General features: G+C 43.5%; 1 protein-coding gene across 1 annotated transcript; it reads left to right on the top strand.

Moving 5' to 3' along the window:
- The first annotated feature begins 36,356 nt into the window (after positions 1-36,356).
- LOC115103067 (cadherin-12-like) lies at positions 36,357-67,700 on the top strand. The gene is made up of 12 exons (XM_029623674.2): positions 36,357-36,956; positions 42,909-43,176; positions 51,375-51,669; positions 53,058-53,177; positions 56,218-56,385; positions 56,751-56,938; positions 59,602-59,855; positions 61,100-61,236; positions 64,076-64,197; positions 64,333-64,447; positions 65,965-66,216; positions 66,989-67,700. Exons 2-12 carry the CDS (start codon positions 42,934-42,936, stop codon positions 67,516-67,518), a joined length of 2,424 nt encoding a protein of 807 aa, XP_029479534.2. The 5' UTR covers positions 36,357-36,956; positions 42,909-42,933; the 3' UTR covers positions 67,519-67,700.
- Positions 67,701-72,089: the final 4,389 nt, after the last annotated feature.

The following is a 72,089-nucleotide window of genomic DNA, read 5'->3' as shown; positions in this document are numbered from 1 at the left end:
CCTGGTTATACACAACATCGTCACCTGGCTATGCAGCACACCGTCACCTGGCTATGCACCACACCGTCACCTGGCTATGCACCACACCGTCACCTGGTTATACACAACATCGTCACCTGGCGATGGAGCACACCGTCACCTGGTTATGCACCACTCCGTCACCTGGTTATGCACCACACCGTCACCTGGCTATGCAGCACACCGTCACCTGGTTATACACAACATCGTCACCTGGCTATGCAGCACACCATCACCTGGTTATACACAACATCGTCACCTGGCTATGCAGCACACCGTCACCTGGCTATGCAGCACACCGTCACCTGGTTATGCACCACACCGTCACCTGGCTATGCACCACACCGTCACCTGGCTGTGCACCACACCGTCACCTGGCTATGCACCACACCGTCACCTGGTTAAACACAACATCGTCACCTGGCTATGCACCACACCGTCACCTGGTTATACACAACATCGTCACCTGGCGATGGAGCACACCGTCACCTGGTTATGCACCACTCCGTCACCTGGTTATACACACCATCGTCACCTGGCTATGCAGCACACCGTCACCTGGTTATACACAACATCGTCACCTGGCTATGCAGCACACCGTCACCTGGCTATGCACCACACCGTCACCTGGCTATGCACCACACCGTCACCTGGTTATACACAACATCGTCACCTGGCGATGGATCACACCGTCACCTGGTTATGCACCACTCCGTCACCTGGTTATGCACCACACCGTCACCTGGCTATGCAGCACACCGTCACCTGGTTATACACAACATCGTCACCTGGCTATGCAGCACACCGTCACCTGGTTATACACAACATCGTCACCTGGCTATGCAGCACACCGTCACCTGGCTATGCAGCACACCGTCACCTGGTTATGCACCACACCGTCACCTGGCTATGCACCACACCGTCACCTGGCTGTGCACCACACCGTCACCTGGCTATGCACCACACCGTCACCTGGTTAAACACAACATCGTCACCTGGCTATGCAGCACACCGTCACCTGGCTATGCAGCACACCGTCACCTGGTTATACACAACATCGTCACCTGGCTATGCAGCACACCGTCACCTGGCTATGCAGCACACCGTCACCTGGTTATGCACCACACCGTCACCTGGCTATGCACCACACCGTCACCTGGCTGTGCACCACACCGTCACCTGGCTATGCACCACACCGTCACCTGGTTATACACAACATCGTCACCTGGCTATGCAGCACACCGTCACCTGGCTATGCACCACACCGTCACCTGGCTATGCACCACACCGTCACCTGGTTATACACAACATCGTCACCTGGCGATGGAGCACACCGTCACCTGGTTATGCACCACTCCGTCACCTGGTTATGCACCACACCGTCACCTGGCTATGCAGCACACCGTCACCTGGTTATACACAACATCGTCACCTGGCTATGCAGCACACCGTCACCTGGTTATGCACCACACCGTCACCTGGCTATGCACCACACCGTCACCTGGCTATGCACCACACCGTCACCTGGCTATGCACCACACCGTCACCTGGCTATGCACCACTCCGTCACCTGGTTATACACAACATCGTCACCTGGCTATGCACCACACCGTCACCTGGCTATGCACCACTCCGTCACCTGGTTATACACAACATTGTCACCTGGCTATGCACCACACCGTCACCTGGCTATGCACCACACCGTCATCTGGCTATGCACCACTCCGTCACCTGGTTATACACAACATCGTCACCTGGCTATGCACCACACCGTCACCTGGCTATGCACCACACCGTCACCTGGTTATGCACCACACCGTCACCTGGTTATACACAACATCGTCACCTGGCTATGCACCACACCGTCACCTGGCTATGCACCACACCGTCACCTGGCTATGCACCACACCGTCACCTGGCTATGCACCACTCCGTCACCTGGTTATGCACCACACCGTCACCTGGCTATGCACCACACCGTCACCTGGCTATGCACCACACCGTCACCTGGCTATGCACCACACCGTCACCTGGCTATGCACCACTCCGTCACCTGGTTATACACAACATCGTCACCTGGCTATGCACCACACCGTCACCTGGCTATGCACCACTCCGTCACCTGGTTATACACAACATTGTCACCTGGCTATGCAGCACACCGTCACCTGGTTATACACAACATCGTCACCTGGCTATGCAGCACACCGTCACCTGGCTATGCACCACACCGTCACCTGGCTATGCACCACACCGTCACCTGGTTATACACAACATCGTCACCTGGCGATGGAGCACACCGTCACCTGGTTATGCACCACCGTCACCTGGTTATGCACCACACCGTCACCTGGCTATGCAGCACACCGTCACCTGGTTATACACAACATCGTCACCTGGCTATGCAGCACACCGTCACCTGGTTATACACAACATCGTCACCTGGCTATGCAGCACACCGTCACCTGGCTATGCAGCACACCGTCACCTGGTTATGCACCACACCGTCACCTGGCTATGCACCACACCGTCACCTGGCTGTGCACCACACCGTCACCTGGCTATGCACCACACCGTCACCTGGTTAAACACAACATCGTCACCTGGCTATGCACCACACCGTCACCTGGTTATACACAACATCGTCACCTGGCGATGGAGCACACCGTCACCTGGTTATGCACCACTCCGTCACCTGGTTATACACACCATCGTCACCTGGCTATGCAGCACACCGTCACCTGGTTATACACAACATCGTCACCTGGCTATGCAGCACACCGTCACCTGGCTATGCACCACACCGTCACCTGGCTATGCACCACACCGTCACCTGGTTATACACAACATCGTCACCTGGCGATGGATCACACCGTCACCTGGTTATGCACCACTCCGTCACCTGGTTATGCACCACACCGTCACCTGGCTATGCAGCACACCGTCACCTGGTTATACACAACATCGTCACCTGGCTATGCAGCACACCGTCACCTGGTTATACACAACATCGTCACCTGGCTATGCAGCACACCGTCACCTGGCTATGCAGCACACCGTCACCTGGTTATGCACCACACCGTCACCTGGCTATGCACCACACCGTCACCTGGCTGTGCACCACACCGTCACCTGGCTATGCACCACACCGTCACCTGGTTAAACACAACATCGTCACCTGGCTATGCACCACACCGTCACCTGGTTATACACAACATCGTCACCTGGCGATGGAGCACACCGTCACCTGGTTATGCACCACTCCGTCACCTGGTTATACACAACATCGTCACCTGGCTATGCACCACACCGTCACCTGGTTAAACACAACATCGTCACCTGGCTATGCACCACACCGTCACCTGGTTATACACAACATCGTCACCTGGCGATGGAGCACACCGTCACCTGGTTATGCACCACTCCGTCACCTGGTTATACACAACATCGTCACCTGGCTATGCAGCACACCGTCACCTGGTTATACACAACATCGTCACCTGGCTATGCAGCACACCGTCACCTGGCTATGCACCACACCGTCACCTGGCTATGCACCACACCGTCACCTGGTTATACACAACATCGTCACCTGGCGATGGAGCACACCGTCACCTGGTTATGCACCACTCCGTCACCTGGTTATGCACCACACCGTCACCTGGCTATGCAGCACACCGTCACCTGGTTATACACAACATCGTCACCTGGCTATGCAGCACACCGTCACCTGGTTATACACAACATCGTCACCTGGCTATGCAGCACACCGTCACCTGGCTATGCAGCACACCGTCACCTGGTTATGCACCACACCGTCACCTGGCTATGCACCACACCGTCACCTGGCTGTGCACCACACCGTCACCTGGCTATGCACCACACCGTCACCTGGTTAAACACAACATCGTCACCTGGCTATGCACCACACCGTCACCTGGTTATACACAACATCGTCACCTGGCGATGGAGCACACCGTCACCTGGTTATGCACCACTCCGTCACCTAGTTATACACAACATCGTCACCTGGCTATGCACCACACCGTCACCTGGTTAAACACAACATCGTCACCTGGCTATGCACCACACCGTCACCTGGTTATACACAACATCGTCACCTGGCGATGGAGCACACCGTCACCTGGTTATGCACCACTCCGTCACCTGGTTATACACAACATCGTCACCTGGCTATGCAGCACACCGTCACCTGGTTATACACAACATCGTCACCTGGCTATGCAGCACACCGTCACCTGGCTATGCACCACACCGTCACCTGGCTATGCACCACACCGTCACCTGGTTATACACAACATCGTCACCTGGCGATGGAGCACACCGTCACCTGGTTATGCACCACTCCGTCACCTGGTTATGCACCACACCGTCACCTGGCTATGCAGCACACCGTCACCTGGTTATACACAACATCGTCACCTGGCTATGCAGCACACCGTCACCTGGTTATGCACCACACCGTCACCTGGCTATGCACCACACCGTCACCTGGCTGTGCACCACACCGTCACCTGGCTATGCACCACACCGTCACCTGGTTAAACACAACATCGTCACCTGGCTATGCACCACACCGTCACCTGGTTATACACAACATCGTCACCTGGCGATGGAGCACACCGTCACCTGGTTATGCACCACTCCGTCACCTGGTTATACACAACATCGTCACCTGGCTATGCAGCACACCGTCACCTGGTTATACACAACATCGTCACCTGGCTATGCACCACACCGTCACCTGGTTATACACAACATCGTCACCTGGCTATGCACCACACCGTCACCTGGCTATGCACCACATCGTCACCTGGCTATGCACCACTCCGTCACCTGGTTATACACAACATCGTCAACTGGCTATGCACCACACCGTCACCTGGCTATGCACCACTCCGTCACCTGGTTATACACAACATCGTCAACTGGCTATGCACCACACCGTCACCTGGCTATGCACCACTCCGTCACCTGGTTATACACAACATCGTCACCTGGCTATGCAGCACACCGTCACCTGGTTATACACAACATCGTCACCTGGCTATGCAGCACACCGTCACCTGGCTATGCACCACACCGTCACCTGGTTATACACAACATCGTCACCTGGCGATGGAGCACACCGTCACCTGGTTATGCACCACTCCGTCACCTGGTTATACACAACATCGTCACCTGGCTATGCAGCACACCGTCACCTCGTTATACACAACATCGTCACCTGGCTATGCACCACACCGTCACCTGACTATGCACCACACCGTCACCTGGTTATACACCACATCGTCACCTGGCTATGCACCACATCGTCACCTGGCTATGCACCACATCGTCACCTGGCTATGCACCACACCGTCACCTGGCTATGCACCACACCGTCACCTGGTTATACACAACATCGTCACCTGGCGATGGAGCACACCGTCACCTGGTTATGCACCACTCCGTCACCTGGTTATACACAACATCGTCACCTGGCTATGCAGCACACCGTCACCTCGTTATACACAACATCGTCACCTGGCTATGCACCACACCGTCACCTGACTATGCACCACACCGTCACCTGGTTATACACCACATCGTCACCTGGCTATGCACCACATCGTCACCTGGCTATGCACCACATCGTCACCTGGCTATGCACCACACCGTCACCTGGCTATGCACCACTCCGTCACCTGGTTATACACAACATCGTCACCTGGCTATGCACCACACCGTCACCTGGCTATGCACCACACCGTCACCTGGTTATGCACCACACCGTCACCTGGTTATACACAACATCGTCACCTGGCTATGCACCACACCGTCACCTGGCTATGCACCACACCGTCACCTGGCTATGCACCACACCGTCACCTGGCTATGCACCACTCCGTCACCTGGTTATGCACCACACCGTCACCTGGCTATGCACCACACCGTCACCTGGCTATGCACCACACCGTCACCTGGCTATGCACCACACCGTCACCTGGCTATGCACCACTCCGTCACCTGGTTATACACAACATCGTCACCTGGCTATGCAGCACACCGTCACCTGGTTATACACAACATCGTCACCTGGCTATGCAGCACACCGTCACCTGGCTATGCACCACACCGTCACCTGGCTATGCACCACACCGTCACCTGGCTATGCACCACACCGTCACCTGGCTATGCACCACACCGTCACCTGGTTAAACACAACATTGTCACCTGGCTATGCACCACACCGTCACCTGGTTATACACAACATCGTCACCTGGCGATGGAGCACACCGTCACCTGGTTATGCACCACTCCGTCACCTGGTTATACACAACATCGTCACCTGGCTATGCAGCACACCGTCAACTGGTTATACACAACATTGTCACCTGGCTATGCACCACACCGTCACCTGGTTATACACAACATCGTCACCTGGCTATGCACCACACCGTCACCTGGCTATGCACCACATCGTCACCTGGCTATGCACCACTCCGTCACCTGGTTATACACAACATCGTCAACTGGCTATGCACCACACCGTCACCTGGCTATGCACCACTCCGTCACCTGGTTATACACAACATCGTCACCTGGCTATGCAGCACACCGTCACCTGGTTATACACAACATCGTCACCTGGCTATGCAGCACACCGTCACCTGGCTATGCACCACACTGTCACCTGGCTATGCACCACACCGTCACCTGGTTATACACAACATCATCACCTGGCGATGGAGCACACCGTCAACCGGTTATGCACCACTCCGTCACCTGGTTATACACAACATCGTCACCTGGCTATGCAGCACACCGTCACCTGGTTATACACAACATCGTCACCTGGCTATGCAGCACACCGTCACCTGGCTATGCACCACACCGTCACCTGGCTATGCACCACTCCGTCACCTGGTTATACACAACATCGTCACCTGGCTATGCAGCACACCGTCACCTGGTTATACACAACATCGTCACCTGGCTATGCAGCACACCGTCACCTGGCTATGCACCACACCATCACCTGGCTATGCACCACACCGTCACCTGGTTATACACAACACCGTCACCTGGCTATGCACCACACCGTCACCTGGCTATGCACCACACCGTCACCTGGCTATGCAGCACACCGTCACCTGGTTATGCACCACATCGTCACCTGGCTATCCAGCCGAATAGAACAGAGAGCTACTGTAACACATACACGACCATTACAATTACAGTTCTTTATTCATCCTAAGCAGACCGATGGTTTCAAATGAAAACAGTAACATTTTAGGGAATTATGCATGACCATACAGGCTATTTCTAACTACCATTTCCAGGAAATACTTTTGAAATCCAAGGCAGGTGTGTCGAAAGAAACAGGAGGTGAGAGGTAGGACAGTAGAATGCAGATGAAGAACGAGTCTTTAAAACAATTAACCTCCCGTGGTGATTGGCTGTGGGAAAATGATTACAGAAGTTGTCACAAAACTTTATCGACTCAGATTATGAACTTCATGGCAAAATTAAATTCTTCGATCAGATAGACTCGGGCGGTATATGCTATACTTGAATCAACAGCTGTGTTTTTGTTCTCTACGCTATAGTAGCTTCCAAGGAACAATATGAGGATACAGAATAGTACATATACAGTGATAAGAACATTCAAGTCTTTTTTGCATCCTTGTATTGCAGAAAATGTCATGGTGCTGGAGAGAGAGAGACAGAGATAGAGAGACAGAGAGACTGAGTTTCCCACATCCAAAATAACTTCCAAGATGTCTCACGTCTTTTTTCATTTTTCATCCCATCCCGATTTTTCTTAGCATGTGTTTAAAGATGTGTGTTTGATCTCTGGTAATCAGGATATCAGGCACGGAGGATCAAATCAAATTGTATACACATGGTTAGCAGATGATATCGCGAGTGTAGCGAAATGCTTGTGCTTCTAGTTCTGACAGTGCAGCAATATCTAACAAGTAATCTAACAATTCCACAACAACTACATAATACACACAAATCAAAGTCAAGGAATGGAATAAGAATATGTACATATAAATATATGGATGAACAATGACAGACCAACATAGGCAAGATGCAATAGATGGTATAAAATATAGTATATACTGTACATATGAGATTTCATTTTATTTTTTTTATTTCACCTTTATTTAACCAGGTAGGCAAGTTGAGAACAAGTTCTCATTTACAATTGCGACCTGGCCAAGATAAAGCAAAGCAGTTCGACACATACAATAACACAGAGTTACACATGGAGCAAAACAAACATACAGTCAATAATACAGTAGAAAAATAAGTCTATATACAATGTGAGCAAATGAGGTGAGATAAAAAAAAAAGCCATGGTGGCGAAGTAAATAGAATATAGCAAGTAGAACACTGGAATGGTAGATTTGCAGTGTAAGAATGTGCAATGTAGAGATAGAAATAATGGGGTGGAAAGGAGCAAAATAAATAAATACAGTAGGGGGAGAGGTAGTTGTTTGGGCTAAATTATAGATGGGCTATGTACAGGTAATCTGTGAGCTGCTCTGACAGCTGGTGCTTAAAGCTAGTGAGGGAGATAAGTGTTTCCAGTTTCAGAGATTTTTGTAGTTCATTCCAGTCATTGGCAGCAGAGAAGTCAGGTGCATGAGAGCAGAGTTGTGAACAGGTGCACACTTTATTTAGGCAGTAGCAAACAGCAGACGAACGCAGCTGCGTAAAACCTCCAGCACAAATAGGCAAAAGTGCAAAGCGCAAAACAGTCACAAATGCTAAATGTTTACAAAGAAACATACTATGTGGAATAGCCACGGTACAATGAAAGCCAGCCTAGCGCGTCACATAAAACACGGAACACAAAACAATTTCACACAAAGACATGGAGAGGAACAGAGGAATAAATACATGCAGTGTGATTAGGGAATGAAAACCAGGTGTGCAGGGAACAAGACAAAACAAATGGAACAATGGAAAATGGAACGGCGATGGCTAGAAAGCCGGTGACTTCGACCGCCGAACGCCGCCCGAACAAGGAGAGGAGCCGACTTCGGCGGAAGTCGTGACAAAAGCACCAGCCACTGGAGAGCCCTAGGGTTATGGGGGTGCAGTTTCTGTAGCAGGCGGTGATGCAGACCGACAGGATGCTCTCAATTGTGCATCTGTAAAAGTTTGAGTGTTTTAGGTGACAAGCAACATTTCTTCAGCCTCCTGAGGTTGAAGAGTTGCGGTTGCGCCTTCTTCACCACACTGTCTGTGTGGGTGGACCATTTCAGTTTGTCCGTGATGTGTACTCCAACTTTCCAGCTTCTCCACTGCTGTCCCATAGATGTGAATAGGGGGTGCTCTTCTCTGCTGTTTCCTGAAGTCCACAATCATCTCTTTTGTTTTGTTGATGTTGAGTGAGAGGTTGTCTTCTTGACACCACACTCCGAGAGCCCTCACCTCTTCCCTATAGGCTGTCTCGTCAATGTTGGTAATTAAGCCTACTGCTGTTGAGTCGTCTGCAACTTGATGATTGAGTTGGGAGGCATGCATGGCCACGCAGTCATGGATGAACAAGGAGTACAAGAGGGGGCTGAGAATGCACCCTTGTGGGGCCCCAGTGTTGAGGATCAGCGAAGTGGAGATGCTATTTCCTACCTTCACCCCCTGGGGACGGCCCGTCAGGAAGTCCAGGACCCAATTGCACAGGGCGGGGTTGAGACCATGGGCCTCAAGCTTAATGATGAGCTTGGAGGGTACTATGGTGTTGAATGCTAAGCTGTAGTCAACGAACAGCATTCTTACTTAGGTATTTCTCTTGTCCAGGTGGGATAGGGTAGTGTGCAGTGTGATGGCGATTGCATTGTCTGTGGACATATTGGGGAAGAACACAAATTTAAGTGGGTCTAGGGTGACAGGTAAGTTGGAAGTGATATGATCCTTGACTAGTCTCTCAAAACACTTCATGATGACAGAAGTGAGTGCTACGGGGCAATTTATTCAGTCATTTATTGCAGTTACCTTTGCCTTCTTGGGTACAGGAACAATGGTGGCCACCTTGAAGCGTGTGGGGACAGCAGACTTGGATAGGGAGAGATTGAATATGTCCGTAAACACACCAGCCAGCTGTGTGAGACACTTCAATGAGTCAGTCACTGCCTTTGTGTTAGAGATGTTAGGCTTACTCAGGGCTTTTACTGAGAACAGACCTAAATGTGCATCCCAAATGACACCCTATTCACTGCATAGTGCACTACTTCTGACCAGGGCCCATATAGGGAATAGGGTGCCATTTGGGAAACAAGCCTAAGCTGAGCCACATTTATAATTAGTCGTGAGCATTGTAAATGTGCAGAGCTCTACGGACGATCCTAAGCTTCTCTCTGGGCCATGTGCCAGTGGATGGGAGGGGAGGGGAGGGAGGAAGTAGCTGGTTATCAAAATCTTTACTGTGGGATAATGTCATCCACAAGACAATAAAATATCATGTTATTCGATAGCATGGTTTGACTTAATACAATACAACAAAGCTAATTAGGAGTGACATGCTGTAAAGTACTAGTAATTCTACAAGTACGATCATCATGAGTAAGTCTTTCTGAACTTTCACTGACACCCTACTGTAGCCCAATCCTCCTTAATGTAAACCACAGTATACAGCCATAATTCACATGAGTTACTATTCAGAAGAGCAATCTCTTACTAGTCATTAAAGTATTACTGTTTTACAGTTATCAATGCAGACAGACAGACACAGACACGCACACCCTCTCAGTGCTATTGTCACATGTATTGACAACACAGATACAGTAAATCATGTCTGTAGTTGGCTATTAGTCACACTTTGACTCATGACAGAAGAGATCATCAGCAAAACAATTTGCTTTACAATGAGACAGCCGTCTTTGTCTATCATTAGTCCTTGTTTTTAGGGGGGTTAATGGGAAATGAATGTGTAGGTCACAAAGCTTTCTAAGTGAAACACAGCATCATCATCCATATCAAACACATTAGATTGCATTATTGATGGAGCAGAGACAATCAACATCTATTTACATCTAACATGTAACACAGATGATCGATACACCATGGCCGGCAAGCACGTGCCTTCACTACAATGTCCATGCCATATTATCTACCAATCGTAATATGAATTGAAAGCCATCTACTTTATTTCCTATCTTCAGCTTCACAAATGACCTACGGATATTCTGAAGGTTAAGTGTTGGTATCCACCTGCCAATTGCTTAAATTTTCTCTGATGACTAAGGCATTTATCTGATGCTAAATGTAATACATTATGGGAGTTGTTATATTAAAAAACACAGTGCAGTCAAAAACGTGATTTCCTGTGTTTTATACACAGTATATTTCCACACCAAGAGCTTGGAACAATACTGTGAAATTGTGAAAATTATGATAATGCCCTGTTAGTGTAAGATCTGTTTGAAAAGACCACCTGAAATGTCAGCCTGTTTTGGTGAGATGGAGTTTTGGCCTGCCTGGTGACATCACAAGGTGGTAAAAATAGAGTTCCAAACATCTCTGCCAATAACAGCTAGTTTTCCCCTCCCCACTCAGACTACTCCCAGACAGTACTACACTCTTAGAAAAAAGGGGTTCCCAAAGGGTTCTACTTGGAACAAAAAGGGTTCTTCAAATGGTTCTCGCATGGGGAAAGCCGAAGAACCTTTATTTGTTCTACATAGAGTGTAGCAAAATTCTTGCTTGAAAAAATGATCTTTGCTAAGAATCCATTTTTGTTTCATTTTTTTACCACTTTAATTGGAAACAGTCACAGTAAGGTACTTAATTGTTTCCCAGAAATGATTTGCTATTGAGATTTTAAAAAATTGCTGCATTGGACCTTTAAGAACCAGTGAGATCTCCAGGAAGACAGTCAATCTGCTTCAGTCCGTACTTTATGAGACTGTTCATAAAGAGGATACAGTGTGGATATTTCAGATGTTGCTAGTTATGACTGCCATCCAGAACGAGAGATCAGGGATGGATGAATGGTGGGTAGCATGCAGGAAAGGTCTGGGGCTCCACCAAGTGGCACCACCAGCCCCTCACACACTGGCAAATCTTTGTCATTCAATCTACCTTAAAGTGGAGAGGTGCGTGTAGTTGGCTACGTTTAATGATCGCTGAAGAATCCGATGCATCTGTTATGATCGAAGTCTAATTTGTTTTAACGGGGTTCTTTACAGTGGCTCTAAAGTGGTTTTACACATTCAGATGCATTTGATTTAGGGTTACCTTCAATAAAGCCACATGGCGCCACCCTGAGGTTTAGAAATAAATTAGGTGTAACAGGCATGGTGAGCCATTCACAAACGAACACTAGGGCACAGACTAACATAGAAATAGGAATGTTACAAATACAGTATAAACCTCTCAAATTGGTTTTTCAGTGTGATTTTATTCACTGTACATATAGGGATTAAGTTCTGTCATGAAACTCTACATACTAGGAAAACAACTACACACAATAAGTCTTTCCCGATTTAAATAGTTTGCATGCAGTGCATTGCATGAAGTATTAGATACTTTGCATTAAGTATTAAGTAAGCATTTCCTGATTCAGATATTTCTGTATCATTCAATCAGATATTTCAATATTGAATTCAACAGGTTGACAGTACTGGGAATGAGACCCTACAGGATAAGTAACCTACCTTTAACCATTTAAGCTTTCAATGTCAACTATCTATGTCATGAAAACTAATGTTTGGACAGTACCGTCAAGACTAATGGCAGTTCTGCACTCAACCGACAATCTGTCTGAGAGAATAATATGCTTTCAGTGATCATGTTAAAGGTTATCATCATGCCTCACTGAAGATATAAAACATGTCTCATCCTAGTGGGTCGGTATCATACAGTCAAGTGTCACAAGTCACACATTGGCCCAGCAGCAGTTTCTACCTGGCAATTGGTTATTGCTCCATGCCTAAGGATGTGGTGACAATGTTCAGTGTCACTTTGTGCACGTGGAATATCTACAGTGCATTCGGATAGCATTCAGACCCCTTGATATTTTCCACATTTTGTTACCTTACAGTCTTACTCTAAAACTGATTAAGTAGTTTTTTCATTTCATCTCATTAATCGACACACTATACCCGATAATAACAATGCAAAAACTGTTTTTAAGATTTTTTGGCAAATTGATAAAAATAGATATAACATTTACATAAGTATTCAGACCTTTTACTCAGTTCTTGTTGAAGCACCTTTGGCAACGATTACAGCCTCGACTCTTGGATATGACACTACAAGCTTGGCACACCTGTATTTGGGAAGTTTCCCCATTCTTCTCTGCAGATCCTCTCAAACTCTGCCAGGTTGGATGGGGAGCGTCGCTGCGCAGCTATTTTCAGGTCTCTCCAGAGATGTTAGATCGGGTTCAAGTTCGGGCTCTGGCTGGGCCACTCAAGGACATTCAGAGACTTGTCCCGAAGCCACTCCTGCGTTGTTTTGGCTGTGTGCTTATGGTTGTTGTCCTGTTTGGAAGGTGAACCTTCGCCCAAGTCTGAGATCCTGAGCGTTCTGGAGCAAGTTTTCATCAAAGATCTCTCTGCACTTTGCTCCCTTCATCTTTCCCTCGATCCTGACTAGTCTCCCAGTCCATGCAGCTGAAAAACATCCCCACAGCATGATGCTGCTATCACCATGCTTCACCATAGCGATGGTGCCAGGTTCCTCCAAACGTGACGATTGGCATTCAGGCCAAAGGCCCGAAGAGTTCAATCTTGGTTTCATCAGGCCAGAGAATCTTGTTTCACATGGTCTGAGAGTCTTTAGGAGCCTTTTCAAGCAGGTTGTCATTTTTTTATTTATTTTTTATTTCACCTTTATTTAACCAGGTAGGCTTGTTGAGAACAACTTCTCATTTGCAACTGCGACCTGGCCAAGATAAAGCATAGCAGTGTGAACAGACAACACAGAGTTACACATGGAGTAAACAATTAACAAGTCAATAACACAGTAGAGAAAAAAAAGAAAAAAAGAGAGTCTATATACATTGTGTGCAAAAGGCATGAGGAGGTAGGCGAATAATTACAATTTTGCAGATTAACACTGGAGTGATAAATGATCAGATGGTCATGTACAGGTAGAGATATTGGTGTGCAAAAGAGCAGAAAAGTAAATAAATATAAACAGTATGGGGATGAGGTAGGTAAAATTGGGTGGGCTATTTACCGATAGACTATGTACAGCTGCAGCGATCGGTTAGCTGCTCAGATAGCGATTTTTGCAATTCGTTCCAGTCACAGGCAGCAGAGAACTTGAACGAAAGGCGGCCAAATGAGGTGTTGGCTTTAGGGATGATCAGTGAGATACACCTGCTGGAGCGCGTGCTACGGTGGGTGTTGCCATCGTGACCAGTGAACTGAGATAAGGCGGAGCTTTACCTAGCATGGACTTGTAGTCATGTGCTTTTTACTGAGGAGTGGTTTCTGTCTGGCCACTCTACCATAAAGGCCTGATTGGTGGAGTGCTGCAGAGATGTTTGTCCTTCTGGAAGTTTCTCCCATCTCCACAGAGGAACTCTGGAGCTCTGTCAGAGTGACCATCAGGTTCTTGGTCATCTCCCTGACCAAGGCCCTTCTCCTCCGATTGCTCAGTTTGGCTGGGCGGAAGTCTCTTGAAAGAGCCTTGGGAGTTCCAAATTTCTTCCATTTAAAAATGATGGAGGCCACTGTGTTCTTGGGGAACTTCAACGCTGCAAAAATGTTTTGGTACCCTTCCCTAGATCTGTTCCTCGACAGATCCTGCCTCGGAGCTCTACGGACAATTCCTTTGACCTCATGGCTTGATTTTTGCTCTGACATGCACTGTCAGCTATGGGACCTTACATAGAAAGGTGAGTGCCTTTCCCAAAATAATGTCCAATAAATTGAATTTACCACAGGTGGACTCCAATCAAGTTGTGGAAACATGTCAAGGATGATCAATGGAAACAGGATGCTCCTGAGCTCAATTTTGAGTCTCAGAGCAAAGGGTGTGAATACTTGTGTAAATAAGGTATTTCAGTTTTTTTTAATAAATTTGCAAAAATGTCTAAAAACCTGTTTTTGCTTTGTCATTATTGGGTATTGTGTGTAGATTGATGAGGAAAAGCATTAGTTTAATACATTTTAGAATAAGGCTGTAACATATCAAAGTGTGGAAAAAGTCAAGGTCTGAATACTTTCCGAGTGCACTGTATCTTTAAAGTCAATGCTCAGTCGCAACTCACTGGGCTGTTGAAAACTTCAACCTGTTTCGTTGGCTTGTATTGAACCCTGTAACACATTTATAACAAATAAATGATTAACCTAATAGATAAATCCAGTGATAGATCATATGTTATATCTGCTCTGGCTTAGAAAGACAAGGGGGGTAATTTATTCTGAACTCCCATGGACAGGTTTTTGGTGTATGGTGATATGTTATTGTAAATGGTGGCAGGTTTTTGTACATGGTGACATGTGAGGGACAACGGTAGTTTTCCTTATTTTATACTACCTCGACCAATTATTCGCTCATTCTGCCGAGCATATGAAAACCAGTACTCAGTAGTTAATTACCGTAATTTGCCTTTGCACTGTGTGGTGTGAATCCCCACCCATTAACTGTAGATGAGGGCCATTTGCAAATTATCCAGTGCGATTAATGTACTGCTCTATCCAAAGTAGCTGTATAACAACAGATGGCAGTGGAGGTCATGGAAGAACCATTAGTATGGATTCAGCAGGATGACAAAACGAGAGATAAATAGACTGTGTGCCTCTTCAAAGCTCTAAACACTGGCAGAACCACACAGCTGTCATCAAGGTCACAATCTGACTCTGACTGAGGTATTTCCACTATGTCTAGCAATATACAGCATAATACATGTTAAGTCAGAATATTTTAAGACAGTACTTTTTTCTATGTCACAAAAAAAAACATATGCCCACGTTATAAAATGGCATTATATTCATGCCTATTTGGTGAATCATACGTGAATTTCATAAGGGCAACATTAGCTGTCAGAAATCATGCACCGTGCACCTGGCCACCTTGGCTAGCCCTCCCTAACCCGGGCGTCACGAGGCCAATTGTGTCCCTCCCGGTCGTGGCCGGTTCCGACAGAGCCTGGGCGCGAACCCAGGGACTCTGGTGGCACAGCTGGCGCTGCAGTACAGCGCCCTTAACCACTGCGCCACCCGGGAGGCCTGCATAGTGTTTTCTGAGTCTAGAACCCAGAGATAACATACAGACTTCCTCTTTTAAAAATCAAGTTTCTGTCCACACCTGCTCTTTCTGCCCCAGCTCTGTTAAATGTTGCAGAGAGAGAGAGAGAGAGAGAGAGAGAGAGAGAGAGAGAGAGAGAGAGAGAGAGAGAGAGAGAGAGAGAGAGAGACTAACAGGAAATCTGTGTCCCCAATAGTTAGACTTCCTCTGCATCTAACACCTCAGGTGAGATGACATTCATATGAAACATACTTTTTATTATAATGAACTCATAATTCAACTAGTTACTGTAATTTCAAGGAAGACAATGATGCTTACATTTTGAGATTGTAAACACTACGTGACCGTTTGAAATTCAGATCCATCCTAATCATGAAGGGAACATGCAGAGTCGTAGGCAGAAATTACCATGTGCCTGGGCCTGAGTAAAAGTGACTGGGACAACATATTCCTCAAAGAAATACGGTAAAAATACCCAGACATCAGTGGTGTAGTCGTTGTTCATGGAGAAGTGTATATATTCTAATTTTGCCAATAAATTCCCAAAAGGCCTGCCTGGCAAATAAAAGGCACCCTTTGTGAAATGATTTTGTACAATTCAAAATCCACCATGATATCCAGAATTAATAGGCCTTGCGCTTATGGCTGATATGTTAGGCTAAGGGACTAGATAACCAGAGCAGCTCACAGATTACTGCACCTGTACATAGCCTATCTATAATTTATCCCAAACAACTACCTCTTCCGCTACTGTATTCAAAACTATGAAATAACACATGTGGAATTATGTAGTAACCAAAAAGTGTTATTTGAGATTCTTCAAAGTAGCCTTGATGACACCTTTGCACAATCTTGGAATTCTCTCAACCAACTTTATGAGGAACGCTTTTCCAACAGTCTAGAAGGAGTTCCCACATATGTTGAGCCCTTGTTGGCTGCTTTTCCTTCACCCTGCGGTCCAGCTCATCCCAAACCCTCTAAAAAAATGTAATGATAGGGTATCCTGTGATTAGAATAACATGCTGACTAGACCAGGCACGAGCGTGTGTGCGCCCATGTGTGCCATCGCGCACATGTTGATTTTGTCCATCAACACCAGACACGATCAGGACACGCAGGTTGAAATATCAAAAAGAACTCTGAACCAACTATATTAATTTGGAGACAGGTCGAAACACATTAAACATTCATGGCAATTTAAATGGCTAGCTTACTGTTGCTAGCTAATTTGTCCTGGGATATAAACATTGGGTTGTTATTTTACCTGAAATGGACAAGGTCCTCCGACAATTTAATCACAGATTAAAGGGTAAACCTAGTTCGTTTCTAGTAATCTCTCCTCCTTCAGTCTTCTTCTTTTTCTTCTTTGGACTTTATATGGCAGTTGTGTGGTGGAAGAATCAGAAGGTAGGTAACATAGATAATTAAGATGTCTTATCTGCATAATATGCTTACATTATATGCTTGTTATTAAAATGTATCCCTTTGGACTCTGGTGTTGGCAGTTGCACTTCTTCCCTCAGCTGGGGCTCTGTCACCTGGGGCCCAGAGAGGGGAGAAGTCAGGCGTGTCTTCCATATGTCTATGGTGCTATGCAGAATATCAGAAAGAGAAGAGAACATTATCTTCATATGTGAATGTGTCTTTACCTATTCTAAACCATGTGAAGGGATGGCATGATTAATGGGGAACCACTTACTTGTCTCCACAATGTCTGTGCGCTAGTCACTCCCTCGTTTGGAGAGATTATGTCTGACCAAATATGTGTGGCGTAGTGTCTGGAACAATTATATGTCATCTCTGATGTTGCACCTATCCTGGAGTAGTGTATGACCTAGAGGCTCACTCCTCAGTGAGCTTGTCCAGGCATGTGGTCAAGAAGGGGTTTTACTTGAGATGGGAATATCTGGAGTTGACAATTGATTTATGCCATTGAATGAATTGGTGTCTCTGTGCTATGAAGTACCAGGAACGAGATCGGAGCTTTGTCTTAGGGGCCAGACTAAACAATAAGAAAAGTCTTCATAGCAAATTCTATCTGGCTGCGGGATACTCCTTTCTCATATATCAAGTGACCCATTCCATACATCTGTTGTTTGGCAAGAAGACTAAAAGGACGTATCTTTCTATAAAATATATTTGTATTCGTTGTATGTCAGAGCTACTTGCCACAACAGTTGGAAGTGTTGGAAGTGCCCGCCAGCCTTATCATTATAGGAACAATTGCTCTATGCTTTCCTTATTAATACTTGCTGAATAAAGTAATATCCTGATTGGTGATTGACCTTGTCTCTCCTCATTGTTGATTAGAATTTCCACCACAGTTGGCAACCAATTTTAAGTGCATTACCACCACCAACTGGACTGGAGTGTGGACCTCAGTTCATCTTTCAATCACACACGTGGCTACGCAGGCGCTCATTGACACACAGTTTAGATTAAATTATTGAATAACACGTGTACATTTATTTTGCATCTCTCGCGCACATAACGCGAAATGTGTGGTCAGCATGCTAGGCTGAACTCCTCATACATAGCCTAATATCACAGTGGGTATGAATACAGTAGCTCACATCAAATATACAGTAGGCCTACCAAGGCAGACATGAAAACATTAGGCAGAATCATAAATAAACAGTATTCAGGTTTACCTTTCTTGTGTATTTCACGTATTACAGCACAAAGAGTCGACGCCTAGGATTGGTGTTGGTGTTGAAGATGGAGATTATTTCATTATAGTCCGAAGAGTCACTGACTTCCCTTTCAAAGGACAACAGGGTTAGATTGTTGAGACGTGCAGTCAGCATTCAAGATCTGATGAACGTTTTCATTTGGCCTGTACTGTAGTGGAGAAGTCTCTAAATACTATATGAAGTCATAAGAAGGGTGATGATGGCCCTTAGTAGTCTATTGATGTTAGGGAAAATGTTAGGGCTGCAGCTGTCCAAAACTTCAATAAGGGACGGGAATTCCTGACCTCCCCCACTCTGAATAAATACGGATAATTCTCAACAGACATATGATAGTGATCACATTGGGCCCTTATTCTATAATAATGGACAGAGCCCAGTCTTAAAGTCAATCAGCAGATTTTCTTCACGAGAGTACTGAATACGATACAGTTTACCACAGGTTATAAACTGAAAATGACGTCATTAGTTTCAGCACCAACCAGTGCCATCTCCGTTCCAGTACAAAGGCTGTATCTCAAGCCTTCCCACATCCGTCTCCCTACCAATTTAATATAATTTACGAGCCAAGGTCTTCTCGTGTAGATAAGCATTCTAGCCAGTTTGAAGATATCGTTCATTCATTTCTACCAAGGAACAGACAGTCATTGTTCTAACTCTTGACCACATTCACACACATTATATTCAGTACTGGGATCAAGAAAGAAAACTCATACATATACAGCAACATAATAGTATTCTGATTAGTATATATACAGTAACATAATAGTATTCGGATTCGTACATATACAGTAACATAATAGTATTCTAATTAGTACATATACAGTAACATAATCGTATTCTGATTAGTCAGTCCTGATTGAAATGTATACATAATTAGTCATCATTGATAAAAAGTCCCTTAACAAACACCTGTTGAATATGGCCGGTGTCAGTAAACATTGGCAAAAAAAGCCTAAATTGTTGCCAGCAGCACAGTTGCAGTCATCAATGCTCTGGATAACATAAAAACATCCTAACCAGCTCTGCTAGGATGAGTAAAATGGTCAGTGAACGGTCCTCTCACGTTAGCCAGTTATCTTGAGTGCTTGACTGTTGTTGTTAGGACAGAACGCTTGGATCAACCCTTAAAGAAATGGGTGGGCCTAAAGCATAAGAGGGTGTGAACAATGCTGAATGGGTGTAGACAAAGAAGAGCTCTCCAGTATGTACCAAAACAGTCAAAGGCTATTTTCTCAAATGTGAAGTTACAAGTTTATCAACTTTCAAAGCAGAATTACTTTCCCATCATTCCTCAAATGCATTGTATTATATACCATTTTGTAGCTCTGTGTCTCTTCTTTTATCCAATGTAAAAAACACAATTTCACATTTTGCAACGTAAGTGTCACGTTCTTTCAAAATCGAACCCAGAAGCAGACCAGGACAAGGAGAGTAGGAAGAAGGTGAGTATTTATTTACAAGTGAATGTGAATGGGTAGATATATCCAGGTGGCGTAGCGGGCAGCGGTGGTGAGTTGGTGGGAGTAAATAGGTGGATCCAATGGGGTAGCGGAATCCTCCGACGACCAGGTGGGAATGGGGTGAATGATCCGGGTGAGTAACTGAAGACAGAACAAACGGAGGTAAGTTTAAGGCAAGCAATACGTAAAAAACAACAAAGCAAATTCTATCCAACTTGAGGCTGATACTATGGCACAACATACTGTTCATGGCTAACGATCCGGCAGGGAATTCATGTCAGGTCCGGGCTTATGATGAGGATAGATGATGATCAGGACCAGGTGTGCAGATAGCTGATGGGATACAGGTGCGGGTAATCAGAACTCCCAACTGGCTACATTGCCCGGCAACCAGACAGGGTGCATTCCAGGACGCCGGAAAAAACACTCCAGGACAGAACACAGGCAAAAAACAGACTCAGGAAACGGGATTCGTGACAGTACCGGACTACCCGGAGCGCCAGGGTGGAGGCGGTAAAAGTCACGAAGCAGGTCATCGTCAAGGATCTGACGCCGAGGAATTCAACTCCTCTCCTCAGGACCATATCCCTCCCAATCCACTAAATACTGGAACCCTCGACCCCGCCGTCTGGAGTCCATGATGCGGCGCACCGTGTAGACAGGACCACCTCCGATCATCCGAGGAGGAGGAGGACGAGGAGGAGGGGGCAACAGAGGACTGAGGAGAACCGGCTTGAGGCAGGAGACATGAAAGGTGGGATGTACTCTTAGTGTAGCAGGCAACTTGAGTCGGACCACAACAGGATTAAGGATCTTCACTACAAACGGACCAATGAACTTCGGTGACAGTTTCCTCGACTCAGTCCGTAGAGGAAGATCCCGTGTAGCCAACCAAACCCTATCTCCGACGTTATAAGCGGGAGCAGGAATACGGCGACGATTCGCCTGGATCTGATACCGGTCAGAAACCTTAAGGAGGGCCTTCCTGGCCCGATGCCAGGTGCGGTGGCAACGACGAATGTGGGTCTGGACAGAAGGAACCGAGAGATCCCGCTCCTGAGAAGGAAACAAGGGAGGTTGGTAACCGTACAGGCACTGGAAGGGAGACATCCCAGTGGCAGATGAAGGGAGAGTATTATGAGCATACTCGACCCAGGGTAATTGAGAGGACCAAGAGGTGGGATCAGAGGAAACAAGACAGCGCAGCGTGGACTCCATCTTCTGGTTGGCTCTCTCCGCCTGACCATTAGATTGGGGGTGAAATCCAGATGTGAGACTGACTGTAGCTCCAATGGCCAAACAGAAGGATTTCCAGACAGCAGAGGTAAACTGAGGACCACGGTCAGAAACAATGTCACAGGGCAACCCGTGGACCCTGAACACCTCCCTAACCAGGATCTCGGTCGTCTCAGTGGCAGAAGGCAGCTTGGAGAGGGGAACAAAGTGGGCAAACTTGCTGAATCTATCCACAATGGTCAGAATAACCGTGTTACCAACAGAAGAGGGCAACCCTGTGACAAAATCCAGGGCCAGATGCGACCAAGGTCGCTGGGGAATAGGTAGGGGGTGAAGAAGCCCAGAGCTGGCCCGATTGGTACTCTTATTCTGCGCACAAACAGGACAAGCGGCAACAAACCTCCGGGTATCTTCTCCCATGGCAGGCCACCAAAATCGTCTGCGCAGTAGCGCCATAGTCCGAGCAACACCAGGGTGACAAGCTATCTTGCTGGCGTGGGACCACTGAAGGACAGCAGAACGAACCGACTCAGGCACGAACAACCGACCGGGTGGACCGTTACCGGGCCCGGGCTGTGTCCGAAGAGCCGCCATCACCTCCTCCTCAATCCTCCATGTAACGGCTCCCACGACAATGTTCTGGGGAAGAATCGTCTCAGTCTTGGCCCCACTCTCCTCCGTCTTGGAGAACATCCGGGACAGGGCGTCCGCCTTCCCGTTCTTCGACCCAGGTTGGAACGTCAGGGAAAAATTGAAGCGTCCAAAAAACAAAGCCCACCGGGCCTGACGGGAGTTGAGACGTTTAGCCGATTGCACGTAAGCCAGATTCTTGTGGTCAGTCCAGACCACAAACGGTTGCTCCGCTCCCTCCAACCAGTGACGCCACTCCTCCAAGGCAAGCTTCACAGCGAGAAGCTCCCGGTCACCCACATCGTAGTTTCTTTCAGCTGGAGAAAGACGACAAGAGTAGAAGGCGCAGGGATGGAGTTTACCGTCAGTGGAGCTACGCTGGGACAGGATGGCGCCCACCCCCACATCAGACGCATCCACCTCCACAACGAACTGACGGGAAGTGTCAGGTTGAGAAAGAATCGGGGCGTTGGTGAATCGGCTCTTCAAATCTAGAAATGCTCGGTCTGCCTCAGGAGACACTTCTCAGCCTTCACGAACAGACGGTTCTCCAATAACCGCTGCAGGACCTGCTTGACATGCTGAAAGTGGCTAGAAAGCTCCTTCGAGAAGATGAGGATATCATCCAGGTAAACGAACACAAAAATACCAATCATATCTCTCAGAACGTCATTCACCATACTTTGGAACACAGCAGGAGCGTTGGTCAGTCCAAACGGCATCACCTGGTACTCGAAATGTCCCATCGGAGTATTGAACCCAGTCAACCACTCGTCCCCCTCTTTGATCCGAACCAAATGATAAGCATTACGTAAATCAAGCTTCGTAAAAACCGTAGCACCCTGTAAAGAATCGAAAGCCGAGCTCATCAAGGGCAGGGGATACTTGTTATTGACCGTAATATCATTCAAACCCCGATAATCAATACACGGTCGAAGAGAGCCATCCTTTTTGCTCACAAAAAAAAATCCTGCTCCCAGAGGTGATGACGAGGGCCGAATGAGACCTGCAGCTAGAGACTCCTTGATGTAGGTCTCCAAGGCCTCACGTTCAGGTCGAGAGATACTGTATAACCGTCCTTTGGGAAAGGCAGCACCAGGAAACAGATTAAGCGAACAGTCATAAGGTCGGTGGGGAGGAAGGGACAGAGCCTTCTGTTTACTGAATACTTCACCCAACTCGTGATATGTTTCTGGAACCAGGGACAAATCAGGAGGAGCAGAGTCACTGACCTGACTGGAAACGGCAGGAGAACAGGCAGTCCTAAGGCAGTTAGCATGACAATCAATGCTCCAACTAGTTACCTTACCCGTCACCCAATCAAACGAGGGATTGTGTTCCTTCAGCCAGGGGTAACCAAGAACCAGAGGAACATGGGGCGAGGACAGAATGAAGAAGGAGATAAACTCTGAATGATTCCCCCGACAACAACATCTTAACCGGTTCAGTCCTCATAGTGATCCGTGCCAGACTACTGCCGTTCAGAGTGGTTGCTTCAATGGCTTCCGGCAATTGCTCCTTGGAAAGCCCCAGCTGTTCCACCAGGTCGGCATCAATAAAGCTGCCATCGGCACCTGAATCGATAAAAGCGTTCATCTCTAAGCTCTGATCCTTATTCATAAGGGTCGCAGGAAAACGGGGTCTGACCGGATCTTTGAGAGGTTGAAACTGGCTCGCTAAAATTCCTCCCAAAACTAGCGAGCCGGGCAGTTTAACGGGCGCTGTGGACAAGCGGAGATGTAATGTCCCGAGCTACCACAGTAGAGACAGCTGTTGGTCTCACGTCTACGTTGGCGCTCCTCCTTAGTTAGCCCGTGTCGCCCCACTTGCATTGGTTCAGGATCTGGTGGCAAGACCCCTCCACTAATCCCGTGTGGGGAATAACGATCAATACGTTCTGGTTCACTTCCTGAACTGAATGGTAACCGAGTTGCTGATTGATTGGATGGGCCCCACTGCTTCTCCCTCCTTCTCTCTCGGACTCTATTATCTACCCGAATAGATAAAGTGACCAAGCTGTCTAGGTCACTAGGCTCTGGATAGGATATCAGCTCGTCCTTGAGTTGCTCCGACAACCCCTGGTAAAAAGCCGCTTGTAGTGACTCCTCATTCCAACCACTCTCCACAGACAATGTCCTGAACTCGATCATAAAATCTGCCACACTGCGAGCTCCTTGGCGAAGAGTGAACAAACGTTTAGCTGCGTCCTTACCTCGGACTGGATGGTCAAAAAGCTTTCTCATCTCTCCCGTGAACTCCTGGTATGAAGCCATGCAGGTCTCCTGTCGTTCCCAAACGGCTGAAGCCCATTCCAGAGCTCTTCCACGCAGCAGTTCAATAACAAAGGCTATCCTAGCCTTGTCAGTGGCGTAAGAATGGGGCTGCAGATCAAACACTAACCCACACTGCATAAGAAACGAACGGCATCTTCCCAAATTCCCTTCATATTTTTTTAAAATTTTTTAAATTTTATTTATTTATTTCACCTTTATTTAACCAGGTAGGCTAGTTGAGAACAAGTTCTCATTTGCAACTGCGACCTGGCCAAGATAAAGCATAGCAGTGTGAACAGACAACACAGAGTTACACATGGAGTAAACAATTAACAAGTCAATAACACAGTAGAAAAAAAGGGGGGGGGTCTATATACAATGTGTGCAAAAGGCATGAGGTAGGCGAATAATTAAAATTTTGCAGATTAACACTGGAGTGATAAATGATCAGATGGTCATGTACAGGTAGAGATATTGGTGTGCAAAAGAGCAGAAAAGTAAATAAATAAAAACAGTATGGGGATGAGGTAGGTGAAAATGGGTGGGCTATTTACCAATAGACTATGTACAGCTGCAGCGATCGGTTAGCTGCTCAGATAGCTGATGTTTGAAGTTGGTGAGGGAGATAAAAGTCTCCAACTTCAGCGATTTTTGCAATTCGTTCCAGTCACAGGCAACAGAGTACTGGAACGAAAGGCGGCCGAATGAGGTGTTGGCTTTAGGGATGATCAATGAGATACACCTGCTGGAGCGCGTGCTACGGATGGGTGTTGCCATCGTGACCAGTGAACTGAGATAAGGCGGAGCTTTACCTAGCATGGACTTGTAGATGACCTGGAGCCAGTGGGTCTGGCGACGAATATGTAGTGAGGGCCAGCAGACTAGAGCATACAAGTCGCAGTGGTGGGTGGTATAAGGTGCTTTAGTTACAAAACGGATGGCACTGTGATAGACTGCATCCAGTTTGCTGAGTAGAGTGTTGGAAGCCATTTTGTAGATGACATCGCCGAAGTCGAGGATCGGTAGGATAGTCAGTTTTACTAGGGTAAGCTTGGCGGCGTGAGTGAAGGAGGCTTTGTTGCGGAATAGAAAGCCGACTCTTGATTTGATTTTCGATTGGAGATGTTTGATATGAGTCTGGAAGGAGAGTTTGCAGTCTAGCCAGACACCTAGGTACTTATAGATGTCCACATATTCAAGGTCGGAACCATCCAGGGTGGTGATGCTAGTCGAGCATGCGGGTGCAGGCAGCGATCGGTTTAAAAGCATGCATTTGGTTTTACTAGCGTTTAAGAGCAGTTGGAGGCCACGGAAGGAGTGTTGTATGGCATTGAAGCTCGTTTGGAGGTTAGATAGCACAGTGTCCAAAGACGGGCCGAAAGTATATAGAATGGTGTCGTCTGCGTAGAGGTGGATCAGGGAATCACCCGCAGCAAAAGCAACATCATTGATATATACAGAGAAAAGAGTCGGCCCGAGAATTGAACCCTGTGGCACCCCCATAGAGACTGCCAGAGGACCGGACAGCGTGCCCTCCGATTTGACACACTGAACTCTGTCTGCAAAGTAATTGGTGAACCAGGCAAGGCAGTCATCTGAAAAACCGAGGCTACTGAGTCTGCCGATAAGAATATGGTGATTGATAGAGTCGAAGGCCTTGGCAAGGTCGATGAAGACGGCTGCACAGTACTGTCTTTTATCGATGGCGGTTATGATATCGTTTAGTACCTTGAGTGTGGCTGAGGTGCACCCGTGACCGGCTCGGAAACCAGATTGCACAGCGGAGAAGGTACGGTGGGATTCGAGATGGTCAGTGACCTGTTTGTTGACTTGGCTTTCGAAGACCTTAGATAGGCAGGGCAGGATGGATATAGGTCTGTAGCAGTTTGGGTCCAGGGTGTCTCTCCCTTTGAAGAGGGGGATGACTGCGGCAGCTTTCCAATCCTTGGGGATCTCGGACGATATGAAAGAGAGGTTGAACAGGCTGGTAATAGGGGTTGCGACAATGGCGGCGGATAGTTTCAGAAATAGAGGGTCCAGATTGTCAAGCCCAGCTGATTTGTACGGGTCCAGGTTTTGGAGCTCTTTCAGAACATCTGCTATCTGGATTTGGGTAAAGGAGAACCTGGAGAGGCTTGGGCGAGGAGCTGCGGGGGGGCGGAGCTGTTGGCCGAGGTTGGAGAAGCCAGGCGGAAGGCATGGCCAGCCGTTGAGAAATGCTTATTGAAGTTTTCGATAATCATGGATTTATCGGTGGTGACCGTGTTACCTAGCCTCAGTGCAGTGGGCTGCTGGGAGGAGGTGCTCTTGTTCTCCATGGACTTTACAGTGTCCCAGAACTTTTTGGAGTTGGAGCTACAGGATGCAAACTTCTGCCTGAAGAAGCTGGCCTTAGCTTTCCTGACTGACTGCGTGTATTGGTTCCTGACTTCCCTGAACAGTTGCATATCACGGGGACTCTTCGATGCTATTGCAGTCCGCCACAGGATGTTTTTGTGCTGGTCGAGGGCAGTCAGGTCTGGAGTGAACCAAGGGCTGTATCTGTTCTTGGTTCTGCATTTTTTGAACTGAGCATGCTTATCTAAAATGGAGAGGAAGTTGCTTTTAAAGAATGATCAGGTGTCGGTACCTTGGGTTCACGGAAGGAAACCGCACCAGACACGGCAGGTGAGATGGGTGAAACAGGTGGTGAATGAATCGCCGGCAAACTGAGCTGATCCTGGATCTGTGTCAAGCTAGCAGATAAGTTCTGGATTGAACCCGCTATCTCCTGTAGCGCCTTCTTGTGTTGTCCCAATGTCTTCCCCTGCTGGGTAATGGCATGGCAAACGGAGTCCAGGTCCGCTGGGTTCATCCTTGGCCGGATCGTTCTGTCACGTTCTTTCAAAATCGAACCCAGAAGCAGACCAGGACAAGGAGAGTAGGAAGAAGGTGAGTATTTATTTACAAGTGAATGTGAATAGGTAGATATATCCAGGTGGCGTAGCGGGCAGCGGTGGTGAGTTGGTGGGAGTAAATAGGTGGATCCAATGGGGTAGCGGAATCCTCAGATGACCAGGTGGGACTGGGGTAAATGATCCGGGTGAGTAACTGAAGACAGAACAAACGGAGGTAAGTTTAAGGCAAGCAATACGTAAAAAACAACAAAACAAATTCTATCCAACTTGAGGCTGATACTATGGCACAACATACTGTTCATGGCTAACGATCCGGCAGGGAATGGATGTCAGGTCTGGGCTTATGAAGAGGATAGATGATGATCAGGACCAGGTGTGCAGATAGCTGATGGGATACAGGTGCGGGTAATCAGAACTCCCAACTGGCTACATTGCCCGGCAACCAGACAGGGTGCGTTCCAAGACGCCGGAAAAAACACTCCAGGACAGAACACAGGCAAAAAACAGACTCAGGAAACGGGATTCGTGACAGTAAGACCGAATCAAGGCGGTTTGGATATACATTTGGATATACATTTTTCAAAATCCCCAAAGTTGCCCTTATTAATGGCCTCTTCACTCGCCCTATGTCGATGTAGTGCTATGTCCTGTTTAGCGCACAGCATAACAATGTCCAGAACCTCTTTTTCATCACGAAGGTGCTTCCAATCCTTATATCTGTCTCTAACAAATGAGCCTTCCATAGTGGCCTCTAGGAAATGTCGACACATTTGACCGAAAACAGCGTCCCTTGTCAAACTGCATTCCAGCCAATAAAACTGTCCTTTCCACTTCCATGAGAAACACTGTGATTTTTCATTGATCACTTTAATTGGACACACTCACATTTTTGGTTGCGTGTGTGGTTTGTCAACTGCAGACAAATTTGCAGGTAGATTTGTGATGACATGCTCACCGTAACAAGGTAGGGCTTTTGAAGATGGTGACTTAGCTGGGCTGTGGAAGTTGAAGCAGTAGCCATGCTAGCCTCCTCATTGGCTAATGACTAGACAGATTGAACTCTGGGGTCTTCATCCTCCATCCGTGGCTTTTGAAAAAGCCCTTTGAACTTTGGTTTGCCAGAACTTGTGACTAGCTAGCTAGCACTATCTTGCATGAGCAAATAATTGCAGAGGGTCAAAACAATTTGCCCACTGTTAGTTAGCTAGTAGTCCTTGTGTGGGGAGGGTAGATGTACCATATGATTGCTGGGTCTAATCCTGAATTCCAGGCGGAGTCTATTCCACAAGTTACCACCAGCTAAATCTATAACGTTACAATGTCTTTTTCCTCTGTTCCATCTGACTGCGCAATCCACTGTCTCATCAGCCCAGCCAGGCACTTTATAAACCTGATCTCCACTCTAAAAAGGATCTAGACCTTATCTCACATTTCTTTTAGACTAACATGTAGTTTTCCACAGAGGAGATTTGTATAAACCTTGCTGTCTGTCTATATGATATTTGCAGCATTGTTTAAATATTCAAATTCGATCTCCAGCTGTCCCATAGTAATGAACGAAATCATGAATCAGCTGGCATCATTTGAAGAGATATATACAAATAAATGGCAATTGAAAAAAGCTCAAATGAAACAAAGTGCAGCTAATTTGCAGTCTTTCCAGCTTCAGTTTGAAGTGATTGTGTTAGCTTTGTTGTTGGCTAGCTCCCCTGAACAACAATGTCCTGATGAGCGAGAACATTTTCTATGCCAGGCAAAATTGTTCCTCGTTGGCTCATTGTTATGGATGTATCCAAATAAATGTCACTAAAAAACAGCTTATACAAATGCAAATGTAGCTACTTTGCTGTTATCCTGGCTGCACTTTTTGACGTGACTGTAAGTTAGCCGTAGTTGGCTAGCTAGCAAGCAAGGGATAAGAACATTGCCAGCCAGTATGGCAATGGAACATTTAGAACAAGTTACTGGGTCGCGTCCATAGATACAGAACAAAAAGACTGAACGACTGGGTCGCGTCTCTAGCATCTGAACCTATAGAACGAATGACCAGCTGGATTTGGTAGCAACCCTAGATTTGTGTTGGGACTATATCTTGTGGAAGATGAATTAGTATGAATAAATTCATAAAAATAATGTTTTTAATTAAAATACTGTATGTCAATCATTATTTAAATATGTTGATAACCCTTTGTATAAAAGTGATTATGCCCGAGAAGCCGGTGTTTGGAGGATATATTGGCACGTTTTGCCGGCCCTCGACTTTAATACAAAGTGTTAACGGGCTTCGGGGGCATTTACACTTAGATCCCTAGTACCTCCTACTGCATTTATCGCCATTTCTGATTATTCAGGAGACAATGTAAACAACAAACATGTATTTCTTTTTTTTGTTGAAAAATATATGTTAAGCCATCCTGATTGGGTGTCCGAGTGTTCAATCCTCTGGCCCTGCTGTGGTTTCAACTCTGGACCCATGTCCTAGTAATCCATGAACTGTAGTAACCCAACTCATTATAGTAAATTAATGACAGTAACAGGTTGACATGTGGTTGGTAGGAATACAGTGGAGTAGATCCCCTGAAAGCACTGCAGAGATCAACAGGGTTAACTGAAAGTCAATCCCCAAAGTTACAGCAGGCTTACTAAAGCAACACAACATTTTGAGATTATTCTAGGAATCGGGAGATATGGTTTTCCAGGTAATCCATTTGAACAGCTGAAAAACACTCACATATTTAACAAAATATATATTTATAGCCTAAACTGTATATTTGTTCATCTGAAAAACCTGATGATAAGTGCACTATATAGTAGGAATGTATAGGTCCATATGTTATACTAGCAAACCACCCTTACCGTGTGACAAATGACTGAAGCAGGAGGCAAACGGTATCAACACAGCAGATACTATCTCATGGGAAAAGCCCTCTAGTCCTTATTAAAGAATAGAAGTAATGTCTAAATAAAGTTAATTGGGTATTTGTCAGGAGAAAGCTTTGTTTTGTTCATTCCACTAAGAAAAAACTGTGGGCTTCATGGAGAAAAAAATTACGACTAACTACAAAACAATTTACTCTAGTCTATTTTTATTTGAACAAGCGAAAAAGCTTATGATTTGACCAGCTCAAAACATTGAACACTGGCTGACTATTATAGTACCGTATACAATGTGAGATATTGTATTGGTTTATTGAGGGAGGCATATTGGGTGGGGGGGACGGGGGACTAATGAGAAAATACTATAGTATACTATGGTATAAATACTGTAGTATTACTATATTTATATATAGATGCACAGTAATAGCCTACAGGGAGTTTTAAACAAGTAATACATGTGTACGTTTTCAACTGAGAAACAAGCCCACTGAGATGTGAAACTAACCCTCCTGACCTTGGTGGGTGTAGTGTCCATCATTATTTAATTACATGCGTAGCCTTTTTTTTACTCATGGGAAGTTATGAATTCATCAATCAAATCTTACATTCTGAACGCACCACCTTCCCTTTGGAGGAAATAGAATTTGAGGAGTCCATACCAATCTCCAGAGGGGGAAAATAAGTGCAAATGCATTTTACAACATCATGTTCTTTGTGCCTAAATATCCGCATGATGGAAGACAATCATGAGTCTTACCAGGAAGCTATAAACTGGCCAGGGTGCAATGTTGCAGGAGCCTGATACGACACAATCCAGATACTGTAATGTTTATGCCCAAAAAGTATGTTCATTTCCATTTTGATGTCAACTGGATGGGAAAATAATGCTTTGCATGTGTAGGGAATCCGTCTAAGCCCTTAAGAATATGCATAAATACTCAACATATTTTAGCCGAACTTAAAGCTTATTTTAGCTAGGAGAAACAACAAGTTTACACACATTCCATGTAATTACGTTAGGGACGTTGCCGTCTGCATCGTTGAGCACAGTAGGGCTTGATTTGTGTCCACCCTGTCATGGTAGATTAACCACCCTGTTAGAGAGGGTGCTACTCTACTTAGTCATTAACCTGTTCTGACTGACCTTGCCAGGGGCTAGACCCTCTGAGGTCTCACTCTCCTGTACAAGCTAAGGACATGCTTTGTTTATATGCAGCCCTTAGAAGCCACTATCCAGTCTCTTATAAGGATGAATAAGAATGATAATATCACTGACTGCATTATACAATATACTATAGGTTATATAGTGTTAACAATAACATAACAATCTATTTTAGTCCATTTCTGACCTGGTAATATTAAAGGTACTGTAGGAGATTAAATATGCTTTCTCCTGGGGGGAAAAGAATGAAAAAGGATGATTAATCATTAGATTGAAATATTGCAATATTATTTTCGGAAGGATAACCAAATCAGTTTGTAGCCTATTCTCTGAGACCTCATTACAGTCTGTGGAAGTGAGAGACAGGACAAATTAAATGTGTGGCTGACCATGATTTAATTTGATAGCCATTGCAGAATGCCTCTTAGTATCTGATATGTCGCCCTCATTTGTGGTCAGCCAGAGGCACAGGGACTATGAATAGAATAGCCTGTTGGTTCGAACACGGACAGACCTGTATGAATCTAAGCCTCTGCTCTATAATATCATGCAGAATCTAAAACAGTATTCTGCCCTCTATTCTCCTCTCATATTTTCCTTTGGAATCTCGGAGGACATGTTCAGTACCTCCACACCTTTGAAGAACACAAGAGACCTTTCGGTTCTGTTTAAGTTTACAATGAAACGCTAGTGGAAGGATCCAATGAGACCAACATTCCAATCTATTCCAAGTGGTTGGGCAGAAACAATATCAGGAAAAATCGTCTTCCCCCTCAAGGACAATTTCTAACTCTTTTGACCTCAGGGGGAGGTACTGAATGGCCTAGACTACGTGCCATCACTTCCCAAGTAATACATGTAAAGCAGAGGAGGATGGTGGGAGGAGCTATAGGAAGAAGGGCTCATTGAAATGACTGGAATGGATTTAATGGAACGGAGTCAAACATGTGGTTTCCATATTGTGTTTGACACCGTTCCACCGTTCCTCCCACCAGCCTCCTCTGGTGTAAAGTAAAGATTGTCATGGCAAAACCAAGGTATAAGAGAATATTGGGAACAGATTCAGCATTATACTATTTCCATAATACTCAGAATTGCACTATATTCTATAGGCTACTGCCTGGTAAACAAGAGTGAAAGCTTTTACTGATCTGCCATCTTAGGTCAAGGGGAAGATGGAAAAACAGATGGAGAAAAATCACAACAATGGGAACGGTTATTCTCCCAGGAAATACATAATAGTCACTTCCATATCCAGGAAATTCATAAAATCACACTCTGGAAGCTCCTACCCTACTGCATGTTGGGGATTTAGTCTCTTCACACGTCAGAAGAGCTGACAGACAATATGAGTTTAAAAACAGCCACATGGGCCAGTGCTCTCAGACCTCATTGTTTGTCAGAGACACGGCACATCGGCAACTGTACAATTCAATTCTCTTGTGATTTCATGAAACCTCATAGCATCTTTGCACAATTCCTTTGTATTGCATTGGATTATCTTCACTTTAGTGGCAGCCACCCCCCATCTGTCACAATGGCACGCAAATCCACAATTGGTACAGTAGGGGACATAAGCAGTTTAAATTTTTGTTGGGCCTCTAAGCTTCTGTATTTCCTTAAGGCAAAGCAGCAAATCCTTTATCAGGCATCTGGAGCTACTTTAACCTGTAATGAGATGCCTGTTTTATTTGTTCTGACTGCAAAGTGTAACACGGAAAAGGAAATAAATGATCTGCATTATATGGTCAAAGTGTGTGCTAGGGCTTATAAGCTAGTAGCTTGTCACATCCCAAGGTGGGTGTGGGGAGTGTTTTGTAGCTACCTCAGTTTATCAGAACATATGATTCTTCCTTTTCAGAATGCATCAACAGTACACAGATTCTTCATTACAGGTTTTGGCAATGTAATTTAAAAATCTGCAAAAGTACAGTCACAACTACTCCCACAGGTTGCTTGCCAGACCTGTTATATCTACAGTATCTCTCCACCCTCTCTGATTATCCTGTTTACACACACACACACACACGTTAACACACACACACACACACACACACACACACACACACACACACACACACACACACACACACACACACACACACACACACACACACACACACACACACAGGGAGAGAGCACGACTCAGCCCACCCTGTGTTAGGAGGATTAAATTGTGTTTCTCAGGGGGAACACCATGCCATCTGGACAGGGGTTGATCAGAGCAGGCAGGGGATTCACATTACTCCATGAACAACAATCAAATTAAGACCACGTTAGGAGAAAGGCAGAGGGTCAGACTCACAGAGAAACGCTATCATGCAATGTTATTATCAAAGTGTGTTACACACCACTACTACCAGTTGCAGTGGCTTAGTCTGTGGGGAGTTTTTAAAGGTCCAATGTAGCAGTTTTTATCAAATCATGCCTGGGAACAATTAAGTACCTTAGTGTGACTGTTTCTAATTAAAATGGTAAAAAAAAATAAAAAATTGCTTCTTAGAAAATAGCCATTTCTGAAGTAAGAATTGTATTAGGACTGTCTGGCAGTGGTCAGCGTGGGAAGGGGGAAACTGAAAACTAGCTGTTATTGGCACAAAGGTTTGGAACTCTCTTTCTTTTTCATCTATTAACTAATTGATCATCTGGTGATGTCACCAGGTAGGAAAAATCTCCATACCAACAAAACAGGCTGAAATTTCAGGCAGTATTTTCAAACAGCTCTTACACTAAAAGGGCATTATCATCACTTTCCCAATTTCACAGTATTATCCCAACCTCATAGTGTGGAAATACACTCATCTTACAGTTTATTAGGTACACCAACCCGTTCACGAAAATGGATCGCTCCAACAGACAGTGAGTCATGTGGCCGTGGCTTGCTGTATAAAGCAGGCAGAGGGGTCATTGAGGCATTCAGTTACTGTTCTATTGACCGTTAGAATGGGCAAAAGTGAGCGTGATCCAGTATCTCAGAAATGGCTGCTCTCCTGGGCTTTTCACGCACGACAGTGTCAAGGGTTTACCGATAATGGTGCGACAAACAAAAATCAACCAGTAAGCGGCAGTCCTGTGGGCGAAAACAGCTCTTTGATGAGTGTGGTCAAAGGAGAATGGCAAGAGTTGTGCAAGCTAGTAGGCGGGCCACAAACAGACAAATAACAGTGCAGCACAACAGGGGTGTTCAGAACGGCATCTCGGAACGCACAAGTTGTTGATCCTTGTCACGGCAATTGCAGCAGACGACCACACCGGGTTCGACTCCTATGAGCTAAAAAAAGAAGAAGCGGCTCCAGTGGGCGTGCAATCACCAATACTGGGCAATTGAGGAGTGGGAAACATTGCCTGGTCCGTCAAATCCGGGTCCCTGTTGCGTCATGCTGATAACAGCGTCAAGATTTGGCGTAAGCAGCATAAGTCCATGGACCCATCCTGCCTGGTACACGGTCGTGGCGGTGGTGTATTGGTGTGGGGAATGTTTTCAACGGATGTTTCCGACACCTTGTATAATCCATGCCCCAAAGAATTTGGGCTGTTCTGGAGGCAAAGGGGTATCTGACCCGGTATTAGATGGGTGTACCCAATAAACTATCCGGTGAGTGTATATATAAAAGACAGAAAAATTATGTTTTTGACTGCAGTGGGCCTGTAAATTGGCTTAATGATGGACAAGACCATGTATTCCACTACTACTTCTAAGAGAGCAGGGCAAACATAATACCTTTGTCTGTCTGCGATGACACAAAGTACACAGATACCATGACACTGGGAGAGCTGAACAGACCCCTTACACCCTCTGACTACATCCCAAATGGCACCCTATTCCCTATATAGTGCACTGACTTTGACCAGAGTCATATGGGCCATGGTCAAAAGTACTGTGCTACATTGGGAATAGGGTGCCATTTGGGACACACCCCGTGTGATCTGGTGGTCGTGTGCTCTGTCTTAATTGCTTCCCAGCCATGTATGCTAAAGTACTTTCGTTCCATTACTGTAGGAACTGAGCTAGGGTTTAAATCCCTCTTTTCTGTCAGCATCCTAACCCATAATCCACCCACATCACTCTCTCTCTAAACTGTAAACCATTTAAACTCTTGTTTGGGAGGCTCAGTATTCAAACAAAACATGACATTTAGCCCCTTCAGTACATTTACAGTTTTATACAGTTCATGTCATTTTTGTGCTTTATTGACCAATTCTATTTTCATGGAATTACTTTGTTAAATTGTTTTCATTACCCTGCTTACATTTGTTTTTACCTTAAACTCCGCTGTTGGGTAATCTTTTATTTTATCTTTGTGGCTGCTTGTCATAGGCTACAGTGTTGTGAGATGACATGCCTTGCTGAGCCGTTTAGAAATGACACTATTTACAAACAAAAGCATTTTTTTCATTATCTCTTCCCTGATTTTGGAGAAAACAGCTCTCAGAGAACCAACCAACGAATGAGGGCCAGAGCTAGACAAGGAGGAAATGATGAGAGAAAAATGTGGAATCCAAAATAGGTCAGCCCATAATGAAGGACATCATACATCAAAAGCTATTTTAAAACATTGAGAACTGGAGCTTTTCTATAAAAAAAATGGATAAAGTGCATTCATATGAGAGTGTCTCTAATCTATCAATTTCTGAAGACTAGAATATGTAACATTTCATTTCTTAACGAGCCTGTAGCCCACTTTAGTCACACACGCACACACGCACACACACATACACACACACCCCCTACATGACAGCGCCTCATCAACCCTTGTGTCAGTAATTGAGTCTTTACCATCAAAGTCTCATGGCTCTAGCAAGCTCCTCAAATGATGAACACAACAGAGCACATCACTGGCTGGCTCCAGCAGGGAGTGGGTTCCTCCCCTCTACTAATGCAGGAAACTAGAGGTGGGAGGACGATTCCAGACCAGCATGGGGACCTTAGGGGATCGAGACTCTCTGACACCCACTTCAACTATATTCACAACACACGGAACAGGAGCATATCAGAGCGCTGGGCTTGCAGCTTCACTTGACGCTCTGTGCACTGCTGAGCACTCCTGAACACAATAGAACTACATACAGCTGATACTCAATTTCTCATTTTTCATCTCTCCTCCACACTCATCTGCTGCGAGATAGTGAGAAGAAAGAGTGAGAGAGAGAGAAATAGAGAGAGAAAGAGAGAGATAGAGAGAGAGTGTGTGTGTGTGTGTGTGTGTGTGTGTGTGTGTGTGTGTGTGTGTGTGTGTGTGTGTGTGTGTGTGTGTGTGTGTGTGTGTGTGTGTGTGTGTGTGTGCGTGTGTGCGTGTGTGCGTGTGTGTGTGTGTGTGTGTGTGTGTGTGTGTGTGTGTGTGTGTGTGTGTGTGTGTGTGTGTTTGAAGGGCTGTAAGTCTGAATGTGTTCTTTGCTCGCAAGGGAGTTGCATTGCTTTTGTCATCAGACATTTGGATTAATCTGGTTTTAAAGCGCACCAGCCGGAGAGCCTGGGAGAGACAGTCAAGGTATGTGTCACTGTTAGTGTCCTTAGTTGTTTTGTTGTTGTTTTTTAGGATAATTTATTTTTATTAGGCAACAGAGAAGTGGAGTAGTTATACCCACTGGGGTAGATGCTGAAGGTTGATGTTTAGTTTAAGAGAGTTCCAATTAATTTCACTGTTTCATTAAAATAATAATTGAACTAAATATTTGATCTTTACGAAGATAAGATATATAAAGAAAAGATATGAAAGTAATTAAATAAGAAATGACCTGTACAGTAGCAAATCAATTCTGTCCATATCACTTTAGGACATACAGCCTACTAATTCTATCTAGCTCACATGGAGTGTGTCTACATGGATTCATTTAGAGATTTATTGCATTTGAAGGGAAAACATGCAGCAGGTCAGTCAATGGTATTGAGCTCAATGATCTGCACTGGATGAAATTGATGCAAATGGTGCAGGTATTCAAATAGAGTTGCACTGAATTCCATATTACGCTGGTATTCTCTCTGTGTGTATTTAAATGGTAAACACAAATGCACATGTAAGATATTAATTTGACCCATTTTGCTACAGCAGTAAAATGATCCAGCAGCAACAGGAAATGTAAACTCTATTTGGATTATAATTCATCCACATTTTTTGAAAGCCTTTTTAAACCTCAAATACACAAAAAGTTTTACATATCCTGCATTGCAGGAAAGTTCTCCTGCAACAGGGTGATCAAAATAGGATCCTTCATCTGTATATGCAAAGAAGACAACTGCTTCAATTTCTTTCTGTTCTCTGCTGTTTTTAGCGCAGATTGACGTTTATTGTCATGAATCTTGTCTTGGAGGCAGAACTGAGCCATTTCCCCGTAGATAGGCCAACTGCAAAGTCAAAATTGGCAATATTATTAAAATTCATGAAAACAAAAATGTGCTTTTTGGTCTTAATTTAATATTAGGGTTAGGAAATATATATGGTTTTAGCAGTGTGGTTACGGTTAGGGTTAAGGTTAAGGTTATGTTTAAAATCAGATTTTATGACTTTGGCTTGCCAGCTTGCGACCACTCTGCAGAGCTGACTCCAGAACAACATTCATGATGAAAAATGCTAACCTGAGTTTGTATCTTTTATCTTTACTTTCTATTTATTTGTATTTATTAAGGATCCCCATTTGCTGCTGCCAAGGCAACATCTACTCTTCCTGGGGTCAAGCAACATTAAGATCACAGGAGGTTGGTGGAACCTTAATTGGGGAGGACGGGCTCGTGGTAATTGCTGGAGCGGAATAGGTGGAATGGTATCAAATACATCAAACACATGGTTTGATGCCATTCCAATTGCAACGTTCCAGACATTATGAGCCGCCCTCCCCTCAGCAGCCGCCACTGATTAAGATGTATGAACACACTATATGCCCAAGCATTGGTTCTTGCCTTCACTGCATTAATAAAATATGAGAGTAGGCTACAATAGACCCTGCTAGCACATTTAGTTCTTTGGAAGTTGTAGGAACGTAAGTTTATGGTTTCCCATTAATTCTGGGAACAAATTGATATGTTTCCTGACATGTAAAACTGAACATTTTTTAAATGTTCTGAGAATGGAAGTGAACATTTTCCCTGTTCTAGCAAACATATTTTTTTTGTTACATTGCAGGGAAGTTCTGAGGACGTTTTACTATGGTTCCCTGGATGTTTTCCAGGGAGGTTTTATTAACGTTCTGAGAACAGAAATTAACATTTTAACTGAATATTTCAATAATGCTAGCTTATTTTAACTGTTTTGAACTCCAAGCACAGACAGAACAATTCATTTGCTTACGCATTAAATCATGCAAACACATTTTTTTTTATTGTTGCACGATATCGGTGAGATTTGAACGTATTCTTTTTTATTTTCTCCCCATGGGATCAGTCCACTGCGCCACCAGGATGGAGCTAGCATCCTATGTTTCTTTTACTCATACAAAGCTGCTAATATTCAAACAAACCCTATTTCAAAGGAAACAAGCACTCATTAAGATCAGGTGTGGCCAATTAGTGGGCGAGGCCAACACACCTGAACATGCGTAACAAGTTTTGTTGACGCTGAGAAAAGAATGTGTGTGTTTTTAAAGGACAATCTTAAAATGTTCTTTGAACGTTACTAATGTTTCTTGTGGTTTTAGGGAACATTTTCTTAACGTTCTGAGAACATGACTTTAAATTGAACCATGAGGAAACCTGCAGAAACCAACATAAAGTTGATTCAAGAACATTGTTTCATAACTTTCTCTGAAATATTTGAGAACATTCTCAATGTCAAACCAGTTGGAGAACGTTCCTAGAACATTATCAACATTGAAATGAAGTGTAACCATGTTTTAACTTTTAGGAAACGTTCTGTTAAAGTAATTAAATACCAAGAAAATAATGTTTCTTTGTCAAGTTCCATAGATGGGCTGAGAATGTTCCAAAGCCAAGCAACTATCCTGCACCATTCCCAGAAATGTGTTAGAAGGTTGTATGCAAAATAATTATAGGACAACCACTCTCTCACCAAGCTCTAAGAAACATATGGTTCTCGGAACGTTATGTGCTAGCTGGGGAATATCTGATAAAAAATATGTATTTATTTACTTTTTTGTAAAGGCCGGTTTTTAGCACAGACATCACCGACACATGATGTGTGCATTTCTTTATGACTTGCCTCAGCTCTATGCATACATTATGTAATGGAGTTAATTGACTAACATATCCACACAAAATAAAGTTGGTCAAACCATAAAGATAATTGGCCATATTCTATAAAACATTGAACATTCAGCATAATCCCTAAATTATTAATGTACCGTAAGGGCATCTCAGACCATCCCTTCATGTTTCTGGTGATGTTTGTGCCTTTGGCCATTACTTAAAGATATGATTATGCTCAGAGGTTACTGTACAGTACATATAAGCCTGAGGTTCATATGTTGGTGCACTACTGAAAACACTGTTCGTCTAGGCTATGCTGGTTCATATTGGAATCTACATCATATGACAAACGGGCTCTTATGTAACAAGATTGCAGTCAAGCAAAACCATTTCCTTTGTCTCTGAATATTGATGCAGCAACAAAATGACATGAAATTGTGTTATACAGCACAAAGATGTCTCCTAGAAAATAGCTATTGTGAGTGATAGTTTAAGCTTTGTAATTGTCTGCGTCCCTTGTACGCCTGTCGTTGCAAACTTGTTCTTCGTTTTTATCTAAAACTTTTAACACATCTCTCAATGTAGAGAAAGGATGCACATACAAAAACTACAAGTCTGTTATTGCTTACTGTAGTCTTTTACATGTATTAAATTCAATATAGTTCAACCAGCACAAAAATGTTGGCTTCTGCCTTTCTCAAGGGATGCTGTTGGATCTTTCAACAGATCTCTCAACCAACAGTTCTGGAAACCTCAATCTAACTCAGCCTGACATTGTCTGGGAGTTTAAGGATAATTCTGTTGGATTAGGGGTGGCTTTCTGTTAAGTCACATGTTTGTGCAGTAAGGGGGTTGGTTGAGCCCTCGTTGGCCAGTATTAGTGCAGTGAAGGCTCCCGCAATACACAAACTAGTCTGCTCCCATAAGGCCTATCTGCTCCGAGGGCAGACACTACAGGACACATCTCACATTAACTGTAAAATAACACTGATGACTGATGATGGCCTGCTGATTAGGACAAACAATAGTTTATAGGACACAACAATAAATAAGTCATATGGATGCAGGTACTATATTCAACAAGGTCATCCAACACAGTTAAGAACAAATTCTTATTTACAATGACGGCCTACCGGGGATCAGTGGGGTAACTGCCATGTTCAGGGGCAGAACGACAGATTTTTACCTTGTCAGCTCAGGGATTCGATCCAGCAACCTTTTGGTTACTGGCCCAACGCTCTAACCATTAGGATACATACCGCCCCACTAAACTTAGGAAACTGGGATATGGAATAGTCGAGTGCAACACGACACAAGGACGTTTTGTTCAATCTTGGGATAAGAATGGCGGGGGTTTAGCCCTCAGAGAATACAGCAATGGATGCACAATAACCTGTCAACTAATGTAGCCTACCATCGCCTTTCAACAGACAACACAGGAAGAATGCATTCAGATTGGGAGCACAATAGAGGAGAGAAACTGTACTGTAAATTTGTATAAACCTGATGCTAAAAATAAACCGGTCTGTTGAAGCAGATTTGTAGGGGGAAGGATTGAAGTAAAGAGGGATGAGGGGCGGGATCAGTGAATGTGGGCCTATACAGTACTTATCATTCAGTACTATGCATGAAGACACTGCACTGTAAACAACTAACACTAGTGTATAATGTCTATGAGGGTGTCTATGAGGATTTTAATTTGAGCCAGAAAATAATCCTGCAGCAGTAGGAATTGTGAATTATTATGTGGATTATAACTCATGTATACTTTTTTGCAGGGTGGTTGATACATTTTATGTTGGGGCAAATCAGGTCTGACATTTTTAAGTGGAAATTACAAACTTTAGAACCCTTTTTGAATACACCACAAGTTTGCATTTCCTGCTGTGCAGGAAAATTCTCATCAACAAAAGAGTGATCAAATTAAGATCCAACATCTGTATGTAAGTGGAGAGGTGACAGGAATACTACTTGATTATGCAATATGAAAATTGTTCTCTATTCTCTAGTATGCAGTTGTTGTTAGATATGCAGGAATGTCACATACTCCATGCAAAGTAAATTACAAATTCAAACCACTAACAGAGAACCTGAATCCTTGACATCTAGCTTTTGCACTGCGTCCTCCAGATCAATTGAAGTAAGCATATGCCGATTAAAACACCTGGCTTTCTGAGCAATCTTTTGAATTACTAAGACATGCGCAGATCAAATACACCGCTTAATCGGCGTTCCCTGTGGTGTATTTGATCTGGGCATGTGCCAGCACCAGTAGTGCAAGGCTTCCTCTTATGCGCGAGTGAAGTAAGTTCGGAAAAACTGACAGTATGCATCATCTTACAAAATGTTTTCACATACAAACTTTAAAAATGTCCGAACTCAGAATCAAATAGGTTTCGCAAAAATAACATGGCCACTATGGTAGGACGTTTATTTTGATTGCTGGTTTTCTGCATTAACAAAAGTTCCATCAGGTAGCCTGATTTCAGACGAGTCCATGTAACCAAGATGAAAAGGGAAATCATTCTTATTGCGAAGCATGTAAACATTTTAAACACACTTTTATGTTAATCTGACTATGCACAATAATTGTATTCTTGTGTGTATGTAATCGTGCTTAGGGAGTCTCTTTCTTTTATCTGATCTACCTTTCCTCTGTGTGTGCGACTGTGTTTGATGTTTGCTCCTGCTCCACTAAATTCACATTGCCTGACTTGCAGAGTTAAATGCACTCCTGAGGACCAATTTGCTCATGTTTCGTTTTCACTGAATCATGATCCGTAAAATCCCTCCAGTAAGATACTGTCAAGCTTGACTAGACAAACATATAAAGTGTATTATGACCTCAATTATGAAATAAATTGGAGTAGACACAGCCTGAACAGATTTTGTTAAACAATGTTGATGAGTTGCTGATCGGGCAGTTATGAGATAGGACTGTTTGAAGTACTGCTGCTTATAACAATGTATTACAATGTATTACGTAGCCTCGTTCTAGGCTCTATTACCGCATAGACTGAGAGACAGGTTTGACAGAGAGAGTCGGTTGGTGGAGGAGGTTACTTTCCATGTTGCCTTGTAACTACTTCAACTGCAGTGTAAAGTAAGACCATGTCACTCCTCTTTCCACCAGCAGACTAAGGTCAATGAGGACTAGTTGAGTGAGAAACCAAAGATCCTGGAGGCAAATCTAACTATGTCTCCACAACATCCCCCCAATCCCCTTCTACCTTGGGTCTACAACCCAGCTGTTATGGTCTAACTCACAGTCTCTCACTGACTCACAGTCTCTCACATTCAACAGAGATCCTCCACTGCCCAGATTGCCAATGATCACAAGGAACGGTCTCCTGCTGGTCTTTTGGTTTCTCTTGGACAAAGGCTTCCTGGCTCCCCTTCACTCTCCACCCCAAAGCAGGATGGGAAGAGAGCACCACCTGAGGGGCATGGCAGGACTGGGACTGAGGAGACATGGGGCGTCAGGGGTTCAGAGGGTAAAGCGGGGATGGGTGTGGAACCAGTTCTTTGTACTGGAGGAATATATGGGATCTGAACCACAGTACGTTGGAAAGGTAAGGCACCATTTTAGGGTTCTGGATCTCTAAGACTGATCAATATACAGTTGAAGTCAGAAGTTTACATACACTTAGGTTGGAGTCATTAAAACTAATTTTCCAAACACTCCACAAATTTCTTGTTAACAAACTATAGTTTTGGCAAGTCAGTTAGGACATCTACTTTGTGCATGACACAAGTACGTTTTCCAACAATTGTTTACAGACATATTATTTCACTTATAATTCACTATATCACAATTCCAGTGGGTCAGAAGTTTACATACACTAAGATGATTGTGCCTTTAAACAGCTTGGAAGATTTCAAAAAATGATGTAATCTCTTTAGAAGCTTCTGATAGGCTAATTGACATCATTTGAGTCAATTGGAGGTGTATCAGTGGATGAATTTCAAGGCCTACCTTCAAACTCAGTGCATCTTTGCTTGACATCATGGGAAAATCAAAATAATTCAGCCAAGACCTTGTGTAGACCTCCACAAGTCTGGTTCATCCTTGAGAGCAATTTCCAAACGCCTGAAGGTACCATGTTCATCTGTACAAACAATAGTACGCAAGTATAAACAACAGCCGTCATACAGCCGTCATACCACTCAGGAAGGAGACGCGTTCTGTCTCCTGGAGATGAACATACTTTGGTGCGAAAAGTGTAAATCAATCCCAGAACAACAGCAAAGGACCTTGTGAAGATTTTGGAGGAAACCGGTACAAAAGTATCTATATCCACAGTAAATCGAGTCCTATACCGACATAACCTGAATGGCTGCTCAGCAAGGAAGAAGCCACTGCTCCAAAACCACCATGAAAAAGCCAGAGTATGGTTTGCAAATGCACACGGGGACAAAGATTGTACTTTTTGGAGAAATGTCCTCTGGTCTGATGAAACAAATATAGAACTGTTTGGCCATAATAACCGTCATTATGTTTGGAGGAAAAATGTGGAGGATTGCAAGCTGAAGAACACCATCCTAACTGTGAAGCACGGGGGTTGCAGCATCATGTTGTGGGAGTGCTTTGCTGCAGGAGGGACTGGTGCACTTCACAAAATAGATAGCCTCATGAGCAAGGAAAATTATGTGGATGTATTGAAACAACATCTCAAGACATCAGTCAGGAAGTTAAGGCTTGGTCGCAAATGGGTCTTCCAAATGGACAATGACCCCAAGCATACTTCCAAATTTGTGGCAAAATGGCTTAAGGACAACAAAGTAAAGGTATTGGAGTGGCATCACAAAGCCCTGACCTCAATCCTATAGAAAATGTGTCGGCAGAACTGAAAAAGTGTGTACGAGCAAGGAGGCCTATAAACCTGACTCAGTTACACCTGCTCTGTCAGGAGGAATGCGCCAAAATTCACCGAACATATTATGAGAAGCTTGTGTAAGACCTCCCAAAACGTTTGACCCAAGTTAAACAATTTAAAGGCAATGCTACCAAATACTAATTGAGTGTATGTAAACTTCTGACCCACTGGGAATGTGATGAAAGAAATAAAAGCTGAAATAAATCATTCTCTCTACTATTATTCTGACATTTCACATTCTTAAAATAAAGTGGGGATCTTAACTGACCTAAGAAAGGGAATTTTACTAGGATTAAATGTCAATAATAGTGAAAAACTGAGTTTAAATGTATTTGGCTAAGGTGTATGTAAACTTCCGACTTCCACCTCTGTTTAACCTCTGCCTTCACTCCTCTGATGAGAGTTTGAGGTAAGAAATCAAACAGAAGAGGAGTTCAAACGCTTGGGCATCTGTTCTTTAAGACTTAAAGAATATACTAATAAGCAGCACGACACAAATCACATCTAATTGCTTGGGCTGCGTGATCGGTTCTGGCTGTGACTTTTGCAATTTTCTCAGTATCATCTCTAATTATCCACACACAAAGGAGGTTAAAGAGTGTTTTGTGCCATTTTAAATCAAATTTCAAGAGGCATTAAGAACCCTCCTGGAATCTGGCACTTCCAGCTCAAATAGGATAATGTTTTAGATTGACTTGTCAGCTGCTGATGCCAAGGCAATCTACTAGGGCCTTTCTCAGTACTCACGGTCCCACTGGATGTGTTTCTGTTGGCTGAGAAAGGAGGGATGGGACACATTCTCAAACTGATGCTACCGCTGCTGCTTTAAAATTACTGAGTGATTCACTCCTCACAGTGTGTGTCCCCCAAATGGCACCCTATTTCCTACATAGCGCACTCCCTTAGACCAGGGCGGCCATAGGGCTCATGTCAAAAGCAGTGCACCATACATGGAAAAGGGTGCCATTTGGGACATACCCAGTTTCTGTGTTGAGAATGAGGACGACAGCATCGAGCCGTGCATGGCCAGCCCCGAGACCACAGATTAATCTGCTGCCAGTTAATAGGGGACAGTGTGAAGGATCAGGACCTTGATTATCACTGTGAGCTATGTTTTTGGAAATGGGAACATAGATCAAATCTGGCTTGGAAACAGTGTGACTGCCAGGTCATTGGGAGAATCCTAATTGCATACTTCTCTTGCCTAGCCTTCTTCTCTAAACCCATTGGAGGAGAAGGTCAGAGGGGAGAGAGACCAATGGGTTTGAGAAGGATGCGAGACAAGAGAACGCAAGGAGTATGCAATTGAAATTCTCCCATGGATTCGCATTCAGCTCGGGAGCGCTGTCTAATGGCATCCATAACTCTATGGAGGCATATTGTTGTATATAATGATAATTTGCGCATGAAGACTTTTCTCAGCCATTGCTTTGGTTATTGTTTCTAAATGTCACCTTTGTATTTAGATTTAGCGAGGCAACACTATTATTTATAAACAGATTCAAAATGGACAACTTTACCAACAGGTAATGACCACAGCTTTGCCTGGCAAAACAGGAAAACAAGTGTTTTCTTCCATAACACCTTTGTGTGAACATTTAAAAAAGAAAATGACTGCACCAGTGTTCCACATTGCCGAAAGCTCCTCTGCTGGGTTTGTCCCCATGCATTATGCAACCGTAGAGGCAGACACAGACACAGCTGAGCAGCAGAGTGAAAGAGCCACATTTAAACACTAGCTTACCTTATGCTCCTGGATCTGACGTTCAGCAAGCTTTAGAGGAAGACTATGTGCAACCGTACTCTGTACAATTAAACAATCTACTTCTGGCCCCCATACTGAGCAAAGGCCATCTGCAAGGAAGACAGGGCTAGTGGGCTAGTCTGGTCTCAGCCAAAACACACTAAGCTTCTCTCTAGTCTAAATCCCTGGGTTAAATTGTCTGTGGTGCTTCTGATCATTATAACATGCTGGTTGAGTCTCTCAAGGACAGCCACTTCTCAGGTTAAACTATAACATTTTACTCCAGTTATCATATAATTGAGCATTTTGTATATGTCTGCAGCGCCACTGGCCTCCATGACCAGGGGGAAACTTTCACATTCTGAAATTGCATTTTTGTCCCCACCCCCAGTTTTATAATTGGAATGTGATACAAAACAAGGCAACCGTGTGCTTTAGGACCATGCGTACGCTTCCGAGCGGTCGGGTAGGCTGTTTGGAGTGTTTTTACGACTGGATAATTTTTTTTATAATAACTAAAAAAATATATGTCCCCCGCACTTCTAAAACAAAAGCTCTGCCCATGTCCATGACTATCCATTGCTGCAGGAGATGATAAACTGATCATCATTTGTTTTAATCAGGAAAAGAGCACACCTCTCATGCCCTTTTGAAGGAGAATATATCACGCCCTTGCCCCCTATTTCTTATTGCTGGATAACCTTTTACAATGACACATTCATTTATCTTACAGGTGCCCCTGTGCGTGACTTTCAGACACTCAAATAACCACATTATGCATCAGATTGTATGGATTCGGCTAAATATCAACACCACATTCTATTCTATAACCGCGCTACTGCCAGACAGTTTCTCCATCCCAACACTGATTTGTACTCAGGGCACAAGCTATTCCTCTGCAGAAAAGCACTGGATGGATACTTTTAATAATTCTATTCAAATATGTATTTCCTCCCGATTTATTTCAAGCCAGACATTGTTCCTGTGGAGGTCTCATTGTTTTTACCACAAATGGCCTCAGTTTTTGATTCATTTTAAAACTCATTATATCCAAACTCACTGTCAAAAAAAAACGTGTTCCGCCTGCTGAATGTGTCAGGTACATCAGACAGTAAATGCAAATAAAAGAATGTGATGAGCAAATGTGTCTTGAGATTTCGCCCTCTGATTTAATTACATTCAATTCAGTGACTTTCTAAATAAACCATTAATCTCATGGAAAAAGGTTTTATGGTCCTCTGCATGCTGAAACTGAATCACAGTGGTTATGTCCCAAATGGCACTCTATTCCCTATAATAATCAAATGGCACTCTATTCCCTATATAGTGCATTACTTTTGACCATATCCCTATGGGCCCTGGTCAGAAGTAATGCAGTACATAGCGAAAAGAGTGGGGAATTTTATTGCTCTGTTGCTATGGCTCATGGATTATATGCTACAGATGTAGGATCTTCATTTGCTACAGCAGGACAATGATCCTGCAGCAACAGGAAATGTGAATTATTATGTGGATTATAATTAACAGACATTGTTTGTAGGGGTTGATACATTTTTTGTTAGGGCAAACCAAGTCTGATATTTTAAAGTGGAAATTACAAACTTTAGATCCTTTTAAAACTTTGAATACAGGTTGCATATCCTTCTGTCAAGAGGTGACAGCAATTCTACTTGATTATGGAATATGACAAGTATTCTCTATTCTCTAGTATGCAGTTGTTAGAAATGCAGGAATGTCACATACTCCATGCAATGTAAATTACAAAGTCAAAACACTAACAGAGAACTTGAATCCTTATTCTAGCTTTAGCACTGCTTCCTGCAGTTTTCGTCATTCACATAAAATAAAATCAATGTTTGGGCTTACAGCTGAAGTCGGAAGTTTACATACACCTTAGCCAAATACATTTAAACTCAGTTTTTCACAATTCCTGACATTTAATCTGAGTAAAAACTTCCCTGACTGATCACTTGAGATGTTGCTTCAATATATCCACATACATTTCGCTCCTGCAGCAAAGCACCCCCACAACATGATGCTGCCACCCCCGTGCTTCATGGTTGGGATGATGTTCTTTGGCTTGCAAGCCTCGCCATTTTTCCTCCAAACATAACAAAAGTCATTATGTCTTAACAGTTCTATTTTTGTTTCACCAAACCAGAGGACATTTCTCCAAAAAGTACGATCTTTGTCCCAATGTGCATTTGCAAACCGTACTCTGGGTTTTTTTATGTCCGTTTTGGAGCAGTGGCTTCTTCCTTGCTGAGCGGCCTTTCAGGTTATGTTGATATAGGACTCGTTTTACTGTGGATATAGATACATTTGAACCGGTTTCCTCCAGCATCTTCACATGGTCCTTTGCTGTTGTTCTGGGATTGATTTGCACTTTTCACACCAAAGTACATTCATCTCTAGGAGATAGAACGCGTCTCCTTCCTGAGCGATATAATGGCTGTGTGGTCCCATGATGTGTAAACTTGCGTACTATTGTTTGTACAGATGAACATGGTACATTCAGGCGTTTGGAAATTGCTCCCAAGGATGAACCAGACTTGTGGAGGCCAACAATTTATTTTCTGAGGTCTTGGCTGATTTCTTTTGATTTTCCCATGACGTCAAGAATACCTAGGATAGGATAAAGTAATCCTTCTCACCCCCTCCCCCCCTTAAAAGATTTAGATGCACTATTGTAAAGTAGCTGTTCCACTGGATGTCTTAAGGTGAACGCACCAATTTGTAAGTCGCTCTGGATAAGAGCGTCTGCTAAATGACTTAAATGTAAATGTAAATGTCAAGCAAAGAGGCACTGAGTTTGAAGGTAGGCCTTAAAATACATCCACAGGTACACCTCCAATTGACTCAAATTATGTCAATTAGCCTATCAGAAGCTTCTAAAGCCATGACATCTTTTCTGGAATCTTCCAAGCTGTTTAAAGGCACAGTCACCTTAGTGTATGTACACTTCTGACCCACTGGAATTGTGATACAGTGAATTTTAAGTCTGTAAACAATTGTTGGAAATCTTACTTGTGTCATGCACAAAGTAGATGTCCTAACTGAATTGCCAAAACTTTGATTTGTTAACAAGAAGTTTGTGGGGTGGTTTTATAAACTGTGTATGTTAACTTCCGACTTCAACTGTATGTGCTGGACACTGGCACAATGCATTGCATCTTTCATGCTCCTTTACAATGAGTATATTTACATGCACACTAATAATTAAATATTAAACTGATTATGGCAGTAGGCCAAGTCTGTAAATACACTACATGACTAAAAGTATGTTGACATCTACTAGTCGAACATCTCATTCCAAACTCATGGGCAATAATATGGACTCGGTCCCCCCTTTGCTGTAATAACAGTCTCCACTCTTCTGGGAAGTCTTTCCACTAGATGTTGGAACATTGTTGCGGGGACTTGCTTCCATTCAGCCACAAGAGCATTAATGAGGTCGGGCACTAATGTTAGGCGATTAGGCCTGGCTCGCAGTCGACATTCCAATTCATCCCAAAAGTGTTAGATAGGGTTGAGGTCAGGGCTAAGTGCTGGACAGTCAAGTTTTTCCACACCAATTATTTTATCTCTGTATGGACCTCGCTTTGTGCACAGGGGCATTGTCATGCTGAAACAGGAAAGGGCCTTCCCCAAACTGTTGTCACAAAGTTGGAAGCACAAAAGGCGGGCTGAACAGGCCCCGATTAACATCGATGGGGCTGTAGGGGAGCGGGTCGAGAGTTTCAAGTTCCTTGGTGTCCACATCACCAACGAACTATCATGGTCCAAACATACCAAGACAGTCGCGAAGAGGGCACGACAAAACCTTTTCCCCCTCAGGAGACTGAACAGATTTGTCATTAGTCCCCAGATCCACAAAAGGCTCTACACCTGCACCATCGAGAGCATCCTGTCCGGTTGCATCACCACCTGGTATGTCAACTGCTCGGCATCTGACCATAAGGAGCTACAGAGGGTAGTGCGAACGGCCCAATACATCACTGGGGCCAAGCTTCCTGCCATCCAGGATTTATATAATAGGCGGAAAGCCCATAAAATTGTCAGAGACTCCAGTCACCCAAGTCATAGACTGTCTTCTCTGCTACCGCATGGCAAGCGGTACTGAAGCGCCAAGTCTAGGACCAAAAGGCTCCTCAACAGCTTCTACCCTCAAGCCATAAGACTGCTGAACAATTCAGAACATCGCCCCCCCTCTCTTTTGTACACTCGCTGTTTGTTACCTACTGTATGCAAAGTCATTTTGCCCCCACCTTCATGTACAGATTACCTCAACTAGCTTGTACCCCCACACACTGACTCAGTATTGGTGCCCACTGTATATAGCCTCGTTATTGTTATTATTATTGTGTTACTTTTATTATGACTTTTTATTTTAGTCTAAATCTTTTCTTCTCCTGAACTGCACTGTTGGTTAAGGGCTTGTAAGTAAGCATTTCACGGTAAAGTCTACACTTGTTGTATTCGGCGCATGTGACAAATAACATTTTATTTGAGAATCATCTAGAATGTCATTGTATGCTGTAGCATTAAGATTTTCCTTCACTGGAACAAAGGGGCCTAGTCCAAACCATAAAAAACAGCCCCAGACCATTATTTCTCCTCCACCAAACTTTACATTTGGCACTATGCATTCGGGCAGGCATTCGGGCAGGCATTCGGGCAGGTAGCGTTCTCCTGGATCCACCAAAACCAGACTGCTCCATAGTCCAATTTCAGCCAGCTTTACACCACTCCAGCTGACGCTTGGCATTGCACATGGTGATCTTAGGCACATGGGGATCTTAGGCTTGTGTGCGGCTGGTGACCATGGAAACCCATTTCATGAAGCTCCCGGCGAACAGTTCTTGTGCTGACTTTGCTTCTAGAGTCATTTGGGAACTCGATAGTGAGTGTTGCAACCGGGGACAGATTATTTTTTTTAGAGTAGTAAAGTACCCTGAGATTCCTCACTTACTTGAATAACATAATGTTGTATAACAGAGGTACAACACAGTTGTGACATGGCTGAAATCTAGCTCATGGAGAAGGTTGGGGAAATGTGAATACAACTAAAGTCACATAAATAACTAGGCCTAGTACATATATACATACTTTGATTCATTTACAAATACAACATGTTTTCTCTATTAAGCTTCACACAGACCTGGACAGGGATGACAGTGAGGTGAAGTACACTCTCTCAGGAGAAGGAGCAGGCACCATCTTCACCATAGACCAGACGACGGGCGACATCCACGCCTTGATGGGTTTGGACAGAGAGGAGAAGTCTTACTACACATTACGAGCTCAGGCTATGGACATGCACACAGGCAGGCCTCTGGAACCTGAGTCTGAATTCATCATAAAAGTTCAAGACATAAATGACAATGAACCAAAGTTTTTAGAGGGTCCATATACAGCCAGTGTCCCAGAGATGTCACCAGGAGGTAAGAAAGGCACCTATACTGTATTTTTTGGCTTGTACAAATCCATACGGGGTAAAGCTACTATGACAATGTTGGATAGTGCGCTACACTATGATATTTGACAGGTATCCTGTACAGGCCTAGTTATACTGTCTACGATTTCATCGTCATAGAATCATATGATTGAGACCGTCATAGGTTGGTTTAATGTCATTGCAGGCAGGTGGCCTTGATGTTTTCTGTTGTAAATGTTTTTGCAGTTGAAGGGAATAAAGTACACTATTTGCCACAAAAACACACATTAAAAGCCAGCAACATTCATTCACAGTAAATTGCAGTGGACTCGCCCAGTGTTGGTCATCTCGAACAAACCGCACCATTTTCTAAATGCTCGCATCGCATGCTGAACATAATGAAATGAGCCGTTGTTTAAAGACCTAAACTGGGCTGCGACCTTGGTTGAATAACAAAACATTAAGTCAACTCAACAACATTGCTAACGATGTACTACTTTTAACTAGACCTCAAATGACTCCCCTGAATTCATATAAAATCGAAGTAAGGCCAAGTAGATTCTCCTACCTCGATCACTGAGCACAGGTGGGGTACCAGGCTCTGCCCATAACCAGCTAAACCCAACAAAACGTTACACACAGGTATTTAACATGCGCGCCCCTATCGCCGCAAACACTGGCACCAATACAGAGAGCACATGACCAGTCGATGGAAGTGAGGGAACACAAACAAAAGAAAAACGAGATTCAGTAAAGACAACATATACATCACAAGTGTTTACAAATGTTCATGAGCTCATGAAGACTGCAAACACAGGAAAATGCAACAGATGAATGACATGGAATAATGAAAGAAACACATTCTAAGGAGCGAAATGGCTAAACGTCAGTATGACACAAAACAACACTGGCATTTCGGTGATAGTAGCGAACTGAAACTATGTAATTTAACGAAACACTGTGCTGTAAATTATTGAGTAAGGTCTTAGAAAAGTGTCAATGATAAATACATTATTTAGCCTACAGGGTGAAATTAATAGACAAGGCCTACACATTGATCTACATAAGAAGGTTAAATTAGGGATGGAGCGGATAGGCCCCTGTGAGGTGAGGTTTATAACAACATAATCTCTTAATTCTCATAAAGTTTAAACCATGTGAAAGCTTCAGACACCAGCATTCATCCAAAAAGTCCAGCTAAATTGTCTTGCTTTGAATTACATCAGAAATCCTATAGTCTACGTAGGTTACATTGCATGTCAGAATGTGTCTGATTATGTCGTTACGTTTTTCTTGATAACTCCAAAACCATACGGATATTCTTAAAACGTAATGCTTGAAGTCACAAAAAGAACAGTATATCTAACAATTTCCTCCCCTTTGTCTGACACACAGGTACTTTTGTTATGCAGGTGACTGCCACAGATGCTGACGACCCCACCTATGGGAATAGTGCACGGATCGTGTACAGTATCCTACATGGACAGCCTTACTTTTCCGTCGACTCCAAAACTGGTGAGATCACAACACAGTTCAAATCAAGGCACATCCACAATGTCACATGGAGAGATTTGAAAACCAAATGTGACTGGCTTTTATGTGACTGGCTTTTACAACGGCAAAATGTAAAGCTGTACCACTGGTGTAATCAAATTAAAACTCCCGGTTGCACAGCAATACACAAAAATGTTCGACCAAATTGGACACACTTTAGAGCCCTGACCACTGCAATATCTTATTTTTATGTATTTGATTTTTGTAGATACACTACAGTGGGGCAAAAAAGTATTTAGTCAGCCACCAATTGTGCAAGTTCTCCCACTTAAAACGATGAGAGAGGCCTGTAATTTTCATCATAGATACACTTCAACTATGACAGACAAAATTAGAAAAAAAAATCCCGAAAATCACATTGTAGGATTTTTAATGAATTTATTTGCAAATTATGGTGGAAAATAAGTATTTGGTCACCTACAAACAAGCACGATTTCTGGCTCTCACAGACCTGTAACTTATTCTTTAAGAGGCTCCTCTGTCCTCCACTCGTTACCTGTGTTAATGGCACCTGTTTGAACTTGTTATCAGTATAAAAGACACCTGTCCACAACCTCAAACAGTCACACTCTAAACTCCACTATGGCCATGACCAAAGAGCTGTCAAAGGACACCAGAAGCAAAATTGTAGGCCTGCACCAGGCTGGGAATACTGAATCTGCAATAGGTAAGCAGCTTGGTTTGAAGAAATCAACTGTGGAAGCAATTATTAGGAAATGGAAGACATACAAGACCACTGATAATCTCCCTCGATCTGGGGCTCCACGCAAGATCTCACCCCGTGGGGTCAAAATGATCACAAGAACGGTGAGCAAAAATCCCAGAACCACACGGGGGGAATGACCTGCAGAGAGCTGGGACCAAAGTAACAAAGCCTACCATCAGTAACACACTACGCCGCCAGGGACTCAAATCCTGCAGTGCCAAACGTGTCCCCCTGCTTAAGCCAATACATGTCCAGGCCCGTCTGAAGTTTGCTAGAGAGCATTTGGATGATCCAGAAGAAGATTGGGAGAATGTCATATGGTCAGATGAAACCAAAATATAACTCTTTGGTAAAAACTCAACTCGTCGTGTTTGGAGGACAAAGAATGCTGAGTTGCATCCAAAGAACACCATACCTACTGTGAAGCATGGGGGTGGAAACATCATGCTTTGGGGCTGTTTTTCTGCAAAGGGACCAGGACGACTGATCCACGTAAAGGAAAGAATGAATGGGACCATGTATCGTGAGATTTTGAGTGAAAACCTCCTTCCATCAGCAAGGGCATTGAAGAGGAAACGTGGCTGGGTCTTTCAGCATGACAATGATCCCAAACACACCGCCCAGGCAGCGAAGGAATGGCTTCGTAAGAAGCATTTCAAGGTCCTGGAGTGGCCTAGCCAGTCTCCAGATCTCAACCCCATAGAAAATCTTTGGAGGGAGTTGAAAGTCCGTGTTGCCCAGCAACAGCCCCAAAACATCACTGCTCTAGAGGAGATTTGCATGGAGGAATGGGCCAAAATACCAGCAACAGTGTGTGAAAACCTTGTGAAGACTTACAGAAAATGTTTGACCTCTGTCATTGCCAACAAAGGGTATATAACAAAGTATTGATACTTATTTTCCACCATAATTTGCAAATCAATTCATTAAAAATCCTACAATGTGATTTTCTTGATTTTTTGTCTAATTTTGTCTTTCATAGTTGAAGTGTACCTATGATGAAAATTACAGGCCTCTCTCATCTTTTTAAGTGGGAGAACTTGCACAATTGGTGGCTGACTAAATACTTTTTTGCCCCACTGTACATGGCCAAAAGTATGTTCGTCGAACATCTCGTTCCAAAATCATGGGCATTAATATGGAGTTGGTCCCCCATTTGCTGCAACAACAGCCTCCACTCTTCTGGGAAGGCTTTCCACTAGATGTTGGAACATTGCTGCAAGGACTTGATTCCATTCAACCACAAGAGTATTAGTGAGGTTGGGCACTTATGTTGGGCAGTTAAACCTGGCTCGCAGTCGGCGTTCCAATTCAACCCAAAGGTGTTCGAAAGAGTTGATGTCAGGGCTTTGTGCAGGCCTGTCAAGTTCTTATACACTGAGTGATTCATCACTCCAGGGAACGAGTTTCCACTGCTCCAGAGTACAATGGCGGCAAGCTTTACACCACTCCAGCCGATGCTTGACATTGTGCATGGTAATCTTAGGCTTGTGTGCGGCAGCTTGGCCATGGAAACCCATTTCACGAAGCTCCCAATGAACTGTGCTTGTGCTGTTCATCATTCCAGAGGCAGTTTGGAACTCAGTAGTGAGTGTTGCAAACAGGACAGATGATTTGTACGCTTTAGCACTTGGCAGTCCCGTTCTGTGATCTTCTGTGGCCCGCTGAGCCGTTATTGCTACGAAATGTTTCCACTTCACAATAGCAGCACTTACAGTTTACCAGGGCAGCTCTAGCAGGGCAGAAATTTGGCATCCTATGACGGTGCCACTTTGAAAGTCACTGAGCTCTTCAGTAAGCCCATTCTACAGCCAATGTTTGATTATGGAGATTGCATGGCTGTGTGCTCGATTTTATACACCTGTCAGCAACGGGTGTGGCTGAAATAGCCAAATCTACTCATTTGAAGGGGTGTCCACATACTTTTGTATATATAGTGTACACTGAGATAGCCTTTTCTGCAGATAAAGTTGGACTGAGAGTATAGGGAAACACCCTGCTTGACAACACAGTGCAATTCCTTTACCTTTTTACTCATTGTCAATGGCAACTTGTGACCCTGTTGTACCTGTACCATGGACTGACTCCCGATCAAACGCTATTCACTATTTACACAAAATCCACCTCTTCTTAATTCCCCCCAGTAACATCAAAGTGGATACGATCTCTTATAGTCACAACTCATCTCTCTTCCTACCCCTGTGTTCCCTCTCTCCCTCTCTCTCCCTCTCTCTCTTGTTTCTCTCCCTCACACACACTTACATCTTCCCTGTTTGTTTCTGTGACCTTGAACAGGGGTGATAAGGACTGCTTTACCCAACATGGACCGTGAAATGAAGGAGCTGTACCAGGTCCTTATTCAGGCCAAGGATATGGGCGGGCAGCTGGGGGGACTAGCCGGAACAACCACCATCAACGTCACCCTCAGCGACGTCAACGACAACCCCCCCAGGTTTTCAAAAAGTGTGCCACATTGCATTTAAATGACAACGGTTTTGTTTGCTGTTAGCCAATACATCTAGTAAGTCTAACTGGTATGAAAGTTGAATGCCTGTGTAAATTGTGTGTGCTGAATGTCACCTTATATCTCTAGGCAATTTAATCTAATGATTAATTCATGTTAATTAGTGTAAATCAATTATAATGAGGTTATGCACTGTCTATACATAATCAATTGTTTAAAATGACCAGAGAAGTGATAACTGCACAGAGGATAATGTAAGTCTGTTGTCCTTACTTAACACTACCGCCGGGACTTGACACATACAAAAATCAGCCAATAACAGGTTGTATTTTAAACTTTCTTGTCCGTCTTTATTTTACGGCAGGTATTCTCCACCTCAGGGTCCCAGAATCATCGTCTGTGGGCTCAGCAGTAGGGAAGGTCAGAGCTCATGACCTGGACTCTGGGAAGAATGCAGAGGTGGAATATTCTATAGTTCCTGGTGATGAAGGCAACATGTTTGACATCACCTCCAACGGGCACAGTCAGGAGGGAATTATAGTCCTTAGAAAAGTAGGAATTCACAACCCTTCACCAGTCACTTAATTTAACTTGCACCCTTTTTCTCTGTGATGAGGATACTGTAGGTCCAGAAATGATATCCATTGCTCTTGGTTATGGGACAGTTTCTCAATTTCCTTCCATGAGAATTTCAGATCAGTTATGATAGATCATGAGCAATGCAGTTCACATAGATAATTAAAATAATGGACTACTTGGGCCTTGGAATATGAATAGATTGTTTCGGCATACCTCCTCTTATCACAGCTACAAACCACCCTCAGAACCTAACCAGGAGGAAGTATGGAGAACTTGATGATCCCTATTTTCTGGAAGTCTAAAACTGTTTTGTGATATTTTTCGCAGGAAAGTGCCCACCCACTGGGCTCTGACGTCATGTCAATGTCTATTCCACATTGGTTCAACGTCCTTTCATTGGAATTACGTGGAAACAGTGTTGATTCAACCAGTGTGTGCCCAGTGGGCAATGTTTTTGGATTTAGCTGACATGAATAAATAAATGCCTCCAAGGCTAGGATCAGAAAACACACCTCCTGATGGGATGTGACAAGCAGGAACCCCTTTAGACATCCTCTTTGCAGCAGCTCTTCTCTCTGTGACCCACAGACTTCCAAACTCTTATCTTCACATAAATGGATAGTTGGAAAAAAAAAGAAGCTTTTGTACTGCACCTCTCGTTTGTTCTGGGATGATATTATTACTTGTTCACAGATGGGGTCTGTATCTTGCAGCTGTGCGGGTTACGTCGCAAATACTGTGGTTTTTTTGTTTCTGGAGGACGTCCTTGGATAGATAGACGTCTCCCGAAGTGCCACTTGCATTTGTGTGACAATGAAACATTCGGCACTTTCTTGCAAATACATCGTGGGAATTATGTGTAAATGCACCGTTGTCTTCTGAAATTGAAATGATTATAGGGCCATCGTTTTGTAGATCTTTGTATCACAGCCATCTGTCTTATTGCTCTGCCTATTGCTCCCACCCTCTAACTGTGAGACATCTACAAGGTCCTGACAAGTAGCCCAAAATGACCATCCATATACCTGACTTGTGTACATTTGCTAAAACAGCCCACTGTGAAAGCCCAGGAAAGTATAGAAAATTGCTGAGACGGGTTATTTGACTCCCGTCTCTGACTTAGGGAGGGCTCAGCCAACGTTTGCCACAGTGTGATAAGAGGATTTGGAATAATGGGTTCAAGGGATAATCGGCTCCGTCAAAATAAAAGATTATAGTGAAATGGTAGGTACACAACTGCCTGTGGGATTTGAATGCCCTCGACATGTATTTGTGTGTCAAGATATCGGGGTCTTTCTACATTGGACAGTTTGCTGGATTTAGTTTCGGTCTGAAAGCACAACCTAATCTAAGATATGCTTCAAGACTCCAGTATTTATTATCTGGAAGGTTACAACCTTTATACGTTAGACTATCAACCACTTTTGTTTGATTTGAGATAATATGGTCTCTTTCCAAGCTGAGCTCTGGTATATTACAAAAGTAGTTATTACCATGTGGATTATCAGTGAATTTTAAAAAATGTCTCCGCTCTCATTTTAAGTAGTAGGTTGAGGCACTTTGCTATTCCATTGATCTCCTAGATGATGAGGCAAGGGAGGTGAGTCAGGCACACAGGAGGGCAAAGTGAAAACAGCAGGAGCTTCCTCGCACAAATACTGTAATTGACACCTCTGTGCCGATGATAAGACATTCCACAAGGTTGCGGATTTGTGGTGGAAGGTGGAGTAGCAGGATATAGGCCCAAACTAACAATGGGTGGGTTCAATTTCCAGATCATTCATATTTTCCCTGCTAATTTACATTTATGCAGTGTTGCAGGAATTATGTTCCCTGCATGTAACACTGAACGGTGCTTTTAGGATGGGATGGCACACATGCTGTGGTGTCTGTCCTCCTGCATCACCGGCCCACTCCTGTTGTCTGGTTGTTATCTAGTCAGCAGGGTGGCTGCCATTTTCACAGATGACCAGATGTTTGCATGCATGTGCCTCAGACAGGGACTGCTGTGTGTGTGTGTGTGTGTGTGTGTGTGTGTGTGTGTGTGTGTGTGTGTGTGTGTGTGTGTGTGTGTGTGTGTGTGTGTGTGTGTGTGTGTGTGTGTGTGTGTGTGTGTGTGTGTGTGTGTGTGTGTTGACAGTGAGAACTGTTTGGCTGTAAGCACAAACTAGGGACCCAGCTGAGATAATGTAAGACTGTAACATAGGGTGAGAAAGCTGTTCTCAAAGTATCTTCCTGAAAATCTGTCAAAACTTAAGCACTCACTTTTCATGTCTCAAATGGCTTAAAAGCGGAGACACTGAAGAATATGAATCTCTTTTGGTAAAAGCACATGGAAACCAACCCTTTGGGTTAATTTTAGATTAATCCATCTTGGTTGGTGCAGTTAACGGTGACATTTCCATATCAAAGTGCTTGACTTCCGTCTCTGTTGAGCATACTAAACCGAACAGAGGTGTTAACAAACTGAACCAAGACAAGTATGTCCCCCTAAGCTTTGTATTTGACCATTGCACAGTATATTCAGTGTTCATGTAAAATGTTCGCTTTTTATGTTTTATTCTATGTTGATTGATATTTCTGAATAATAAATGCATTTCACTTTGCTGATTACTCCTTCACTCATTACGTTTCAGCATCTCGACTACGAAAACAAAAGGTCGTACACCTTTAAAGTGGAGGCCTCCAACGCTCACCTGGACCCCCGGTTCCTCCACCTGGGCCCTTTCAAAGACACCACCACAGTCAAGGTCAATGTGCTGGATGTGAACGAACCCCCTGTGTTCACTAAGACCTCTTACACCATAGATGTGTATGAGGATACTCCTGTGGGCACAATTATTGGATCAGTTACTGCACAGGACCTAGACGCAAGCAGCAGTGCAGTTAGGTTCGTCATCATGCATACATTCATACATTATATATATATACAGTACCAGTCAAAAGTTTGGACAAACCGACTCATTCAAGGATTTTTCTTTGTTTTGACTATTTTCTACATTGTAGACTAATTGTGAAGACATCAAAACTATGAAATAACACATATGGAGTTATGTAGTAACCAAAAAAGTTTTCAAAAAAAGAAAGGGTGGCTACTTTGAAGTATCTCAGTTATAAAATATATTTTGATTTGTTTAACAATTATTGGTTACTACATGATTCCATATGTGTTATTTCATAGGTTTGATGTCTTCACTATTATTCTACAATGTAGAAAATAGTCAAAATAAAGAAAAACCCTTGAATGAGTAGGTGTGTCCAAACTTTTGACTGGTTCTGTATTTAATAAGTGTTATTTGCCTACTGTATGTTTACTTAAGGGTGAGCTCCATCACGGCTGGGGTTGAGAAATGGGTCCATCATGGGCTGAGTTACTTTACATTTGGGCACCTACCTCTGACATCTTAAGACCCACCGGTCGCTCTGCTCTTCAGAGGTATAAATTAACACGGATCTACTATCACATTTGGCCTGTTGTTTGTCGTCATCTTTCAAATGTTTTTCAAGTACAGTTGACTTCCACTCTGTTAGTGTTGACAGCGGGAATGTGAGACGCAGGACATGTCTTGCACAAGACCATCAAAATAGTTTGTAGCCCAGCTGTGTGTTTTTTGTTGTCTATGAATATTTCATGGCTTACTACAAATGGAAGAGGCAGTAATTCACCTTGCTTGAAGGGCAGTCTTCGTGATGGCTGCTTAATATTTTAGAGCATTACATTTGTCATCGTTCTTTTGGGATATGGAACACTTAAATGTACTCAAACGCTGATCAGAACACAACCAGGCTGCATCCCAAATTACATCCTATTCCCTATGTAGGGCACTTCCTTTGACCAGGCCCTGGGGATAGGGAATAGGATGATATTTGGGACAAATCCTTAGTCTCTACATGAAAAGAAAATGATTATTCGTCTGTGTAATGTTTGCTGTCATAGCCTTGGTCTTTATTTGATTGATCTTTCTGACATTTCTCCTTGGGGACCAATAAAATATGGATCTATCGCTATAGATCTATTACGTAGAAAAGGTATGGCAAAAATAGTTCAGCTGTAAGTCTTGATTAAGAGATGCCATGTGAGGTTGAGGGAATCATATGTATATGTTTATTATATGTTTTCTGCATGTTTTGTAGGTACTCTATTGAGTGGAAGAGGCCTGTGGACAGCTGCTTTGATATTGATACTGTGGAAGGGACCATCTCCACCAACGAGATGTTGGACAGAGAGAGTAATAGGCAGCACAATATCTCTGTAGTGGCCACTAAAGTTAGTAAGTATTGGGACAAAGAGTTATATATAATATATATTAATAATATATATTAATATTAGAGGAGGCTGGTTGGAGGAGCTATAGGAGGACAGGCTCGCTGTAATGGCTGGACTGGAATTAATGGAATGGAGTCAAACACGTTGTTTCCATGTGCTTGATGTGTTTGGTAACATTAATTTATTCCATTCCAGCCATTACAATGAGCCAGTCCGCCTATAACTCCTTCCACCAGCCTCCTCTGGTTAATATACAATGCATTTAGAAAGTAACTAGACCCCTTGACTTTTCCACATTTCGTTACGTTACAGCCTTAATTCTAAAATGAATAAAATATTCATTATTTCTCGTCAATCAAACACCCTTTGCTATGAAACATGAAATTGAGCTCAGATGCATCCTGTTTCCATTGATCATTCTTGAGATGTTTCTACACTTGATTGGAGTCCACCTGTGGTAAATTCAATTGATTGAACATGATTTGGAAAGACACACACCTGTCTATAGAAGGTCCCACAATTGACAGTGCATGTCAGAGCATAAACCAAGCCATGAGGTTGAAGGAATTGTCCGTAGAGCTCAGCGATAGGATTGTGTCGAGGCACAGATCTGAGGAAGGGTACCAAAAGATTTCTGAAGCATTGGTCCCAAGAACACAGTGGCCTCCATAATTCTTAAATGGAAGAAGTTGGGACCATCAAGACTCTTCCTAGAGCTGGCTGGCTGCCCGGCCAAACTTAGCAATCAGGGGAGAAGGGCCTTGCTAAGGGAGGTGACCAAGAACCGAATGTTCACTGTGACAGAGCTCTAGAGTTCCTCTGTGGAGTTGGGAGAACCTTCTAGAAGGACAACCATCTCTGCAGCACTCCACCAATCAGTCCTTTATGGTAGAGTGGCCAGACGGAAGCCAGTCCTCAGTAAAATGCATACGAATGCCCACTTGGATTTTGCCAAAAGGCACCTAAAGGACTCTCAGACCATGAGAAACAAGATTCTCTGGTCTGATGAAACCAAGATTGAAGTCTTTAGCCTGAATGCCAAGCATCACATCTGGAGGAAACCTGGCATCATCCTTAAGCCTAGTGGTGGCAGCATCATGCTGGGGGATGTTTATCAGTGGCAGGGCCTGGGAGACTAGTCAGGATCGAGGGAAAGATGAACGGAGCAAAGTACAGAGGTATCCTTGATGGAACCCTGCTACAGAGTGCTCAGGATCTCAGACTGGGGCGAAGGTTCATCTTCTAACAGGACAACTACCCTAAACACACAGCCAAGACAACACAGGAGTGACTTCAGGACAAGTCTCTGAATGTCCTTGAGTGGCCCAGCCAGAACCTAGTCCTGAACCCGACCGAACATCTCTGGAGAGACCTGAAAATAGCTGTGCATGTCACGTCCTGACCTTAGTTCCTTTTTTATGTCTCTATTTTAGTTTGGTCAGGGCGTGAGTTGGGGTGGGCATTCTATGTGTTCTATGTTTTTGTATTTATGAGTTTGGCCTGGTATGGTTCCCAATCAGAGGCAGCTGTTTATCGTTGTCTCTGATTGAGAACCATACTTAGGCAGCCTGTTATCCACTATGATTTGTGGGTAGTTGTTTTCTGTGTTTGTGTTTTACCATACAGAACTGTTTCGGTTTTCATTTATTTCTCTTGTTCTTTTGTATTCTGTGTTCAGTTTAAATATATTATGGACACTTACCACTCTGCGCATTGGTCCGATATTTCATACTCCTCGTCAGAGGAAGAAGGAAATCGTTACAGTGCAGCAACGCTCCCCATCCAACTTGACAGAGCTTGAGAGTATCTGCAGAGAAGAATGGGAGAAACTCCCCAAATACAGGTGTGCCAAATTGGTAGCATCATACCCAAGAAGACTTTAGGATGTAATCGCTATCAAAGGTGCTTCAACAATATACTGAGAAAAGTGTCTAAATACTTATGTTAATGTGATATTTCAGTTTTTTACTTTTAATACATTTGCAAACATTTCTAAAAACTGTTTTTGCTTTGCCATTATGGGGTGTTATGTATAGATTGATGAGGAAAAACAACAATTTAATCAATTTCGGAATAAGGCTGTAACGTAACAAAATGTGGAAAAAGGGGTCTGAATAAAAACAGTGTGCACCGCGGCCGTATTCACAAAGCCTCTCAGAGTAGAAGTGTTGATCTAAGATAATTTTTTCCCTTTTAAATCATCATGAACAAGAGGGGGGCCCTGCTCCTAGATCAGCACTTCTCTAAGACTTCTCTGGAGCAAATAACTTGGATGGAGTTTGCAGTAGTTCACCTACACACACAATGTTCCATTGTTTTGGCACCATCTAGTGGAATTGACTTATACTCATAGTAATGCAGACTGACAGATTATACTGTATGAACTAATGCTATTTCTCCACTGGAAGGGCGGCTTTTTATATGGGAAGCTTTTCAATTGGAAAAAAATCATTAGCATGATAAGCAAATCACCCAATACTATCAACACATATTATTAATATCTTATAATTTGTCTGTGCTGCCATTTGTTTTTCTATTATTATTATTATTATTTTTTCAATGGCTTTTAAGTGTTGTGTTATTTCATTGTCAATTTCATATTGATTGAATGAGGCATGCAATTCCAAATGCAAACAGAGAGTGTCACTGTTGCATATTTTATCAAGCTAGAATTAACATGTGCCCAATAAACCACAATACTGATTGTTTTAAAAAGCAGTTCAGACATGATAAGAGAAAGGGCTTTTGCAATGCTCACTCATTTGTGATGCTCACTGAGGTCCACTATGTGCATGGTGTATTTATTATGTGTTGTATGATTACTGTTTTCTTTGATTCTGCAGACAACCCTCTCCTATCCAACAAGGTCACAGTCACAGTCAATGTGCTGGATGTCAACGAGTTCCCTCCGGAGCTTGCCGTTCCCTTTGACACTTTTGTCTGTGAAAATGCAGAAGTAGGCCAGGCAAGTACAGTTCCACTGTGAGAAAGACTGTGTGCGTGTGTGGAGTGCCGGTGCGTGTGAGAGAGAATGAAAGAGAATAATTGTGATAAATAGTTTCTCCACTTTGAAAGTTGAAAGCTCTTTGTGCTTTGCCAGGTAATTCAGACCATCAGTGCTACGGACAAGGATCTTCCTGCTGTTGGACAGAGGTTCTTCTTCAAGTCCCCTAGGGAAATCAGAAACAGGAATTTCACCGTGCGAGACTTTGGAAGTAAGCCATATTTTTTCCCTCCAGGAAAAGAAAGAGAGAGAGAGAGAGAGAGAGAGAGAGGCATGTTCAATAAGGATATTTTTATAGAAAGTTTCTTTATACAATAATATTATACAGGGACTATCTATTATGATGCAGTGCCAGTGACTCACTACAAATATTTTTCCTTGATACTAGCTCCCTACAATATCCACAAACAATTGGTATTGTTTAGAGTTTTTGTCACGACCCAGGGGATGTCAGGCACTGCAGCCCCCACAAGCCCCCCACCCCCCTAGGAAATGATCTCTAAAACAACAACATTTTCTCTCAGCCTCATGGCAAAATGTGTAAAATAGCTTGACATTTTATTTTTTTTCGAAACTGCACTACGCCACTGATACCAGGGTGCAAACATCCGGCCCACGAGGGTGTCCAATCAGGTCCGCGTGTGGTTTGAGTAAAAAATCAAATGAAGTCAGAATAGTTTAAAATGACTAAAATCAATTGAAACAATCTATTTGTAGATTGTGCCCAGCTCGCTAATAATCACCAGAATGAAAGCTAGACATAGAAAATTCCCAGAACGATGGATAGAGAACAATTATTTTCCAATTTGATGTAGAGGAAAGGCCTCACTGAAGTCCGAATGTGGCACACCGGGGCAAGATGAGTTTGACACCCCTGCCCTAGAGCCTTACCATCTCACCAACCTCTGTTAGTATTTTTCTAACACAATAACGCATAAATATCAGGCTTGATTCAGAGGGACAGCAGCGCTCATGGCAATCGCAGAAAACAGGCACAAGGTGTGCTTTAATGGCTCCTACTTGTCAAGTGAGATCTTTGTCCATCCAGGCAGAGGGAAGGCTGTACAGAGTCAGTTCACAACCACTATCCTGGTGCTGGAGAGGCAGGGCACATCTCGACACTTCATCTCTGTATAGGCGTAAAAACGTCAGGCCTGTGTTTGTTTCTCAGAGCCGTGCATTGTGCTGCTGGCCCTATTTGTTTTCTGTTTTACATTCTAAGTACACACCTTCACCTTATTTCAAATAAGCCGAAAACCAAAAGCGGTAAAAGTGACAATTATACATCTCCCCTGAATAAAAATTGGGCTTGATAAAGGTCGGGCTTGGACATCAGCAAACGCATGTAGCCCAAGACCGGCAGCATTGTAGATCTTTAGTACAGGCCCTTATTCCTCCTGGAACGAAGAGGATTAAATAAGAACTAAGGAAGTACTGCATGTATGTACTCTCAGTTTTATTACAAGTGAACACTCTCTGATGGTCTCTCATTTGGTTTTCAGACAACACTGGGGGGATCGTGACCAGACAGACGTATAGGATTTCAGTCAGATATTTAGAGTTAATCGTTAATGGACGTGTGGGGTTTCAGCCATGTTGGGTTAATGGTTGTCATTTGGTTTCCAGACAACACTGCGGGAATAGTGACCAGATGTCTAGGGTTCCAGGATGGATTTATTGATTGATTTGAGACATGTAGGGTTAAGGATTGTGTCATTTGGTTTCCAGACAACACTGCGGGGATAGTGACCAAGCATGTAGGGTTCCAGAGGCGGGTCCAGGAGTACTACGTGATACCTGTGGTGGTGGAGGACAATGGGTATCCAGCCCAGAGCAGCACCGGCACCCTCACTGTCCGAGTGTGTGCCTGTGTGACTGAAGGGTCACTCCTGTCCTGCACGGCAGAGGCAGTCTTCCTACCAATGGGCCTCAGCACCTGGGCAGTGATGGCCATTTTACTGTGCATGGTCATACTCCTGGGTAAGTCCTGTCTATCATTCAGACTGCGATCCTGGTGCAGAGGCAGAGTATTTCAGAACTTTTCATCTGACACCTTGAGAATGAGAGTAATAATGATTACCCCAAGAATTTATTTCCAACTACAGTATAAACTCTGTAAATGCAATTAATCAGAATGTTAAAGTGTATCATTTTACACTAGGGGGAGCTGAAGTCCTAACGTACAGTAACTTCATTAAATTGATGTCACAATTTGAAAAATGGCCATTGAAACAGTCCCATAATCATAATCATACTTATAGGTCGATTTAGCTCATTTTTCTTGGTCTGGCCATTCCCCCCTACTTTTTCCTACTAAAGTATCTCTTGCTGTTGCATAACACAGTGAGCACTTCATTAGTATGGAGTAGGCTGCTGTGCTGTAGTCTCTACTGTCTGCCATTGGGAAAGAGGAAAAGGGGAGGGAGAGGGAGAGGGAGATGAAAGCCAGGTGAAACAGCCTTTCATCCTGTCTCAGTACTACAATAGTGACAGATAGCATGTCAAAAATGGATCACGGCTGGCCTCAGGCTGTGATTATTTTAAGTTCTCCTGCTGAAAAAAGAATGTCTGGAGAAATAAGGAAATTAGCTAATGGCTCATAACACATGACATCCCACTGTCTCTCTTCCCATACCCTCCTACAGTACCTTGAAAGGCTCTTGAAATGCACGTCAATGTATATTTTCACTGCAGTACATCTATGTATGTAAAAGATAACACACTGTGTGTGCTTGGTTCTTTTATGTTGTAGCGATCTTTGCACTCTATGTCGGCCTGAGACGGCAGAAGAAGAGGGAGACGTTGATGTCATCCAAGGAGGACATCCGGGACAACGTGATCCACTACGATGATGAGGGGGGCGGCGAGGAGGACACCCACGCCTTCGACATGGGCACTCTGAGGAACACCAAAGCCACCAAGGAAAAAATGCTCCGCAGGGGCACAGGGTCAGAGGTCACCGCCCAAACTGAGATCAATGAGTCAACCACCACAGAGGGCAGCGCAGACATCATCAGGGACTACATCCACCAGCGTCTCCAGGAGAACCACCTGGGTTTCTCTGCTCCGCCGTATGACTCACTGGTCACGTATGCCTACGAGGGGGATGGGTCGGTGGGCGAGTCGCTAAGCTCCATCGAGTCGTCGATGGCAGACGGAGGAGAAGACTTCAAATACCTCAGCGAGTGGGGGCCACCCTTTAAAACTGTAGCAGGGATATTAGACAAAGACAAAACAGATCCTCCCGCTGCGGAAATGGAGGAGAGCCGAGAGTACTTGTGAGGACAAGACAAGCAGAAAAGACTAATGTGTTACTTTTATGGTAGATTTGTTTTTAAAGACAATGGGAATAAAGTCAAGCCTTTCAGTTCAGTTTTAATCATATTTTGTGGTGGTTGTTATTGTTGTTTATTTAGAAGACAGAACATTTTAAATGTTTTATTAAAATAAACTTGATAACCCTCTCTAAGTGCCTCAGGAACTGCTCTGTTTGTATGTAACTAAAAATGTTGTCCGAATATCCAGAATCTACAAAATGTCTTTAAAAAAAGTATATTTAAAAGAGTCCCTCTCAGCCATCCTCACAAAGGCCAGCTGCACTCACACAATTGTGCTAAACTTGGCCTTTAGACAATAAACCTTCAAAAGCATGCAATTGTGAAAAACTCTTATCCTTGGATTCTGATGACCGAGCTCGAATTGACAGTACTGCTAATCACAATAGGCTAATTGTTTCCATAGAAAACAAGACCCAACCAATGGGACTTGTTTGTCTTGTGCATCAGTGAGGAGCTACACGTTTTCATCCCCTTCTATTCTTGTCAAATTAAATGTCAAGTGATTTTTAAATGTCAACTGCAGTGGCATCTTTTATTGTAATGCAATTCTTGTTGAAGACCATGAGGATGAGACTCTATCTGGAGAAATACAAGCTTTCGACTTAACCACAAACAAACTTCATTAAGCAGTCGGATGTATACATTTACTTTACAGCAAGTCAGCAGGGTAAGCTCAGACCGTTTCAGAGCATTATTTGATTTGTTCATCTACAATATGTTTAACATATTTCAATGTAGGCCTATGTTGATCTACCTAAATGCATACATTAACAAAGAACATGTTTCCTTTTGAGTTTGGATTCATATCTCGTACGTTGTTATAATACTAAACACACAATCCTTGAGTAGGCAAGTGATAAACAGTTCATTTTTTTAGCGTGTGTTTTATTTGTTGAAGTAAGCAAATAGGTTGTGAACCTACACTGAGTGTACAAAACATTAGGAACACCTTCCTAATATTAAGTTGCACCCTCTTAAGCCCTCAGAACAGCCTCAATTCGTCTGTGCATGGACTACAAGGTGTCGAAAGCGTTCCACAGGAGTGCTGACCCATGTTGATTGTAATGCTTCCCACAGTTTTGTCAAGTTGGCTGGATGTCCTTTGAGTGGAGGACCATTCTTGATACACAAAGGAAACTGTTGAGTGTGAAAAACCCAGCAGTGTTGCAGTTCTTGACACACTCAAACCTGTGTGCCTGGCACCTACTACCATACCCCGTTCACAGGAACTTAAATCGTTTGTCTTGCCTATTCACCCTCTGAATGACACACGTACGTACACAATCCATGTCTCAATTGTCTCAAGGCTTAAAAATCGTTCTTTAACCCATCTCCTCCCCTTCATCTACACTGATTCGTGGATTTAACAAGTGACATCAATATGGGATCATAGCTTTCACCTTGATTCACCTGGCCAGTCTATGTCATGGAAAGAGAAGGTGTTCGTAATGTTTTGTACAATCAGTTTATTGTCACACCTTGAAGGTGACATAAAAAGATTTACGGTAATTCCTTTTTTATTGTACTGGTAAAAACAATATGGATGATTTGTAAGTGTGTAGCTCAACATATCCAATATCCACACACAGCGTATTTATTCTACTCCCAGAGAGCAACATGACATACACGTTGACCCTAATCAACATGTCATCATACTAAATCATTGTTATGTTATTCACATATACAGCAGTAACCCCCAGGCCAGAGGCAGCCACACCTCTGGAAGTGAGAACATGGATGAAGATACCCGCCACTACACAATATTATGTTCCTTGCTCACATGCTGGGGCCTTTATTGGCCATCCTAATTCCGTGCAAAGACATTCATTGTGGCTATTTAAGAAAATCTCTTTTTCCTCAACACTATGCCACCAGCAGAGGTCTAGAATTACTGTGTTTTATTCAGGCAGTTGAAATAGCATTTTCTGAGGAATTCCCTTCTCTATGTTGAAATAGATAGATCATAAAAAGTTCCTCTTTGATGAATCCTCCAAGATGCTAATTACATGTGTGCTTTCTTTCTCTTTCTCCACAAAACCACTTATTTTGTCCACTTGTTGGCAAACTGTCATTTCCAATGCATAACGAGCACAACATCAGAATTCTTCTTTTAACTACTTTAACTAGCTCAATAAGAATAATTATGGAAAGCAGGGGCTGAATCTTGACATCTTATTGTCTCAGTTATCTTGTGAAGATGATTGTTGCATGTTGACTCAATTTATAGCTTTGAGATATAAGGTTAATTGGGGGGGATCTGTGTATCTCTTGAGGTTCCTACTTTTTAATACTTCATTTGCACTTGGATAATTCACTCTCTGATAAAATATCTGGAAATACTGTAGCCTTAAATATATTAACAGTTGCATAATGTCTTAGTGCTGTAAGTATTTTTTTAAATTGTTAATACTATTAAAAACTGAAGAACCCTTCAATACTCCTTCAAGGTTATTTTCAGAGATTTCATGTAATAATGATTCAGGTCAAATCCTGTTACTCTACTGTATTAGATTTTTGAACAAAAATAATGACCCAGACAAGACATTGATTAAGTGCTTTTAGATGAGCATATGCTACAGTACACATACACAGTAGCCTATACCCCCATTAAAGTCCTTTCCCCATTCTTCTTCCCAAGTGAAGTAAATAATTCGTAGTTTTAGCTTCCAGGGGAAAGTAATGTACTTTGTCGAGACAAAAAAGGGCAAATGATAAAACCCCCTCAGTTTGAGAAACAGGATTTAGAAAATGGATTTGCTGTGCCTTCTTTTGATTCATAATGTATTCATGGAGGTAGCAGAGGAAGTCAGACCAAGCGAAAACAAACCGGAGACAGTCATAGTAATGTGTTTTACTCCTGTTGTTTTCAGCCACCTTTAGCTTGTTCATGGGTAAACAATTATGAAGAACGTGAGACGCATCAATGTTCGCATGGGCTTATTGTTATATTTGTCTAAATTTCTACATGACCTGAAGGCACACAGCGGGGAGTTACATTCTGTTTTGTATCAAATGGTGAAGGATTTCAAGACTATTTTCCCTAAGGAGGACTACAGTATTTCCTAAGGATGGTACCAGTCAGTCCCCTTCACACCCTTTGCGTTTTAAATAGATTTTTTTAGATACTCATACGCATCAATTCGAGCGGTCTCAATGGTATATTTACATTTACATTTACATTTAAGTCATTTAGCAGACGCTCTTATCCAGAGCGACTTACAAATTGGTGCATTCACCTTATGACATCCAGTGGAACAGTAGTGCTGCAGTTTTTTTGGGGGGTGGGGGGTTGCCAAATGTCTCTACCAAACTCTGCCAAATGTCTCTACCAAACTCTGCCAAATGTCTAATTGGTGTAATGTAATCCAATCAGTACAGTAGCAGCAGCCTCATATTGATTTTCTTGTTAAATTGAGACATTTTACAGTTTTTTTTTTTATTCGCTTTGGTACAATTTTCACAAGTATGTGATGAATAAAACAAATATTCTTAGTACAAATAGGTAACACTTGTAACGCAGACAGTCTTACATTCAAAACCTTTAATTGTGCGTTCATTTTGTTTGTAGACATCTTTCACCACACAACCTTTGATCCAAAATATAAGTTTAATGCGAAATATAATATAGTACATTGGTTTAATCACAAATACACAACATAATGATATTATATCTTCTCATTTTAAAAACCATTTAATCCAATAGCAAAACGTGTAGTATGCTACAGTACTATTAACTACAATATATCACACTGTTTTCACATTAGGCACCACTCATAAAAAATGAGTGAACATCACATTTCCATAATATCTATTCCAGATGTGATCAAAGGTGTTATAATCTTTCACAGTGTAATCAAGTGAAAGAAATTAAAGAAACAATGTTTAGCAGGCACTAGTTTGCACCAGAATTGCAGTAAATATCTTCATTGTTCATGCACCTGGGGAAAAGCCATGTCTGACCTACAGTACCAGTCAAAAGTTTGGACACACCTACTCATTCCAGGGTTTTTCTTTATGTGTACTATTTTCTACACTGTAGAATAATAATCCAAATAAAGAAAACCCCTTGAAGGAGTAGGTATGTCCACATTTATGACTGGTACTGTACATTATATTTTTATGTTTCTACTTTACAGACATACATTTTCATTAGGTACACTGAACAAAAATATAAACGCAACATGGAACAATTTCAAATATTTTACTGAGTTTACAGTCCATTTAAGAAAATCAGTCTATTGAAATAAATTCAATAAGCCCTATCTATGGATTTAACATGATTGGTCATTTTTACCTTAAAAGAAAAGGTAGGTAGGTGAGCCTCCCGAGTGGCACTGCATCGCATTGCTTGAGGCGTCAATACAGACCTGGGATCGATCCCAGGGTGTGTCACAGCCGGCCATGACCGGGAGACCCATGAAGCAGCGCACGATTGGCCTAGCGTCGTCCGGGTTAGGGGAGGGTTTGGCCAGGATTTCCTTGTCCCATCGTGCTCTATCAACTCCTAGTGGTGGG

Source organism: Oncorhynchus nerka, linkage group LG20 (assembly GCF_034236695.1).
Source record: "Oncorhynchus nerka isolate Pitt River linkage group LG20, Oner_Uvic_2.0, whole genome shotgun sequence".
NCBI classification, from domain to species: domain Eukaryota; kingdom Metazoa; phylum Chordata; class Actinopteri; order Salmoniformes; family Salmonidae; genus Oncorhynchus; species Oncorhynchus nerka.
This window is presented reverse-complemented; position numbering and strand designations above follow the sequence as displayed.

Bases quoted from the DNA above. Each gene is read 5' to 3' on its own strand.
- LOC115103067 (XM_029623674.2), top strand. From the start codon at position 42,934: ATGATCACAAGGAACGGTCTCCTGCTGGTCTTTTGGTTTCTCTTGGAC. The intron at 61,237-64,075 runs GTAAGTATTGGG...TTGATTCTGCAG, and splicing joins TGTAGTGGCCACTAAAGTTA to ACAACCCTCTCCTATCCAAC. The intron at 64,448-65,964 runs GTAAGCCATATT...TTTGGTTTCCAG, and splicing joins CACCGTGCGAGACTTTGGAA to ACAACACTGCGGGGATAGTG.